Consider the following 70,926-nt stretch of genomic DNA (forward strand, 5'->3'; position numbering starts at 1 on the left):
ATAAAAAGATTTAAAAAACTTAAAATTATTAGCAGCTTTGAAACATTTCAGATCCAGGTACATATCAACCATACAGCACGTATGCCCGACGCTAAAATGCCGCCGGTGGCAAACAGATCAACGGCCCGTCAGCGGTGAAGTTGACGTCGAATGCAGCTTGGTGTTTTCCGCTTTTCGTTTGCTGCATTTAAATGGCGACGAGGGCTGATGCACCGGACCGCTGTGATCTGAGTGACTAGCTGCTGGCCAGCGGCAACGGTGCGTATGTGTGTCCAGCCCATTGGCAGCTGAAAAATGCATTGTTAAATTTACGATTTTTTGCGGGTTGGCTCGGTCTGCTGGCCGTGCGGGCTTTCCTTCATTGTTTTTTAACGCTTTTTTGCCTTATTCCACTGAGCTTGTGTCAAACAAACGATTTAAATGAAATAAATTTCGACGAATCACTCAATCGGCTTAAATAAAAATGTAGCGCTTGTAATGAGATACGATGGACATAAACTGACTGGCAAACAAGTGTAATTCAATGGTGTTCGAATTACACTCGATAAACTCTGCCTTCGAGCGAAAACTCTTTAGTCGTAATCGTAATCCTGAAATGTGGTTCCACACCTTGGCCAAAAAATAAGCTCTTTTCGTACTGGGGCGAATCCAATCGGGGCTGGATATTGCCTGGTAAGAGCCGACTAAATACATTTGCCGGCACACTGAACCATAAACCAATTGACAGGGCAATCATTTGATACAAAACTCAAATGTTTGAATCAAAGTGAAGTCTCGGCCGTCCCATCCATCCCTATTTTCCTCTCTATAGTTTTGGCTTAGTGGCAATCAGCAGTGCATGTAAATACCATGACAATGCAGGGGATACTGGGGCATGGATCTGGGTGTGGGAAAACTCGAGGACATTAGTCTCTACAAAGGGATACACACACTCACCCAGCGTTTTGTCCACCTGAGTTGTCAACAAACCGTGAAATTATCAACACAAATTGGACGATGATGTCGAGAACGAGGAGCAGATTCGTTTCTGCTTGTTTTTTCATCTTCTTTTTCGACGCATATGTAAAGCTACTTCGCCTACGAAAACCTTTTAATACAAATTGAAAATACTCGGAGCACAAAAAGGACAAACATGCAGCACTTGTGATAAGTGGAAAGGTAACTTGGGGAGCTGCCAAGAAGTCACACAGAAAAAAATGTTGGGATAATATTTTGTTTCGATTGCTCTTCCCTTTTTATTTTATTTTAATTCTTTCATTAATTCACTTTATTAAAGGCTTTGGTTATTTAAAAACTTAAAATACAAATTACATCAAAAGTCATTGTTTGACTAATAAATAACATAATGTAACGATTCTTAAAGCCATTTGTAAAAGACCGGCCATTTTATAAAAACTTAAGTTTATGTTATGTTTTCCTAAAAATTTCAAAGTGTTTAAATTGCTATTCTTAATTTGTTTTTGCATTTTTAAATAGCTATATGTAATTTCGTTGTTTAAATTATAATTTTGTAATTTAGTTCATACTTATAAAGTTATAAGATTTGAACTTTTCGGTAGATTTTTTAGAGGATCTATGATATTAAGTGCGACTAGAGCTCAAGTTAAATTAAAGAAGAATTATTCCGAGACTATTTTTAGCGTGCATTCGAATACACAGATGAGTGGCCAAATGAGTGGACTTCACGATTGTCCGGTTGAATGGCGCAGGAGACGGTTGCTGTTTGCCGGAGTCTCGTCTTAGATAGGCCAATCGCATTGCCAAGGCGACTAGGGATCTCACGTCCTCTCAGCTTAGATCCACGGGCTCATCCCCTTTCAAATCCCCGAGTCCCGACTCCACCGGGCACATGCATAAATGTCAAGAAAGTGAAAAATTTCCATGAGATTTACTGCGACGGCGGCTATTTATCTTTGCAGTCGGCAGATGCAAGGGTCGAGATACTGAGACAGGGCCGGATGGGCGCCGGAAATGGGCTTTATGCAGCATTTAAATGCCCTCGTTTCCGGCGGACGGCCGACCTTCAGGCGGCCGCCTCAATTAGTTCATTACGCTAAACGTTTGCATTTCACCTAATTTCGTCTGGAGGTCTGGGCTTTCGGCCACATCCGCTGCACGCAAAGTGCAACTGGGAGCTGGAATTTCGGAGCCAGGAGCCAGAAACGAAAACGGAATTTATTTCTCAATTCCCACTTCAATTTTGTAAATTGAATGAAAAAGCGCTTAAAAATATACAAAAGCAGACCGAGCAGCCAGACCAAGCATAACCCAAATAGTGGAACAAAAGCACACGGAACCTGGAAATGGAAAGGATACGTGCGGGGGGCGGACAAGGGGGGCAAGGAACCAGGGGGCGTGGCAGGGCAAGGACAGCCAGCAAAAAAGGCAAACGAACGACGAGCAGAGCGAAAGGAAATCTTACAAATAAAACGGAAGTTAATTTACTACGTAAACCGAAAAGCATGGCGCAGCCACATCCGGGTGGAAAGAGCGAGCGAGAGGATGGGCGTGGAGCAAGCGAGACGGAAGGCAACACTGAAAATGCTACACTGTAAGGAATTGCAGTTGGCCATTTAATTGGGCGACTTTTTGCAGCCCAGCGCCGCTTAAGGTGGCCAAATATTTGTTCTGGCAACAGAAGCCAGTCGAGAAACGATGAAGAGGTATCGGCCCGGTTTGGCCAAGAAATGGGAGCAGGACGAAGGGGCGCGGGTGGCAGGGGCGCAGGACAGGTGCAGCTCGCACTTAAACCCGCTTATTACGTTAACAATTGCAAATATCGGCGCGGATTTCGCCAGCGGGCGAGACAGGATTACTTTGCATAATTTTAGGGGCATGCAAATAACAGCCAAGGATTTCACTACCGCACTCACACCCACAAATCCACACACACTTGCACAGAAGGAGAGTTGCTGGCATGCCAATGAAAGCATTTCGCGTCCTGGCGAAAGCGGAAGGAAATTTCACTAGCTGACTGCAGCAGCCGCAGTTTTAACCGCCTACGAATTGTTAGAACATACAGCTGAGGTGGTAATAATAGCACCTACAATATAAGAATTGTAACTGAAACAAAAATACTTTCATTTTTAATTTTGTAATCCTAAAATTCTTGGCCAAATCATTTGCCTATGATAGACACATTTTTTTCCCCTTAAATTTCCAAAATGAATTCAAATAAAAAAGGGAAGGTGAAAACTAATGATAGGATAGGCAAAAAGTTGCAACTATTATATTTTAAGGTACTCATTAATTTGAATACTATATTATACAGTTTCTAAAAAGTTACATGGGTTTCATAGGCCAAAAACACATAATTGCGATTCTTTTTCTTTTCGTTGTACATTTTTTTGTTTCAGCGTTTTGTTATTATTTTAGATACAACTTCCTATTCCGCACACATTTTTTTATTTATTGTAAATGATAGAATAGTTTATAAAACTAAAGCTAAAAGGCACTACGAGGCCTTCGACTTATATTAATTTTTTTTGGGTTTTTTGGGTTTTAAATTAGGTTGTATATATTTGTTTATTTTAGGAAGCTTGTGACATATACTTTCAGCCACGGCTGTAAAAGCGTGAAAGAGTGTGTGGGCGGTAGGCGTGGCCAAGCCACATTAGAGCAGAATGTAGGTGGCTGCGGGCAACAAAAGTATTTGTTATGCGGTAAAAATGCATAAAAATCCTGAGACCGGCATTTATTTAAATTTATGCCGTTATAACGTAATTTTGCATTACCCCAAAATGATGGCGAACCCCACCCGAAAAGGCAGCACCCCAGTCAGCGGCTCGCTGGTATTTTATTGTTGCACCAGCGGGTGTGGGTGTGGCCCACTTTGCTCAGGCATTTTTATACAAATTTTTGCACATTTTGCGGCCAACGCCAACGCCACCGACAAAGCCCAAAAGCCAGAAAGTTGCGCTGCGCCTTTTATTTTGGTTAAATAAGTATTTGGCAATTGTTATTTGAATAAACCATACTCCCGCGTCTTTTATCCTTTGTGCACCAGGCCCACTTGAATTCATTTGCTATTATTATTTTTTATATCGCATTTCAATTGTTTATCTGTGTTTACGTACGTTCTGCTTTTTTTAATTTTTGTTATTGCGGCTCGGTAGGATAATACGAAAGTTATTCATTTGTTATGCATATGAAGTGGATCCAAAAATGTGCTGTGGTTTATTGCAGCAGTTGCCATGGCAAATTCGCCGGCCTGGGGACAACAAAAGAATAGTTCCCCCAGTTAGAAGTCTGAGTGCGGCTTCCGTTGCAAATAGCATGCTAAATTAATAGAGAATGCTTTAAAATTAGGACTCCAAGTCCACAGAAAGCTGTTTAAGTCCTGGTCGAAATGCAAACACCGTGCAGCGGAGGCGAGCTTCCATTTGTCACTTCCAATTAGAGCGAGTCAAAGCGAGGCAGGTGAACTCTGGCCCGGCTGCTAATCTCCCGACATCTGTGCCCAGGTCTCCAGACTTCGGATCCGGGGTCGACCCAGACTCATTCAATCAATTGAAACACTGACACTGCTTTCTGTGTTTTGAATACAAATTAGCCAAAGCGATAGCCGCCCCGCAACATGCACTTGCCACGCCTCCATCAAGGAGGCACACACTCCGAAAAAAGAGGAGGGAAATTTGTGGCAGACGTTGGTAATTTTAGTATCAAGAGTAACACTATAATTTAGTTACATTCAAAACCAAAACACAAAAATAAATAGTATTTCTACCTTAATCAAAGAGGTAGCGCATTACTTTAAAGCTGTCAACAATATTATATAACAACTGAATTTTATCCACAATTGAATTGGTGAACTAAAAACTTTCACATGGGATTTTAAGGTATCGTCGATGGTTATGAAGAAAATAAATCATAAGCAGCGTTGCCATTATTAATACAAAAGTAAAAATGTTTGTTTGATTTTTGTAACTCGAACTTAACTATATTTTTCGGTCTAATGGTTTTTCGGAAGCCTCTTACCTTTTAAATAACAATAATTTAATAATATTTTTTTAGTAAGCTAGAAGATTAAATTTAATTCGTATCATTTTTGTAAGTATGGAATGAGGTTGATATCATAGTTAATTACTTGACCTCGACACCATTTTCATACAAGTGAGTAAATGAAATTGCCTGATTTCCACTTTTCCTTAGTGCACGTCTCAGCCTGTGACACTGCCATCGATGTTTGCTCCGATGAAAACGGGGGTTAATTTAAATGCAAAGTAATTAATTAGACACTTGGCTGGCAAATCAAGTAATCCAATCTAGAGTAAAGGACACGGAGGAGGGCTAATCAAGGGCACAGTCCAGTGCAGTCCTCAGAAGGCAGACCCGCAAAGTGACCGGCGGGCTAACTAAATGTGCTATAATATCCGAGTATAGTGTGTGCCATATATCAAGCGCTGCTCGGGACGCCGTGTGTGCTTATCCACTCAGTGCCCAGACAATGGCAATTTCAATGATTTTGTTTAGCTCAGTGATTCGGAGAATTGAGTTCGGCTGCTAGCTGTCCACATTCGTATGTACGTATTATCCATATGCTACGTGCCGCAGGCAAATTGAGAACGCACAAACCCACCAACGCACACGATTCGAATGCCTTTCAATGAATTGCTGCCAATTTGCAATGGTTAATGAAACGCTTTGTGCCGTGTCGATTGCATTGCGCAGGGGGTGGGCCAAAGCAGAGGGCGGACCTCGAACTAACTAATCCAGCAAGTACTATACTATATAGTGACCGATTCCCTGCAGCTCATCTCCGGCCAAAACTGCTGCACTCTAATCCGCACCCCCCGCCGGTCCGCATCACTTTCCTTGTTTTCTTTGACATTCGAGTTACATTTTGGCCAAGTTCCATCGATTTCTGTGGCTCAGCAATGTCGTTCTCTGGCATTCTGCACAGCGAGAAAAGGATCCCTTTCTTAAAGGGATAATCTACGAAACAGCATAAGTTCCGCTGCTAAACTTCAAGGGAAGGGAGGATTAAAAAGTGTTCTATATCCCCTATTATTTTGTAGTCATTTTTAAACTTTTGATAAGTTTTCTTTTGGTACTTTCAAAATCTAGGTCACAATAAAACTTGTTCAGCCACATAATATTATGTAAATACTTCACTTTACTTTGCAAATTATAGCTCAGTCAAGTAATTGGTATTGAACATATTGCCATTTCATTTAATCGTTAGAATTCAAGTCTCTATAAGAAATAAGTTATTGTAGATATTATAGCCAATACTAAGGTTGAGTTATGTAATAACTGGAGTCTTTAACAGAAATCAGAGCTTGGGCCAATATAAATAAATTTTTAAGTGAGACCATCTATCTTCCGAGTTTTTCAATGGACTTTTGGCTCAACCTACTTTTACTATAAATAAATACTCTAATAAAACAGTAACTAAAATATAATCAAAAACCTATTTACCATATGGGATTGTAGATCACATCCTTAACAACAAAAATTGCAGTAGAGCAAAACCCTTTTTCCCAAGTGTGCTTCTGGTCATTTCAATTTTGTAATTGAGATTAGCTTTTTGGGAATAATGGAGATCAGATCATTTAATTAACTTTGTTTTCGAGCACGTTCTTCCCACTGCGGATGTCAAGGGCTGTCTGGGTGGGCGTGGTCCTTATATGTATATATAGTATATGTCCTCTGCTCGTGTGGGTTTTGTCCAAAATACCGATTGAACTAACAAGTTCTCAAACGCAATAATTTTGCGATTGCCGACCAGCGTTAGTAGGCTCGTCGAATGCCCTTAGTTGTCTGTTAATTTGCCGAGCAGCAATTCCATTTGTTAATTCCGGCCCGGCATCTTTTGCTCAATTTGGCAAACAGATAAACGGGCATCGGCTATCGGAGCCTGCGAGTCCATGTGTCTCGATTTCATTTCCGAAATTGAATTGCCAAAAATGTGGCATCAGTTTCCGCACTCAGGGCCTGGGTCTTCAGTTGTCAGAGCTCGTCTCTCGGATCCCAGTTCCAATTATAATTATGCCATTCTCAGTTGGTCTGAAGACTTCGTCTCCGTTGGCCGCTCGATGCGTTTTTGGGTCTATGCATTTCATTTGCACTGACTGAGCCGAACAGAACCCAGACTTTTTCTGACTATCTTCGTCATCGTCTGGCGGCTGCTGTTTTATTTTCACTTTTCCTTCTCGCATGGCTTAGAACGAGCCAAATTGCATTCAGCTGTTTGTTTTTATGCGCTGTCACGAGAATTCCAAACTTCTTTTGAATAATTTCATTTATTTATGTTCCCCATTGCTTGGCGCAAAAGTTTCGCTGCAGTTGCTCCGATTCTCCGCTCCTGCTGTCTTCAGTCAGTCAGTTAGTCGCTTATTTATTTAGTTTTCTTTCTTTTCCCTAAACTGCTAAAAAAGGCGCAAAACTTGTCGCTGAGTGTCAGAAGTTCTGACTTGCGCTTTAAGAGGCCTGCTCCTCCTTTTCCGCCGCCAATTGATGCCCTATTGTGCTCTCCTGAATTTATTTTAATTAGGTTTTAGCTTAAAATGGTGTGTCAGGGGATAAATTTCTGAAATAATAACTTCTGCTTAGGAGCTTCAGACTTATCTATCATTGTTATCTATTTAATTATATTGATAAACGAAATTTGTTTGATTTATTTTACTCTTGCCATGTAGCAAGAATAAACAAGAGAGAACGCTATAGTCGGGTGCCCCGACTATCAGATACCCGTTACTCAGGTAAAGGGAGTGCGAGGGAGATGGAGATAGAAACTTTGATCACGCATAACTTTTTAACGAATGGTCCGATTTGAAAAATTTCTTCTACATTTCGATAGGTATTGATAAACACAATAAAACTGCATTTTTACTTTTCCGAAATATTTAAATTTTTAAAATCGTATATAAGCGATTGTGGGCGTTAAAGGGGGCGTGGCACCTTTTTGAAACAAACTTGCGCTGCGTAGGAACTCCTAAAATCTACATGCAAAATGCCAATCTTCTAGCTTTTATAGTTTCCGAGATCTCAGTTCATACGGACAGACAGACAGACGGACAGACAGACGGACAGACGGACAGACGGACAGACGGACATGGCTAGATCGACTCGGCTAGTGATCCTGAACAAGAATATATATACTTTATAGGGTCGGAAACGCTTCCTTCTAGCTGTTACATACTTTTGCACGAATACAATATACCCTTTTACTCTACGAGTAACGGGTATAAAAAGAGTGGTACAATTAAATTTTATTTATTCAAAGAACTATTGAATAAATAATTTTGTTTTTAGGTAATCAAAAGTCTCATGTAAGGAATATTTTTATCCCCAAAAAATACGGCCTCAGCAGATACAAATGCAGCTAAAACTTTTGATGATATTAAAAGAATTAATTAATTAATAGCCAGGAATATGTGATGAATGCGAGTTGCAGACACAGGGTAATCCAATACATATGAAAATGCTAATGCCTGAATGGTGCTGCAAAGTCTCTTTTGGCTCTTTGATTTCTTACTGGCAGCCTCCAGCCAGTTTTAGACTCTGCTGAATGCTGTTGGCAGGTGACAGCTTAACTGCAGCAAAGTGAGCTTGGCAGACTTCATGTAATGCAATTACGCATACGCCGCGTGCACCCCGCCCAGTGTGACTGGCATGTGCGGCTAATTAGGTCCAAAATGCTCCACGCCATTTTGTTGTCAAAACCTGCCTGCTGGAGAATAGATAGGTGGCAAGTACTACGTGTCCAGATTTTTGACATCCAGCCAGTTCGGTGTTCCTAATTGTCACAGCTCATTAATTCACAATGCGTTATTACATTACGAAATGCGAAGATGAACTTTTTGGCAAATTTTTGGCTTCTGAAAAACGGGAAAAGGTGAGAGTAATTAAAAGATAAAATAGCTCCTCGGAATTGGGTTACTGTTTTATCGCAATTATTTAGTTTAACTACAGCTAACCAGCTTGTATAAATAAATATATTATAAATCTATGAAACTACGTCAAATCGGAAATCATTTTTTGATGTCAGCATCGTGGCAAGCTTCTAACTGAAATCAAAATACACTCTGCAAGAGCTTAAAATGTTTATGTTTATGTTTAATGAGGTGCCTAAATATTTTATTTGATTTGAGCTTTTGGGATATTTTTAATGATTTCAGAATGAAGTTTTTTTATAGAATATTTAGTTTGCAATACTAAAAATTCAATTTTAGGATGCCCTTTTTATGTACGAAGAGCTTCAAAAAGATATACAAATTTAGAAATGTTCCCCTTATGTGAATCCGTATGTTCTTCATCAATTAATGAATATGCTACTATCGGCGGTTCTTAAATGTGTAATATTATACTTTTCCCAAACAAACAAAATTACGCTACTTTGTAACAACTGCCTCTAAATGCATTTACGCCTGCTTCTCTACCCAAGTTTTAAGCATTTTATAGCTAAGCTATGGGCGGCTTTTGGAAGGTTGGAGGTCTGGAGTGCTGGAGTGCTGCCTGCTTATAGGCTGCGCTTTTCGAGCCACCAGGGCTACGTCCTCCTCCATTTCTGGGTGGCTCGGTTCCAGCCAACTTGTCACTGGAGCAGAAGTTTCTGAATGCATTCTCTGCGCCAACTTCTTGGTGCGAAAAGTTGGCGCAAAATACTTTGCTCGAATATTGTTTTCGCATGCCTTTGTTGCGCTAAGCAGCCCGTAAGAAGTCGCTTTTCCCCGACTTTCCCTGCGACTCGGTCCAGATCCATCCAGACAACGTAAATTGTGCTGTCTTTTTAAGAGTTTTTATTTTGTTAGGTTTCTGTTGTGCCTTTTTTGGTTCGCTGTTTTGTTTTATTTGGTTTTATTCGGTTTTCTTCTTGCATTTTTGCCATGTATTGGCATTTCAGCGCTTATTTGTATCGTTTTCGTTCACTTTGTTGTTACTTTTGCTATGGCTTTTCTTTCTTTTGTATTTGTTTTGTGTGGTTGCTGTTTTCAATTTTGTTGCAAGCGCAACGCATTTTTGTTGTTTTCCTCTTTTCAGATTGTTGCTGCTGCAGTTTTTTGGCAATTTCCTTAAAACGCAAAAGCTGAAAAGTTGGCTGATGTTCGTATAAGCTTTATTTTCTCCCATCATTTCTGTGTGAAAATATCTATTCAGGTTTTTTTTTGAGTAACAATTCAACCGACTTTGTAGCACTGGCATTGGCATTCGGCATGCATTTGAAAACTATGCAAATCTTTCATTAAACTCCGACTTCGATCCGAAAACTGATTGCCAAAGTTGAGCCGCTAGTAGCGCCATTCGGGCGGACTGAAAACGCTCTGGGAACGGATTGGTGTGAATAGGGGTCGAAATTATCACCGCAGGCCAACTCACTTGGGCCCGCTTCAGGATCGAGTCCTTGGAGGCATCGTAGGGCTGCTGCTTCGAGGGAATCTCCAGCACAGTGGGCACAGCCCGGCTGTGGGCATCGACAGTGGGACGAATCATGTCCGCGTACACCTGATTGATTAGGATAATGGCGACGTCAGGTCGCTTCAGGAACTTCTTGAAACAAGCCTTAATCTGGTCGGGAGAGGTGTCTAGGGGAAATGAATGATGAGAGCAATTTTTCTATACTCATTTTAACTAGTAAACAATTTAACTCAAGACCTGCTGGCTCGGGTGTTGACCTAATGACTACCAGCAATGCTATTCTTAAATTTCTCGCATATCCTTTGGCTCAATTTATATATTTATACCCGTTACTCGTAGAGTAAAAGGGTATATTGTATTCGTGCAAAAGTATGTAACAGCTAGAAGGAAGCGTTTTCGACCCTATAAAGTATATATATTCTTGATCAGGGTCACTAGCCGAGTCGATATAGCCATGTCCGTCTGTCCGTCTGTCCGTCTGTCTGTCCGTCCGTATGAACGCTGAGATCTCGGAAACTATAAAAGTTATAAGATTGGCATTTTGCATGTAGATTTTAGGAATTCCTACGCAGCGCAAGTTTGTTTCAAACTGGTGCCACGCCCCCTTTAACGCCCACAATCGCTTATATACGATTTTAAAAATTTAAATATTTCGGAAAAGTAAAAATGCAGTTTTATTGTGTTTATCAATACCTATCGAAATGTAGAAGAAATTTTTCAAATCGGACCATTCGTTAAAAAGTTATGCGTGATCAAAGTTTCTATCTCCATCTCCCTCGCACTCCCTTTACCTGAGTAACGGGTATCTGATAGTCGGGGCACCCGACTATAGCGTTCTCTCTTGTTTTTCTATAGTTTATATTTATTATGTGCTGGTGACATAATTAATTTTTCTGTTTATTTTTTCTGATTTGTTTAAGTTTGTTACCACTTCGCTATTATTAAGAAAAAAAACTTTAATAAAACAATTAAAAACAAGAAAGGAAAGCTAACTTCGGGCGGAGCCGAAGTTGATATACCCTTGCAGAATACTCTGTAAATTATATTTTCCAAAATTATTCGTATGATGCATTCTTAATACTCATAAAAAATCCAAACTTCGTAACTTTAAAAACACCAAAGTTATGGCATTTCCAATCGTTCAGTTATATGGCAGCTATAGGATATAGTCGGTCGATCCTTATGAAGTTTGGTAGGTCGGATTGATTGGCCAAAAATAAAACCCATAGAAAATCCCAACTTCCTAACTTTACAAACACCAAAGTTATGACATTTCCGATCAATCAGTTATATGGCAGCTATAGGATATATTCGGCCGATCCTTATACAATTTGGTACGTCAAATTGATTGGCCAAATACAAAACCCATAGAAAATCCTAACTTCCTAACTTTACAAACACCAAAGTTATGGCATTTCCGATCGTTCAGTTATATGGCAGCTATAGGATATAGTCGGCCGATCCCGGCCGTTCCGACTTATATACTGCGTGCAAAAGAAAGAAGGGTGTGTGCAAAGTTTCAATTCGATATCTTTAAAACTGAGAGACTAGTTCGCGTAGAAACAGACAGACGGACAGACAGACGGACAGACGGACAGACGGACAGACGGACAGACGGACATGCTTATATCAACTCAGGAGGTGATCCTGATCAAGAATATATATACTTTATATGGTCGGAGATGTCTCCTTCACTGCGTTGCACACTTTTGACCAAAATTATAATACCCTCTGCAAGGGTATAATAAGTAAGGGCTACTTTTGATGTAGTTTAAAAAGATTTACATTATTCCGCATACAAATATTGTGAATGATTATACCCGTTACTTAAGAAATTTTTCAAATCGGACCATTCGTTAAAAAGTTATGCGTGATCAAAGTTTCTATCTCCATCTCCCTCGCACTCCCTTTACCTGAGTAACGGGTATCTGATAGTCGGGGCACCCGACTATAGCGTTCTCTCTTGTTATACCCTTGCAGAGGGTATTATAATTTCAGTCAAAAGTTTGCAACGCAGTGAAGGAGACATTTCCGACCCTATAAAGTATATATATTCTTGATCAGGATCACCTCCTGAGTTGATATAGCCATGTCCGTCTGTCCGTCTGTCCGTCCGTCCGTCCGTTTCTACGCAAACTAGTCCCTCAGTTTTAAAGCTATCTGCTTAAAACTTTCCCAAAAGTTGTCTTTTTATTGCAGGTAGTATATAAGTCGGAACGAGCCGGATCGGGCAACTATATCATATAGCTGCCATATAACTGAACGATCGGAAAAGCCATAACTTTGGTGTTTTTAAAATTAGGAAGAAGGGATTTTCTATGAGCTTTATTTTTGGCCAATTAATCCGACCTAGCGAATTTCATAAGGATCGGACGACTATATCCTATAGCCGCCATATAACTGATTGATCGGAAGTGCCATAACTTTGGTGTTTGTAACGTTAGGAAGTTAGGATTTTCTATGGGTTTTATTTTTGGCCAATCAATCCGACCTACCAAATTTCATAAGGATCGGCCGACTATATCTTATAGCTGCCATATAACTGAACGATTGGAAATGACATAACTTTGGTGTTTTTAAAGTTAGGAAGTTGGGACTTTTTATGAGTATTAAGAATGCATCATATGAATAATTTGGGAGAATATAATTTATAGAATATTCTGCAAGGGTATATCAACTTCGGCTCCGCCCGAAGTTAGCTTTCCTTTCTTGTTTTTCTATAGTTTATATTTATTATGTGCTGGTGACATAATTAATTTTTCTGTTTATTTTTTCTGATTTGTTTAAGTTTGTTACCACTTCGCTATTATTAAGAAAAAAAACTTTAATAAAACAATTAAAAATAAGTAAGGGCTACTTTTGATGTAGTTTAAAAAGATTTACATTATTCCGCATACAAATATTGTGAATGATTATACCCGTTACTCGTAGAGTAAAAGGGTATATTGTATTCGTGCAAAAGTATGTAACAGGTAGAAGGAAGCGTTTCCGACCCTATAAAGTATATATATTCTTGCTCAGGATCACTAGCCGAGTCGATCTAGCCATGTCCGTCTGTCCGTCTGTCTGTCCGTCTGTCTGTCCGTATGAACGCTGAGATCTCGGAAACTATAAAAGCTAGAAGATTGGCATTTTGCATACAGATTCCTGGAGTTCCTACGCAGCGCAAGTTTGTTTCAAAAAGGTGCCACGCCCCCTTTAACGCCCACAATCGCTTATATACGATTTTAAAAATTTAAATATTTCGGAAAAGTAAAAATGCAGTTTTATTGTGTTTATCAATACCTACCGAATTGTAGAAGAAATTTTTCAAATCGGACCATTCGTTAAAGAGTTATGCGTGATCAAAGTTTCCATCTCCATCTCCCTCGCACTCCCTTTACCTGAGTAACGGGTATCTGATAGTTGGGGCACCCGACTATAGCGTTCTCTCTTGTTTTTAAATGGATCTGTCTCAGCGAAGCATGCTTAAAAATGTTCCAAATAAGTTGAACCAATTGAGTGTGCAATTATTATATTTATCGCATAGACTGATACAATTGTGCTGACCCAACGTTTTTATAAATTTTTGTTTTTTTGATTGCTGGTAATTTAACTTACCCTTTTCCACGACCATAAAATTGGCCTCACGATCTTCGTCGACTTCTCCAATGCCACCGAGCAGAAAGCCGACACATGTGTCCTTCAAGAAAGTGTGGGGAGGCATTTAAATTGACAATATTATTAAAAAGCACCCACCTCATCGCCAATAACGGCTAAAAGACTTCCAAGTTCTTCCGACTCCAACGACATATTTACTAGACCTGTGATTGTATTGACTCGAAAGCAACATGAAAGCAAACGCCTGGGCCAACTGATGTTAAATGCTCATAGTTGAAAGATAAATACATTTGTCAATGGATTTGCAATAAGAAGATTACCGTACTTAATACAAATAAATAAATCGCATTCATTTCTGCCGTCACTCGATGTATGAATAAAATATAAGTGCATCTTCCGCCGATGACAAAACAATTGTTTGAGTGAAATGGATGTGGAAAAATGAGAGCAGGAACTGAAAAAGGGGGAAAACTGCACTTGACAGCCACGCCGCATTTGATGGCAAAACGCTGGCTGCACTTCGCTGTTTGTAGTGCTGTCAAGCGTAAAACAAGTTTTATAATTGTTTAAAATGTTTGCTTTGCCGCTGTCCATGGCAGTGCAATTTTATAACGAATTTTTGTCAGTTGCTGCTCAAAACTAAATCGAAAACAATGGCCGGCAGCCGGCGAATTGTGTGTCAAGCCCCGTTGTGTCCCGTCCACTCCCTTCAGCTCAGCTATTTACGTAATTCCGACGGCTCCTAATTGGATTAGATAACTTCCCGAAGGGCTGAGCCAACGCAACTGAAAGATACGCATAAACCTCCGCCCACGAACTTGACGCACAGATCACCTTTGTGCACATTGTCTCCTCTTGAAGCGAATCGCTTCAGATCTCTGGACAAAATCCCAGCCAGCCGGTTATGTGCACCAAGTTGACTCGTTGGCGTTACGTGGTTGCATGGTGACGGCATTCCCTAAACCTAAATGCGGCTAATTGCCGAGCACGACTTTCGACAGACCAGCTGCTGCCACTTGAACCCAACACGACACTCAACTTCAGTTAACATTTTTCAAATCAGCTCTAATTGTTTACAGTTTACAGTTTACATATCAATGACCATTGTTGTTGTTGCCGGCGTGTGGCATAACTAATTATGATTAATGCTTCAAAGCCAGCCCCTGACATTTGCCATTAATTGACAGTTGGAGCAGCAGCACAGGCACGTGCACTGGGAAAAACAGATGCAATTTTAGTATTTATAAAAAAACCGCTTATAACCGAAATTTTGAATTTATATTTGATATATTATGTTAATTAGGGCTGCCTTAATAATATTTCAGAAGTATAAACGAAAATCATTGTATGGGTTTTTTCCATTTTGTAATAGAACAAAAGAAAACATTTTCACCAACTGTCTAAAAAATCTTAACGGTAAGCTATTATTTTTGATTGAATATTAAGATATGGGTGTTCGAAAACTTATTGATTTAAAAATCATATGAAACTATCAGCAAATTGGTAATAAAATATTTTACGACATAAGCTCGGTGTTTAGTTTTTCAGAGGTAATCAGACTGAACACGTTTTTTGTTTAGTAATTCAAAGAATATTATAATTTTATTTTACTTAATTATTAATGTTGGACATTTTTTTTTAATAAAACATGTAAACAAATGATTACGATTTGTATGATCGTATCGATTTGTATAGATCTTATAATTTTTTTAGTAAATTAAAATTAAAATAATTCTTAATACCTAGTAAAAATATTTTTTAAACATCTTTCTAAGATTGGATGTTGTTTAAAATTTATTATTTATTATACTATGCTATGTTTATCTGCTAATCCGTTTCGTTTCATAGCCATTTAGTTGGTTGCTTAATGCATAGACAAGTCAATAAAAGTTTTAAGTTTTATAATTATCAAATATCTGCAATAAATCATCGAATAGATCATCAGAAAATGATGAAATCTTTTTCGGTGCATGCAAGCTTCCCCGAAGTGCATTGAACTTTGGCTGAGTGAAAAAACTGTCATTGCACACACAAACCGACAATGAAATTGCAGTCGTACTCTCCACCGCAAACCCATATGAACTGGAACTGAAAACTGAAAACTCAAAGCTCCAAGCCGAAACCCAATCGAAATCGCATCCCAGCCAAGCCATCGATGCTTTGGCCCGCTGACCTTTTTCCACACATTGCGATTGCTAATGGCGGAGCCATCGAAATCTAGCGAGTTGGCCAGCCCCAAACTCACAACCGGCAATTCATGCTACCGGTTTTAGTTTATTGACTACTGGCAACATCAGACATAGCAGCAACAACAGTTGCAGCTACGCCAGCAACATCATCAGCAGCAACAGCAACAGCAACAACGGGAACGGGAACGGCAACAATGTGTCAAATGACTTTTGCTGGCCTGGCTTCTTAAATATGGTCATGGCGGCATTTAGTTTACTGCGGCTGAAATTTTCACTTATGCCCGGCACGTTTTGCCTATTTTCTCGATTTGGTTGCTTATTTTTTAATTTTGATTCGACTGCGAGGTTCTGGGCTTCCCTTTTCGACAGGTTCCCATTTTCTCTTTTTGCCTAGATTGTGTGACACGCATGAGTTTAGCTAGAATTCGATCTCCAAAAATGTTCTTGGAAAAAATACAAATCAAGCATGAATCACAAACAGTAAATTAAGTAGCCTTTGAACATTTTAAGATTCTACAAAAAAATGCTAGTTTAAATATTAAAGCGTTCGTTTATTTAAAAATATAAAGTTGTTATTAATATTATATGCACAGCAATCTTCTTACAGTGGATTCCAAACAAACTTTGATTATATTCAAATTGTTTAAAAATTGTATTTAAGATTAGATTTATGTTATGATATGCTTTCTAGAAATAATTGTCCATGAAATGTACCATCCAGAAATTATTATACAGTAGTTCACATTGCTAAGCCTGTTGTTATAATTAAATGCATGCTTTTGCACCTGAAAAGACTTCCAAAAGAGTACCTCACCTGAAATGCAGATGCCCAATTTTGAGATTCTTCAGTGAATGCGTGGACTTGACAGCCTACTCATTCATTCAGCAGCTGTCAGTTGGATCGTCGGCTCCTCGGATTGTGCAACATCAGAAGGGTATAGCCCCAGCCAATTCTATCTGCCCCGCTGTTGCCTCTCACGATTGACTCGAGATTTCGCCTTCTGGCCGGGCTTTGGGTTTGCCGGCTCGTTTCTGCCTTTCGCCCTTCCATTTTGGCTGGGCCTGAACTTTTGGAAGGCATTTGGAAGCATGGCTAAGTGCAAGCACGCCTCTTATTTATTTAGTGCTTAAAATACCATAACATTTGCGGGATTATATAATCGAACCTGTCGCCGCCGCTGCTCCGCATGCACATCACGCAAATCAAGTCAAACCGAAAAAAAATTCGCAATACGCTTTCTTCTGAGCTGAAATGAATCGAAACAAAATGAAATGAACCTTTCAGAGCGCGTATCGCAGTGCTGCTGCTACTGCTGCGCTGTTTGTGATGTTTTCAGCCGCTGCCGCTGATTATTCAACAATTTTTATTGAAAGGTAAACAGGCGCTCACAAGAGTAAGAGCTGTAATCACAAGAAAGCCATGTGCGAAATGTCAAATGCAGGCGAACCGAGAGGTAGTACATGACATCGACATTAACGTCACGGCGCCAACATCGGCCGATTTATCCCACTGCCATTCACTTGCCAGCACAACACACTTCACATATGCACTCTCTTTGCGCGACTACCAATCAGTTGGGTTGGAAAATAAAATTAGCATAATTACAATATAATAAACAAAGGCAAAGGCCCTGTTCAGCAGCGCAAACCGCAAATGATCGCTGGCCAGGCCAGCCAGAACTACAGAATTACAGAATGGCAGGATGGCAGCAGGAAGCGCCGCTTTTGGCCTCCCACTCCACTCCTAATTGGCAAAGGCCCTCCAGCCATGGCCCCAAACCGCATGCCATAGTGCCTACACGGAAAGATATGGATAAAAATAATTTCAAACAATTAAATTAAATTTTTTTGTTACAATAAACAAATTTAATAACGTTTTATATTAAATAACAGGATGGTTCGAACTCCAGAGAGCCCAATCCATATATTTACATATTTACATCTGCTTAAACCTACCTAAAAATCCTTAAAATTCCTTACAATGAAAATATAATTAAAATAATTAAATTTCTGAAAGAAATAAATATATACAACCTAATTTAAAACCCAAAAACTTATATAATAAGTAATTCTAACTATATTTAAACTATGCCCTTCCATGCCTTTTTATGTTAGCTTGAGTTTTATAAACTATTTTACATTTATAATAAATTTATAAATAAACCTACCTATTTAATTCTCTGCAAGGGAAGTTAGGGACGTGAAATCGTTTTAGTCTTCCTTAGAAGAATGTGTTGTCTAAAAGCCCTAGAGCTAAATAATGTCGAACTAACAACATATGATTCATTATTTATTTTTAAATAGGACTTTAATAGTAATTAAACAAATATTGTTATAATTATAATTATGAGAAACCATACTTCGTAAGGTGCACAGTTTTAGGAATTATTTCTTTTACATATTGTCTGCACAAACTTTACATGTTTAAGCTTAGCCATCATCATTTAATATACAATAACATGTTTAAAGGTAGATTTTTCTTACCACTGAATTTTAATTAAATGATTTCATTCCCATCATATTAAGGTTTAATGAATAATTAATTAACAATGTTGAATATACAATTTATTAGTAAAAGTACATTTATTTAAAAAAAACGTAAGTTAAAAAGTGACTCGTATGAGCAATTTCTGAATTCGTACTTTGTGCAAATTGATTTCTAGTTTTCGTGTTTTTAGGCAGTGTACGTTGCGATTGCGCGGGTGTTAACTGTTAATGTGCAGTTGGTTATTATGCAGGACCGAAGCCAAAAATCGTGTCAATGCATTGAACGCAGCTCTTTGGGTTGATAGCCTCTGCCGAATGAATCGGAGCCCCCTTCCCCGAATCCATCCCTCGTATTTGTCGATTCCATTGACGAACTGGGTCACCATGTGGCCGCTGAGCTGGCTGGCTGGTGGCATTTAGGCCTTATTGGGCAAGCCGGAGAGCGGGTGTTGGCAGCCAGCGAAACCGTTAATAGAAATGCATTAAAATCAAAGCGTTTTGGCGTTTGTTCCAATTCTGAGAGCATGCCGCACATTAGTCCCCAGTAATGGCCGCCTGCAAATCACGCCACGAATCACAATTTATCAAGAAAACGTCACGTAATTACCAGTCGACGCCAACTACAAGATACATTGACAGTTGTCGGATACACACGGCGCAGACTTCTTTCCGAATTCCCAGCAGCTGCCTGCCTCCGCCGGCAGATGCGTTTGATTTGTGTGCTCCATCCCCGTCCCCGTTCCCATCCCCATCCCGCCTCCCGCGTTTTGGAGCCGAAAGCCAATGCCTCGTCTTCCACAGATTTTGTGGCTTCATTGTGCTGTGTCTTATTTTGTATTCCAATCACAAAAGGCGTTGTCAAAGCGGCGACAACAGCGACGCCAAGAGTTGTTGCCAGTCCTCCGGGCGAAAACAGTTTCTGACACACACTGTAGGAGCCCCAGAAGCCAAGAACCGATCGACACGTCACTCTCCACAGAGTTTTAGACCCGAAAGTGGGCGTGGGGGCGGTAGGAAGTTGAAGAATGGAATAGCAGCTGCTCCTCCAACATGGGAGTGCTGCCATTAGAAATTGCCAGACCTAGAGCTACACAAAAAACATTAAGCCTACCATATCGATACTTTAAGAAAAAATTCAAATAGAATCTTTAAAAGCCACACTAAGCCATAAATGTTATAATTTGTATATTACTTTAATATTAATGTTTAGATACATCCGTTGGTAAAATAGAATTAATAAAGTCATAGTGTTTTAAGCGACAATTTGTGATTGGCATGCACAAGTTAAAGATTAATTTCAATATTGTTAAAACTTAAAATAAATTGAAAAATATGTTAAATTGATTGATGAAAATAAGTTGAATTTTAATTCATCAGATATCTTATAAGAGTAATAACTTATTGGGCAAACACAAAACTTAAAGAAAGCTAGTACATATGAGCTATATGCCAGCTATTATTCTGAATTTATATGTCAAGTGTGTCAAATGGCTTAAAGTTTTTAGGTATTTTCTCTCTCTGTATACTCAGATAGTCATCATTAAGCGTGTGTAAAAACCTTAATGAATGTTCGTTCCCTAAGCCCCCTCTATAAATAGTTTCCCAAGATGAACATGCCGAAGATAAAGGCTGATTGTTGCCAGATGAAAGCCAAGTACCCAAAGGTTGTTCTCAGAATTTAGTATTCACTTTGTACGCCGGCAAACCGAAGACTTGCGTTTGTACTTCCCTCTGCGAAAAGTAAAAAACCGATTATACTTATGCAACATTTCGCATTTTCATTGACTTTCGATGGCATGACAGGGCAGAAATCGGCGATAAAAATAAGTTTTTGCCTGCTGCGATTTTCTGTGTATTATGGGAGCTTACGCTAAACCTTTTCAAATATATGCCGCTTAATTGCCCATTTAAATTAATATAAATTTCAATTTATGCTCACGCACATGCTGCCGAAATGCAAAATGTAATGTGGGCCCCCTGCCACGCCCCCTCAGCGTTTCGAGCATGCGAAGCGTGAAAGAAATGCTCCAATAAAGAAAATGAAATACACACACTCGCCGACACACATCAGATCAACGCTTATAATACGCATCAAAACGAAATAAAATCGCATTTTTTGTGATTGATTGAGGCATGAGTAATGAAAAATTGAACGTGCAACAGACGCAGACAGGCGTTGGAATGGGGAGTGGCAGGGGGAGGGAAGGGGAGAGGTGGGGCTGCCATGGTTAGCGATATGTGTTCCAGGTCTGTATGACTCTGATTTTATGCGCTACATTACCTTTGATTTCGATTCATAACAAATCAGGCAGCAATTTACCTAAGAGAAGCGAAATAATAAATGGAAGAATGGAAATGGATGCGAGAAGCGTGAAAAATATTTAATAAAACTGAATTAGCCCTGTGCACACAGCTGGAAATCTCTGGGCAAATTGCGATGACGAGATGAGAAGTCTCAGACTAAACAAAAGTTACGGGCCATATTAAAATGTCATCGTGTCATTGGTCCAGGACATTGGGAGTAGGGAGTGGGGATTGGGGAGTCCAAGGACCGGAGAACAAAGTCCGGGGACAGCGGCTAACGACGACATGATGAAGCGTAAACAAACATGTCCAACTGACAGACAGGCGGCGGACAAATGCTGGCGAAAAGTAAAACAAAATGAAATTTTGTTTTGCATTGGAAATGATTGCTGTGACTCACAAGCCTTGGATTTTTATTTGTATTTGGAATGTTTTACGAAAGTGCCAGCAGCATTTTTAGCCAGAGTCCATTTGCCGAACGCCCCTTTGGTTCGCCCCTTTGTTATTTTCCAGCCAACTAGGAGTAGTTTTATTTCTGCCCAGTTCTGTGTGATTTTTGCCCTGCCCCGAAAAGTTGCAGCAGAGAAGCTGGTCCCGAAAAAACCCAAACTCTCTGAGGGCCCAGTCACACACGTAGCAGCCTGACTTTCGGGCGCTGCAGCTGCAGTCGGAATCGGAGTTAGGAATAGGGAATGGGGAGCTGGGAGCTGGGAGATGGGAACCCGGTCCCAAGTAGATGACCCGCATGAAAATGCTGGCCCTGGCATATTTTTATGCCGCAAGCATGCAGGACAAATGGCTGAAATTTTTGCAGCTCCTGATGATGGCTAGGAGGAGGGGGGGAAGGGGGAGCAAGGACAGCGGCGGCTGCAGTTAGTTTTCGACATGTGTACGTGGTCCGCCATCAGCAGTAGTCTGGTCATGCCACTAAAAAGTCACTCTCCTTCGCAGCCCTTTCCTAACATACAAATGTATGTAGCTCACACAGTTGCAGCATGCACTCAGCAAGTTTTTAATATCATTCAAATGATTCAGAATTGCTTTAGGCACAGATGAACTTCTTTTAAAAGCTTTGTTGTTATGCATAACTACATGATCCCAGAGATCATGATTTTAATATCTTTAAAATGGATAATGGTTTCAGTCATAGATAAAATTTAAGGCTTTAATGTAATGTAAAATCCTTAAGAATTGTTTCAATCGGAATTAAACTTATTTTGATAACTTTGTTGTTATGCACAACTAGATGATCCCAAAGCATCCCAGAGATTATGATTATAAAACCTTTAAAGCAGTTCAGAATGGTTTTAATTGGGAAGAAAATTATTTCGATAGCCTTGAGTGTCCCGAGAATCATTAGAAAATAGCCCCTATTGATTATTGCAGTAATCTGGCTTTCGGCTGGTAAAATAAAACAAATATTTAATGTGGTAGTATATAATAATAAGTCAAAAACAAATAAAAAATTAACATAGATTTAAACCTAATAGCAAAAAAAATAAGAAACATGAACATCAAGTAAAAAGAGATATGTTTTAATTCTCACACATTTTTTCTCTCAGTGCACCCTGGCTGCTTCCGTGTCTTGTTCGTGAGGGGACAAGCTCAGGATGGGAATTTATATATGTATGTATGTGGGGAGAAATTGAACAAGTCGTTTGTCGGCCGCCCTAGGAATTTATGTGAGCAGAGAGCGCCTTGCTCGAGTTGAAAATTAAACATTGCGTATACGCCTAGGTGCATAATAATTCATGCCCGGAGTGGAGGCTGCCACTGCTTGCCAGGCGACTGCAGGCGAAATTGTGTGTAAAATGTTTTAATATGAGCTCATAATATACGAGCCACAGACTGGGCGGCAACCGGGCCCAAAGTGAGTGGACACCGCAGCTCAATTTGTGATTTATGGACATTGGCTGTGTGCCTCGGGCGCAAGAATTGGAACCCCTCCCGGTTATCGAAGGAACGTATTGGCTTGCAAGTGTTGTTCTTTCTGCTGCACTTCGGGCCAAAGGCCATGAAATTTTATTGTTTAGTTTGCTGGGCGGTCAAGGCATGCGATATGCCTAAAAATGGCTGCTAGCCGGATATCCTGTGGCGCACAGCCTGCCGCATGCACAGGGTCGGCAATTGAATTTACATTTGTTTGTAGGTTGTTCTCTGCCAGAGAAAAACACAAAAACACTCAAAGCATCGTGCGCTTTTTGCTGGTAACTTTTTGGCATTTGTTTTCGTTGCTCTGTTGTTTTTGTGTCTGTTTTTTAATTGAGCTGGAAGTTGTTTGTGTTCTCGAGGACACCCTGGGATAACAATAATAAAATTCTACGATGTTTACTCGCTGGTCAGCGAGGCGTAGATCCTGAATGCTTTAAAGCCAAAGGACGCACTTCCCATTTTGCGATCGAATGGCCCGAATTCAATCAGGAACTGACCTAATTATAATCTGCGTAAATCCTACACACAAAACACACCGCAGCTCTGATTTTGTTTGCCCGGTTTTTTCCAGTAGGCTCTGTTTAGTAGTCGGTTTCCATTACCGAACTGGCCAGCTCATGTGGTTGGCCGTTTTTTCAGCATTCGATCGCAAAAATAAATTATGCCCTGACTGGTATTTAATTAAATATTGTTGGCATTTTTTCTCGACTGCATATTAACGCAATTATTGAATGGATTTAGGCGATTGGTTTATATTCAATATTTTTTTGCCGGCCAGCGAAAAATTCCACGCCCTCGGCAGGTGGTGAAAAAAAGGACTCGGTTGGAATGGTGATCGGTCCAGGGCGAAATGCAATTGTGAAGCGTTTTGCAAATATTTTAGCACTTTTAAATAAATACATGCCGGCGGGGCAGCTGCACTTTGGTGCAATTTATGGCAGCAAAAGTTAAAACGAATGGCAACCGAGAAAATGGCATTCACGTTAGACGTGGGGAAAACCGTCGACTGGGAATGGCAGGCCCCATATAACTGCCGTGTGTCGACGTTTCCAAAAAATCAAATATTTATTTTAAATTTTTGCGCTGCACAAACATTTCCGTTTTCTTTTTTTTTTATTTCCCAGAGGAAGACTAGTTCTGGCTTCCGGTCAATTTCGATGGTAGCAACTGGCGTTAAATGCATCATTTAATTTACCGATTCGTGTACACAACTTAGTCAACTTTATATCACTAAATGTTAATTAAAATTTGTATTTATATACATATTAATATAATCAAGGTTCAATTTTTTGATTTCATTTCTGTGCAGTCATCTCCAGGCTATGACTGGTTTATGGCCAATTATTTGACCAAATTTCACATATTGGGAATATCAGTTTTCACTTGCGATAATCTCAAGTGAACACGTAGGCCAAGGTTGAGCCCTAAGGGACCCTTTACTTTTGTTTCAGCAAACACGCAGGTAGCACTGAAAAAAAAACCTTGTAGCTTGTTCAACATATAGTATTTTGTTTATTTTATTTTAATAATCCTGAGGTAATTTAAGACCACAAGCCTATATTGCATCCATCAAAATTTTGACAGCCAACTCAGTTTATTTAAATTATAAATAATTTGGTTTGCTAAACTTTTCCGATTTAGCAAGTAATTTTTATACTTACCAAAATAGGACGATCATATAAAATTAGTAATATAAAATAGAATAATTAATTCTAGCTTGTTAGTAATAACGTTTGGAACTAAACCGAAATTAGATACGTGCTCGTAAGTAAGGAAATATTAGCTGAAAACTAAATTAAGGTTATATTCAAGGTTGTTCGATATTAATTTTAGTATTTTTTCGACTGCAGCATTTTGGCCAGCGTTTCCCTCCTGGACGGGTTCAAGAGCCCACAACAATGTCTTTGACATGCCGCGAAAGTAAAAGCCAAACAAAATGGACGTCGCTTGAGGGCCACGATGGGCAGGATGTTTGGGTGAGTGGGCAGATGGAACCGGCTCACAATATTGCGACCTGGCCAAAAGGCCCTTTACAATCTGGGCAATATTCCACAATATTCCAGGAACTGCCGTTAATTACACAAATGCAAAAGTCTGTTGAGAGGCCAAATTGGTCGGTAATAAATAAATTCAATTGAATAATTTATTTAATTTATTTTCGGGAGCTGCCGGCGCGTGACACAAAAAAGCAGTAAACAAACAAAGTGTTTTTTATTTTTCAGTCCGGCACTCGTGTATGTGGCAGGTGAGCAATAAATGTGTGAAAAAAATTTGTCCGCGATGCGGAAGTTTGCAGCAAGCTGACATCGAGGTGTTAGAATTTGGTGCAGCGCAAAAAAGGCAAAGCGAACCAAACAACAAACCCAAACACATTTTTCAGAGCCACACAAATGTGTGGCACAGACCAAGTGAATTTGTGGAACGAAAACAAATCGTTTAATTGGCTTAAGCAAAACGTAACCATTATACAGCCACACCGCTGCCGATTATATAACCGTCCAGGTCCCAGCTCAGCCCAACAGCAAAGCTGTTGACAGCGACGTCGACTTCGACTTCGACTTCGGCCTGGGATAAACCAGTTTTGCAGTTCGCCAGTTTCACTCCGCCACCGCTGCGACTGCTTCACTTAGCTCCGCCGATCTGTTTTCTTCGTTTTTTAAGAGCAAACTGACGCAAGGGTGCCACACCACCATCCACACCACAAGAGCCAACCACCAAGCGGCACCGCCGCACCACCGATAGGAGCGAGCCACTCAACAACGGGTTTGGCGTGTTAGCACAGTGGACTTCGGGTACGACGACTGGCGAAAAATCATTCTAGAAAGATCGTTTGAATAATATTTTCCAGTTCTCGAGTTTAGAAAATAGCTCACTTAGCAATGAGTGTTTATGTAGTGCTTTTGGTTTTGGAGAAAATATTCTTTTAACTTATAGCTTTTAATTTATAGTTTTTTAAGTCTTTAAAATTAAGACATTTTTTTTGGTAATGACATTTTTTCCCCAGTTAAGATTATTATTATTAAAGTTCAAGCAAATATTTTTTTAAAAAATGTACAACATGTGAGATGTAATTTGACAACAAGAATAAACATTTTATATAGTAAATTATTTAAGCAAAATACTACTGTTAGTAAATGTAAAGATTAATTTGTAAGTCAATTTATGAAAACTTAAAAGAAATAAATATTTTAAAACAGTTATTTATATATATAAATTATATTTGTATATATTTGATAACAACTAGCAATGTTTTCAACTTATTTAGTATTAATAAAAACTTATCAAGACTTACCTTACGTTCCATGTTACCCAGTCCTTACTGTACTGTACTCCGATCCACAATCTGGTCCGACCCGAGAAATTCGTGTGGGCCATCGAGCGAGAGCATATAAAGATAATGGAAAATCTTGGCGCGACTTAGTCGCTTAACCCGTTAGCACATTCGCACTTGAGCCCTCGTCCGAGCCAGAAATGCAGTCCCACTCGCTCCTCCTGATCGCAGCCGTCGCCACGTTGCTCGTGGCCCAGGTCAGTGCCCAGTGGTTGCCCTTGCTGATGGAGGCGACTCCTTACCCACACCTTCCTTTGCAGACGGCGGCCAAGTTCCAGCTGAAGAACCACGAAGATGCCGAGAAGGCCTTCGAGGAGTGCCGCGAGGACTTCTACGTGCCCGACGACATCTACGAGAAGTACTTGGACTACGAGTTCCCCGCCCACCGGCGCACCAGCTGCTTCGTCAAGTGCTTCCTGGAAAAGCTGGAGCTCTTCTCGGAGAAGAAGGGATTCGACGAGAAGGCCATGATCTCGCAGTTCACGTCCAAGAGCAGCAAGGACCTGTCCACGGTGCAGCACGGCCTGGAGAAGTGCATCGACCACAACGAGGCCGAGTCGGACGTCTGCACCTGGGCCAACCGCGTCTTCTCCTGCTGGCTGCCCATCAACCGCCACGTGGTGCGCAAGGTCTTCGCCTAAATGCTATGTGATAAAGTCCCCCTTTACTGTACACCCCAGAGAATATTGTATAAATAAACCATTTTAGTTTTCCGACTTTTTTTATTTTATTTAAGTTAACGAAACGTTCATTCAGTTCTTCATACATCTTTTAGATTTATATTATTAATGACCAATTTTACAGGAGTCTATCAAGACTTTGGACCAACATCAAACCTGGCATGCAAAACGCTTTTAAAATAAAAAAAATTAAAACTTAAAAAGTTAATTTTAAGTAGCTTCAGTGACACACACTTTTGTGAATGCGCTATTTTGGAAAAAAAAGATTTTTGAGAAAAACCAATTTGTTAAATGCGTGGCAATAAGAGAGTTTTCGCTGCTATATTTGAAAATAAATTTGAGTTTTTCTGTAAAAATATAAACTCACATGATTAAGTTTTTGGTATTTTTGTTGTATCTTTCACCTTCTTTAAGTTGATAAATATAGTTATCACTTATTAACCTATTTAGCTAGCCGCCTCTACTCAATCTTTACATACACCTTTAATCGCTAATATATATAGAAATCGACTTAGCTTTTAGTTTTTTTTAAACATATACGCATAAAAATCAATCTATACTTTGTTTAAGATAATTTTGTTTAAAATTATGTGTTTAGCTTTTTTAGGTTTTTTTTAGCTGGGCTTAGTAATATCCGCAGAAACGGATATTAGAAATCCGGAATACAAAAAAAATCAACAACTTTTAATCATTTATATACAACATTTAGATGATATCAAACCAAAAATTAAAATTTACCTTTTCATTTTAGACCCGTACTTGTTATTAATTAATTTAATTTTATTTAGAACTAAAACTGTTTGTGCTAACCTATTTGCTTTGCACCAGAAAACGAGTCAACATTTTTACTAAATGCATAGCAAACAAGGTTTCATAACCTTCCCAGCTTTAAATGCGTTGTTTATAACAATTTTCCCATGCTTATTCAGCTTTCTAAAATCGAACTCGGACTACATTGTAAGAAAATAGACTGAGCTCAGTGCGAGTAGAACTGACCTAGACCAAGGCGATCGGGCCACGCGCTAAAGATTTTATTCTGTGCATCCACATCCACATCCACATCCACTCTCCGGCGGATGAACTGGCATTCGTTGAACCCGCCGGCGTAATCTCGACTCGCTGATAACCTCCGCACCTCCACTGCATCGCCGGCAGCTGATCGTTCACTCCGCCGGGCGGATGTTTTCGTAGCTAGTTCAGTTTGTGCATTGCCCGCAGAGAGATGAGTTCCCCATGGACGATTTTACTTGGCCTTTTCCTGATCAGCAGCCAGGTGTGGCGAATAAGAAAAATCTTATTAAAAGTACCATACAAAATACAAATAACAAACACTTAAGTTTTCTGTATAATAACAAATTTGTTTATATTATTATTTGGAATGTGTCTGTTATATGAGGGTAATAGAAATAGGTCTAGGAATTGAAACTAAAATATTAAACAACAAAATTTTAATAATATTAACATTAAATATTTTTGGGAAATCCAAAACCTCCGTCTCCGTTGTGTATTTATAACTCGAGCATACATACTTTTTATAGGTTCTAGCTGATCTGTATGGTGATGCCCAGACGCTGGAGAAGTGCCTGCGGGAGCTGAGCTCGCCCGAGAACATCGCCGGCGACCTGCAGAAGCTGGAGCGGTATGCGTCGTGGACGCATGAGGAGCTGCCCTGCCTGCTGCGGTGCCTGGCCAGGGAAAAGGGCTGGTTCGACCCGGAGGCCAACAAGTGGAGGCTCCAGCGCCTGACCGACGAACTAGGCGCCGATATGTACAACTACTGCAGGTTCGAGCTGCGGCGGACCACGACCGATGGCTGCAGTTTCGCATACCGCGGACTCAGGTGTCTGAAGCAGGCCGAGATGTATGCCGGCACCACCTTGAGCACCCTGCTACAGTGTTCCCGCCAGATGAACGCCACCAACGTGCAGCTGATGCAGTACAGTAGGCTGATGGCCAAGGAACACATTCCGTGCCTGTTCCAGTGCTTCGCCGATGCCATGGGCTTCTACGACTCCGCTGGCAACTGGAGGCTGGTCAATTGGCAGCAGGCTTTTGGTCCTGCCGAAAATGAGGAGCCGTCTGTCGCTGCGAACTACAGTAGCTGCCGCCTAAGTGAGAAAGAGCGGCAGGAGGCAGGCAACAAGTGCTCGTGGATGTACCAGGAGTACTTGTGCTGGGAGCGAATAAATGGAAATTATCTGACGAAGGAGAAATCTTGAGACCTAAATGGTATTACTCCCACAAAAAAAACCTTTTCTCGTACCAAAAATTATTTTAAAAGCGAGCAGGATTTTTATTCGAACGAATAGTTTTGGGACATGTTTTTCAAATGACCGAATTACTAAATGTTAATTAAAATTATTTAAGCAACCTTGGATATATATTTAATCTTTCTGAAATTACGTTTTTAAATTGAAAACCTTTTTTGGAGGAGGCAAGTCCCTTAGACGGCCATGGCGTAGCAGGTGAACTGTTTGTAGTAGGTGGCACATCGGTCCTTGCCACTTTGGCGGTGGCAGCCCGAAATGCGAGCTCCCTTGGCCGGAACGCCCAGCTGTTGCTTCATGGTTCTCAGTTGCCAGCGCCGCGTCCTCTCGTCGAAGATATGCAGTTTGCTAAGGAAACAGTGCGAGAAGCAGGGAATGGGTTCGTTCACGGGATAGTTGGCGTAGGCCGCGAACCGACTCCAATCGTTCCGATGCACATCCTGGAGGCACTCCTTCATCGCATTCTTGGCCGTCAGGGTCACGTTCGCCATGCTGTCGATCACCGTGAACGGATGACCATCCATCTGCGAATAATCAGTGCCATTGAAATGAAGTTTTCTTGGTAAACTCTTTAAAAAATATTGCTGAATTGTTCTAAAATTGGATTAAAAAATAATTTTAAAATAGACTTCCTGATAATTCATTAATTTAATACCTTTAATTGCCTTTTAATTGTTGCATTTACAAATTTTTTCAAAAATATTTTGGTGCTTAGTTTACATACATTTATCATGTATCATCATAAATGTAATTTAATATTTAAATATTTTAACCTTTCCATTGAAATTAAGTTATCTTGGTAAACTCTTTGACAACTATTGCTAAATTGTTCTAAAATTGGTTTAAAATTTAATTTTAATATAGTCTTTTTAATAATTCAATAATTTAATAACTTTAATTGCCTTTTAATTGTTGTATTTACAAATTCCTTGAAAAATATTTTTGGCTTTAGTTTATTATTTTAAACTCTTTCCTTTTAGCATATTATTTTAAACTCTCCGTTATTATATTTAAAATTCAAAAATTAAAATATATTTCTTGAATATAGAATATAAAAAGTGACTTTGGCAATCTTGAGATGTTTTAGAACAATTTATAAGGTGTCTGAACTCGGCTTATCGCCGTCTACTCACGTTGGCGATGCAGTGGAAGCCCTGGTAGGCATGTTGGCAGCTACTCTGGCTGGAACCCCAATCCAGCTCCAATTTCCGGCGGCAGGCTTCGTAGACGGGGCTACCAAAGGCATCCTCAACTTTGGCCTTGTCGAAACCCGTCTGGTTGTTGTACAAGTCGAACATGTCACTTAGGTAGCACCGCGTGAAACAGGGTATTTCCTCGTAGTTCTCTGACCATTCCTTGAAGCGTCCGAGTCGCTCGTTGTTCTCCGGAGTTAGTCCACCATAGTTCTTAAGGCACTTGTTGATGGCCTCGCCCTCGTGCTGCAGGTATGCCAGACTTCCATTCTTAAAAATAAATTATATTATTTAACAATTTCAACCCTTCATTTACAGACTCTTCTCACCACAGAAATCCATAGGCATATGGCTACAAATAATCCACTTCGCCTTTGCATGATTTCTTAATTTTTGTAGTAGTTTCTTACACGTTCTATGTTAGATTAAATACTGAAGCTCAGGCGAAAATAATTAAAACCAACTCGCTGCCAATAGGTATTTTACACTCAAAGAAAATTCGAATCAAAAGTAGAGAAAACAAGAACAAAAGGTTTTATATTGAATAATAAATATTATTTAAATTATTATCTTATTATTAACTGTTTGATCAAACTTTTTTGGTATAAAGGCTTAAGCTTTATAATAGTTATGATATAATTACTTTCCCAGCCTTAGCTATGCTTGGTTGAACAATCAGTAATTGTCTTTCCGCCTTATTTGCTGAAAAGGAAAGGCTAATACTATATTCAGTCAATGCCTTTACTTACATAAAAAGTATTCCTAAGCGTATGAATTTGTTAAATATTGATTAAGTATTTAAAAGAACTAAGCATGTTATGCTATGAAATATATTTTCTTTTAAATTAAGCTTTCTAAACTGCCGATTGGAATTTTCTTTTTATTCAATCTCAAATGTTTTGCGATTGAAGAAGTGTTTTCTTTTCAGTGGGTTCCTCTCTCGCCCTGAAAATAGATAACCCCATTTTACGACTACCTCAAGTTCAAACCAAAGCTTCCCAATGAGCAGCTGATAAGAAGGCCCTAATCAAAGTGCCTGGGTCAAGTTTTCGGGCTCGATTGCGCAAAGAATCTCAGCGGCGGTTACGCAACGATCCGTGGATCGCAGACTGGTGGCGATCGATGGGCCAGCTGCCCAGTTGCATTTTTATTGATCAACACCTGACAACGGGGCCACAAAAACAGTCACTGGAACTGTGATGCTATTGAATGCCGTTAATTGATTTGGTGTTTTTGTTTTGGCATTTTGCCCGGCCACTTGTCGGGCTTTTAATAATGTCTTTTCTGTGCGGCCGGCTTGTAAAGGAGCGACATCGTCCCACTTTACGCATTTTTGAGCAACCGGATTCGGGTTTTGGGTATCGGGCTTTGCCAGTGAGCAAAACAAAAAATGTTTAACAAAACACGTCGCATCATCCCAGTCCGATGAAGAGATCTTCATCGACGCAATTGCAAGTGGGCAAAACAGCAAATAACTCCAAAGTGGTTCTGCCAGATCGGCAAACAGTCAACAAAAACAACTGCTTCCACTTCCACGAATCCAAGACACAGAAAAAAAGACTTAGAGGCGGGAATAATGTAAAAATATGTAATATACATACTAACTCATTTATTTAATGACTGAGATTTTTAGAAGTACATTCTTAAATATATAAAAATTTACCTTTTAACTTGAGTTTTTGTTTAATTTCTTAACTACTAATGGTCTAGGACATATATTTATTATTTATTTTATAGCCTGACTAGATTTACCTTATTCAAACTACGCATTTTTGTTCAAAAATATCAACATATCTTCCATTCAAGTTTATTAAAGCCAAAGTTTATTACAATATTACCTAACATATGGATTTTTTTGAAATATTTCCATAATGTTTAGACCGATTTCTTCTATGCTGACAATTTTAGAATGAAAATCGAAATTCGGTTGTTTAATCGATGCTCGCCAACTGACTTTATTTACTTACAGCAGAATTAATATTTTAATATGATTACTTGAATAAAGAAATACAAGTATAATTTGTTGCTGTGGAAGTTTCCCTCACAATTTCTTCGCAATGACCTTGGCTTGTTTTCTTGCGTGTTTGGCCGTAAAAATGATAAATCCAGTTTTCGATTTCCTCTCTTCTTTCACTCTCGCACAGTCACAATTTGAACAAATTTTCGTTATACAGTTAATTGTTTTTTTCCCCGCCGCCAGTGGTTGCCAAACGGCTTTCGGTGGGGCAACCGTGATGACAACGATGACGACACGGCAGCAGCACCGCACCACCGGGCCATAGTACAGAAATCAGCACCACCGGCGGCAGAAAACTGGACTGTCCGGTGGAAAAGTTGAAGATGCGATCCAGTGGGGCCTGACCTTTGGCAATTTGAAATGCAGATGCAGCCGCCTGCAACTTTGGCAACACTCGGTGTGCGATTTCAAAACGATCCCGAGCCAGTGTTTCCAAGTGTTTAGCATTTCCATTGAGCTCAGCTCAGCATTGATTTGAATAAATTTTTTTGGCAGGGCTGCGACCTGTCGCATTAATTCGCTTTCTTCCCCCTCCGAAGTCTGCCGAATTTATTGAGAGGCTGGAATTTATAAGCGTTTCTTTTGTGTGCGAGATTTCAAGGTTATAACCCAGTTTCTGCCAGGGTGCGTTCATTCGTTTTGCGTTGTCTTCTTTTTTGGCAACAGTGTTTTATGGTGAGAAAGAAACCGAAACTGAAACTGAAACTCAAACTGAAACTGAAACTAAAACGAAAATCGAATTCGATCCGATTCGATACGTGTTCAATACATTAACCGGCCTTTTGATAAAAGCTGGGAGATGTCCGGGGCGATAACAATGGGCTTGTCCTTGGCTTCGTTGCGAACTGAACTTGCCACTAAATGCAGGCCAGCTGTGTTTAATGACATTTACAAATTGGGCCTGGCAAATATAATTAAAAATACATCAGGGTTGTGCAATTTTCGGCACATTTCGCATGCAAATCAAAGCTCTACTTAACGTTAACGGGGTTGCTTCTGCTTTTCAACATTTCGGTTACTTAGGGTTTCGGATTTTCGAGGGGTGCCACGTGAAATGACCATAATTAAAAATACATCTAGGCGGCATGTGGATTTTATGGGTATCCAAGCTGGACCGAAATCCGTACCAAAATCGAAAGTGAGCTGGCGAAACATTGAAGAAGTCAACAACCTGTGCGTGTTTGTTGCCTTCAATTCGGTGCAAAACACCCAGCTCATTAACTCGGTATCTTAGGTGGGAATTAGTTATGCAGATTTATTCATTGTGTTGCGATTTCAAGTGTGGTAAAATGCAGCCCGTCTAATGAAGGTGTGTGCTGCCAATGGTGATGATGATGATGATGATGGGTTGATGGGTTTTTGGCTTTTGGGCGGTGGCTGTGCCCAATTTCGGAACACCCTAAAAGCTCCTCCGCTCAACTTCAGTTTTCGATCTTACACATTAATCTCCGCAGCAATATGTCGGGCTTCCGCCCTGGGAGAAACACTAGCTTTGGAAGTAAGCACTTTTCAACAGATTTTGAAAGTGAATTTCACTGATCATTGACCTCGGCCTGTGGTTGCGTGTAATCGGTCGAGACCGAGGCCTGCCACTTGGGATTACATAAATCCGAAATTAGTTAATAAACGAAAACTGTAAGCTGTGAAATGAGAAATAAGAAATGCTATTGTTCAATATATTGAAATCATGGCGTTACGTTCGGATAAAACGCTTGGCCGCTGCAATTCCAGCTGCAGTTTTCCACTGACCCGCGGCTTTCAGGCCCCATCCAGCCGGACCCGCGGGGTTGGCCAATGAAATTGGCTTATGTAAAACTACTGACATTAGCCGCCATAAAGTTAGTGACATAAAAATTAACGGAAGACAAGGTGAGCAAACACTCGAGACAATTGTCCAGCCTGCGGAGCTGCGCTAACGCTTGTCAAATAATTATCTTGTTGTTAAAATCATAGATTATGGTCAGGATGGTCAGTGTTTTTCATGGGTCCAGAGTAGAGGTCACCAATTAACACTGCTTAAACCTGATGACATAGCGTTTACCTAAAGTAATTGGTGGCATGTTCAATGCCTTTTTCAACAAACACGAACTTAATTATGACATTTTAAAACTGTACAATTTTTGTAATTTTAAATTTACTTAAATTTATTAATTAAAAAATTAAAAGTAAGAAAATATTGATCATATACATATGATAACTATGAATCCATTTTACGATTCAATATATTTGTAATCAAACTGTGTGTTCTAATCATGATGCTTCAAATAAGATTCGTGGATCTTAAAAAAATATATAAATAAATTTAATGCTTGTGTAATCTCTCCCTTTTTCAATAAAATTAAATCGGAAATAAACACAAAATGTGTTATTCAATTCATCAAATTCTTATAAGCGTGGGGTGCCTATACGATGGAATTAAGATTCAATAAGCACTTGTTAAGCTTTACTATGAAGTCGGGCGTTTTATATATGTTTTTAGCATTTTTAGCAAAAGTTAATGAATTGGACTTGAGTTATTAGTATTATGAGTTATTTATTCCACTGATCTATATATTTTCCCTGGCCTTATCCGGACCTTGGCTCTGACCTAGAATCTCGGGCATTTGCATGTAACCTTAGGCAGCTCTATTGATATTATATATTCACTCCACCTTCGCAGGTGATATCGCAGTGACACCTAGCCTCCCAATGCAATTAACGGCCTAACTTTCCACCACACCCACCGAATTGGGTCGAACCGAGTTGGATTTCAATGAAGTAGCATTACAGGGGTATATTCAAATAGGCGTAATTAAATGGAAACCGTTCTAACGGGTTGTGCGTGGTTCGAAAGATTCCAGTCACGAACGCGACTCGACGACAAATTACCGTTTCACAAATGCACTTGCCAAATACCCAAGAACCCGCTTAGCCAAATAAGCCGGACTAAAAATAATCCACCGATCGCAGCTCACTCACAATCACTCAGCCGGTGAGTATCTGTGAGCTTGAGTATCTGTGAGATACAAATGGCTTGCACTTACCACGTGTGGGGGGAGGGGAAAAGGGGAAAGGGAGTGTGTGGTTCAGGCCAAACAACTTTTCTTCCGCGTTGCACATGCGATGGCGATGGCGACGTGCAGACTTTAGACTGCAACCGCACCCACCCACAAATGGCCTGCTAAAATCAACAATTAAAACCGCTCACAATCTCCCGCCTGCATCTGATGCAATTTTTGCATTTTTCAAATATTTTTTTAATTTTGCGCTCGCAAATTACTATGATAGTTTTAACTGGACAGTAGACAGAAGAATTTCAAACGGCTCTGGCACAATTTGGCATTCAATTGGATGGCTACGCCCTGTTGCAAAAGTAGGAAAGAAGCAAAAAATGCACGAATACAGCTGCGTGGCAAACTAGTTTCTGAACCCTAAGAGAACCCGAAAAATCTAGGCTCCGGCTCCTGAAACAAAAGCAACAAATGGCTAACTGGGCTATGAGTAACTATTCCGGCGGTGGTGGCAAACTGCTATTGAAAGCGAAAGCATAGCTGACAAGGTGGCTCGGTTGTTTTTGCTGCAGTTAATCCAGTAGTTGTTGTGGCTGCTGCTACTGCCGTTGCTTTTGCACTTCTGAAACTGGTTCGCTGTCTGGACATGTAGGCAGCCAGCCAGTCGCAAGTCTTCTAGCCTCCACTTCAATAACACCCAGGCCCAGCCAACTCGACTCAGCCGAACTCAACTGAACTAGAGCCAAACACAGGAAGAAATCTTTAAACAGCCTCAAACAAATATTCAATTTTAGCTAGTAACAAGCATGGCTAAATTTCTTCAAATCGAACTTATCTAAACTTGAATTCTCCATAACTTGTTTAATTAGCAAAAGGAAGCAGACTTTCACGTTTAATCAATTTTTTATTGATGTTCTCCAGAGCTTGACATTCTTTAAAGATCGTTTGAGCTTAATAATTTCCGCTGTACAAGTCACAGAAACAATTCTGCGTTATTAACCAAAATTAATTTTTACACTTTTATTAAGATTTATTATCTGATTTGATGCCTCATTTATTGGAAGACCGCCATAAGTCATGAAAGCCACTCGGTAGCCTGCACGTTTTTAGGCAAGGTATATCAACGAATGTTCTGGAGAAGATTAACCAGGCTTAAGTTAAATTATGAATATGAATTTCAATTATAAAGCACTTGTAGTAGATATGATTATAAAATATTTTAAGCGATAGCTTAGCTGAAAATAAGAATAACAAATTCTTGAAATAACTTCTTAACAATATGAAATCTTTGTATATCCTTATTTTATTTTTTTTATTTATGGTATATATTTTCTTTTAGCATACCTTATCCCTTGCACCTTTTTTTCTCAGTGCTCTCTGATCGATTTGCCATCATCGTCAGCTGTAATTTTTCTGCAGCAGTCGCTGACTGTAATTTCATATTCTTCCTGCATTCCGAAACCTTGAATCACATTTCTTGCATTTAATTGCACACATTTTTTTGTGATTTTTGCTTCTTGCCACTCGAAGGCGCCGCTGAGTGGCTGCCGTTGACCGCCGAGCTGGGTCAGTTTTAATAGCCGCTGCTGCAACTAAAGCAACAACGAACAAATGGCAGCCACAACAACTGGCTGGCCTACCTTTTACTGGCACGCACTGCATTCGAGATGACGGCCTGTTTTAAATGCCAGCTTGTTGAGTGACTATGGGCTAAATGGCTCTCGACGTTTGTTTATTTTTATTTACTTCATGGGAGAGCGGGAGATCGATGCATAATTCGAATTGCATTGCCGGCCACCGGTTGACCATCGCATTAGGAAATCATGCTAATGGAGTTGATTAAATTTAAGCTATGAGTTTCGCTTGCAGCAGCCGACGCGGCGTATACGAAATTTGTTTATTAGCAATGTAGGCATAACAGAAATTTGTTGTATCATGTTGAAAACAGATAAAATTTATGATCTTCTTTTAATAAATAGTAAAAACAGAAACATATTAATATGTATATTGAAAATTTAACTTCGTTAACATATTTTTTAAAGCGAAATAAATAAAAGCTGTGGGTTAGAATGAATATACTTGTAAATATATATAAATTTACAGTTTTTTTTACATTATTTTCTATTTAACTAAGAAAATGTATTTGACGACAGGATATAGAACAAATTGGACAGTTTTGTATATATAAATATAAATAAATTACATAAAATAATTTCATTGTATGACTCTCACTTTAAAATGGTAAAGTTCAACAATGATTTTAATTATCATATTATCTTCAGGAAGCTTAAGCAGCGCTCTCAGCTAGAAAAAAATGACTTATAGATAAATAAATGCCGGAGTAAGAAACACAGCTCGCATGACTCATCCGCAGAAAAGGTGAAGTTCAGCCATGAATATAACTATCTTTCGGATTGCAAGATGCCGTGCCCTCAGCCGTGATTAGTTGCAGATACAAATTGAATGCTAGTTGCCCACACTCACACACACAATGTACAATGCTCTGAACTTTTTCAGGCAAAAATTCCATTTGCAACCCCCACCTTAAAAAAACATAAAAAATAATAAAGAAAAGGAAAAAATGCAAAGCGCAGGCAGCCGGGGTATAAAGTAAAAAAAGATCAATTGACAAATGGTTTGGGCCACAACAATAGACGCCGGCGTCGACGTTGACAGCGACTGCGGCAGAGGAGTCGGCGTCGCTGCCTGCATACAAAACAGGTAAGTTAAGGTGGAAAAAGGCCAGAGAGAGTGAAAGAGAGAGGCGGCCAAGTAGCGAGCGAAAAGCTGGCTGCTACGAATACCGTTGCAATGCCTCTGCCGCCACCACTGCCGCTGCCGCTGCCGCCGCCTCTGCCGCCGCCTGCGTCGACGCCGCCGTCTGGATTGTTCGCGACGTCGCGCATGCGCAGCGGTATAAAAAGCTACCGCTCCACCAGAAACCACACACATTTCAAGTCGTCGGTGCGCAGTCAGTTTCAGCAGAGTTTTCAGTTTTTTCAAGTGCGGTTCCGTCGGTTTCAACTCACTAAAAAATATATACAACTACTCGCAATATGAAGAAGTTTTTCGTGGTGTTTGTGGCATTATTCGGAGCCGGTATGTATCTTTAGCTAGCTAAGTGAAATGAAAATAACTGAGCGAAAGAGGAGTGGCGAGTGGAAAATGCTTTTCCGCTTGCGCAACATGAAGGACACTTGAGTGCTGAAAATCAGTGTGCAAAAATCGAGAGTGTGCTTGTGCAACGACGGGTAAATCAACTATCACTGCTCCACTTTTACCAGCGATCGAAAACGAAATCGAAAAGCGAATAGCGAATGGCAAATAGGATAGCGAAAACGAAATCGAGTCGAAAAGCGAGACCAACCAGAGGGAAATGTAATTGAGCAAGTCCCAGCCCAGCTTGAAGTTTCCACGCAGATGCGGAGATATAGTTACGATGCACAGTATCTGTATCTCTGCATCTATTGGTTCCATTTCATTACCTCATCGAAGCCGCCTTAAAAGCTGGGAGAGGTTACAACAGCGCCGATCGTCTGGCTCCGCTGCAACTCGATTGCGAAATCGCTCTTGGTGTTGTAAGCGATATTTAGATTCGGGCTGCATTAGATAATCAGCACCAAGTCTTGCTTCGGATTTGTGGCTTTAATTTCGTATATCGCAAGGTGTGGTCGGGAGCTATTAAGACGAGACTCGCCAATTCTGACATTGACATTGAAAAGCTCTTTAGATAGCTGCCTGGAAAGATGCCTAATTGATGACATACAACTGGGCTAGGCTCGGGGATTTTAACTACGCAACTGTCAAAGCCGCTCCCAAATCATTCATATCCAAACCCGTTCGCTTTTTGGTTATTCAACCTAAAAATGTTTGCGAATTGCGTGCCATGCATTTTTCTGCCAAGTCGTGCATGGCCGTAAAAAGCTATTTCGCTGCTCAATTTTAATTACCAGCAATTTCCAAGTTATTAAACTTAACAACGGGCCGAAACATAAAGGCTTTAATGGGCCCATTTTGATTAAAAGCCGCCGTGCACTGTCAAGTTCAAGTTGTCATTAATTATGCAACGGCACTTGCCCGTTCAATTGCCCACTTGTTCGGCTCGAGTGCCCGATCTTAAAGCCAGCACTTCCCTTTCAGTGGGGGTCGAAAAAGTTACAACCAGCCTGCTAATCACGGCGATAAACAATTTAAGCGGGGCAAAGATTTGCCGCACACAATAAATTTCCGCATTTGACTCTTGATTATTTTTCCCTTCTTGCGGTTCGGTATCGAAAACTAACACCAACCGCAGCTGCAAAAAAGAATGTGGCCAAAGACAAACAAAATAAATGTTGCTATTTTTATATTGCCACACAGACTGCAGCAGCGGTGGCAGCCAGTCACGCTTGAAAAGTTTTTATTTTGTGGCAACAAAATCAAATGAAAAGGGCCGTTGCCGACATGCAACTGGGTGTGCTGAATTCTATAGGTTGCATTAGGCCAACACACACCCGCTCCGGCTTTCTATGCTGATTTATGGCCAACAACGAGGAACGCCGAAATACAAGGCTTTTAAAACTCAATTTGCATGCCACTTTCGGCGGGTCCTGCGATGCATTGAAAATCAATTTTTCTCAAAAGCGGCAGCGTTGATGCGTTAAATTTGAAAAATTCGTATCTATTCAGCGGTAAATACATGAATAGCGGCTAAGTCGCCTTCTTGGGCTAAATGGATTTATTGCTCGCTCTGTCAAGGCAAAACTGTTGGGGATTGCATATGCACACAGGGACTTCGTAGTTCATATACGAAATGAATTCCAAAAGAAGAGAAATATTTTTTTGTTTATAAAATAAATATTCACACATATTTTTCAGAACAATTTAGCTTTATAATTTGAAAGACAATATTATTTGAATTCTATATTTTGTAATGGAGTAAAGTTACACTTTTGCAATGTCTCCTTCAGAAACAAAATGTAAGATAATTAAATAATATTAAATTCACCCAGTAAGAAAATAATTACATATATTCTGTTAAATATCAACGAATTGGTCGTCGAATAATATCAGAAATTGTTTTTTCTGCACACTTCCCACTGAACAACTATCGAGGAATAGACAAACAATAGACAAAACAATTCAAACGCAGATTAACCCACATACGGACCAGGCCGACAACAATGTGGGTAAATATTTAAATATCATTACGATGTTGTTGGCGCACCGTATGCAAAAACTGTTTTTGGAAGACGGCAACATTTAGCGGAAATGCTCAAGTGCTGTTGTTGCCGGGTAAATACCTAACGGGCCAAAGGCTCCCCAACGAAACGTGCTTAAATGTCAGCAATTTTCTTGATTTATACGGCGGCAATGTCTTGCCAGACAACAAGACAAACAACGATAAAAATAACACCACACCAGGCGGAGTTACAGCCCAGCAAATGATAGATACACAACACACTTGTACCGCCGAGTGCCACAAAAAGAGGCAACCTGAGATTGCAACCGCAGGAGCTGGCGGCGATTATGAGTCCGGGGTCCTTCGTAATGCCTCTGAATTTGTTTGCTAGCATGCCAAGTGCGGGGTTCATTGCTCTGATACTAGTATTTATGGGCTGACAACTGAGTTGGCCGGCATGCAATGGGGATTTGTCATCATTTGTCATGATACGAGAATCTTCCCGGCCAGGCCACCAAAAGATAGCTTGCGAGTGGAGATAAAGGGGCCATGGGGAAAGATACTCTTCTCCAGCCAGTATCGACACCTATCATTCGCATCTAATTACAGAGTATGAATTACAATGAATTATTGAAAACGCACGGGGCTATTTGCAATTTTGCTAACGCATTCATTCGTTAATTTGAAATTATAAATTCATTTGCATCTTGACAGTGTGTGTCATTTAAGTAACGCATAAATTAATTTCATTAAATCGAGCTTTATAAAGTTTGTAATTTGTAGCAGTGTTGTGTACATTTTTGGTTAATTAAATGATTATGTTAATGGACGAGCGGATGTACGAATGATAAACAGCGAGTGGGGGTCAGCCAATGCCAATGGTGTGCAATCAACCAATAAGACCGACACAAATGTCGGTTTAACTGTTAAAATGTCAATAAAAATGTATTATTTAAATGCACATAAACAGCGACACCCATCCGCATTGTTTGCGCCAAAGGAGCAAAAAATGTAATTAAGCGCTCCGCGCTGATAGATAAACCAATTATGGCCGAACAGTAAATTAAATAGCATGCCACACCAGGCAATCAGTCTAACTAGCTTATAAATAATTCGCTGGCTCACGTGGTCACTGCAGATTGTGCCGTATATGTAGTATATGTAGTGCACACATATTGCACTGGCATGCCGGTCAAACTATTTATTTCCAAGGTGCGCCGGGCGGCACCGTCGAGAACAAAAGACAGCCCGATTGCCAGACTTCAGAGTGGGTTAGTAGTTGGTCTAGAATCTGGCCGAACCGGTTCTCGAAGAGAATGTGGGCTAGCCGGGCTCTTGGCTTTCATTTTCATTCGGCCCGGTGGGTTCTGCGCTAGAAGCTAATTTAGCTGTTATGTCATGTCAACAGCATCTCAGCGCTTGTTAGATAATGGATAAAGTAGCGCGTGATGTGGTTAGACGATATCGCTTTCAACCGAATTCCGACATAACATGAGTCACATTTTGGGTTGGCCTTAAAACTCTTGTTATTGCGAAATGCCTTTAAAAATACTTAAATTTTTCTAATAAACCGCCATTGATTGAAGTTTGTCCATTATTTGTTTACTTAAAAAAAACTTGCTGAAGACAATAAACAGTTTACTTTATTATGTTTTTAATCAACACTAAGATATTAAAGGTTTATTAGTTAAGGAGAATTATGCAAAAGTCTTAGGTAGTTAATTTAATTGATTTTACATTTAAAGACTATTTGGATAGCTCTGTATGGTAGTTTCGCTGCCTGCTTGCTGCAACATTAGGCTGGGCAAAATATTACGCATTCGCATGGTGCGCCAGGTGCCACAGTAATTGCTTGGAAAACATGTGGCGAGGAGCACACACAGCTGTAAGTGCACAATCATCGCCCGGAGCAGGTGTGTGTGCGAAGGCATTAGGACTGCGGTCCATGCCTGCGGCTGCTGCAGACAACAACAATGCCAGATTGCACTCTTTCCGCACAGTTGCAGGTTAATAACAAAGTTATTGCAGTTATTCTGGAGTGGCGAATGCCATCCGGCTAAGTGCTCGCCAATGGCCGTCCTCGAACCATGAAATGCCCGGCTAATTGATGTCGCAGACTAATCTCACAAGACTCCCATAACAAGCAGAGATAAATTGAACTGCCTTGAATTTAAAAATTATAACAATCGTGCCAGCTGCGTTATTAAATTCAAGCTAGAGCTCCGATCAAACTGCGTAATTAACAAAATTACAATAAACAAATGCGAAGCGCAAAACGTAAAACGAATAAACAATCGATGTTTTTTTGCGAATCAGAACTGGCTAAATGACTGCCTAAGCCAACCATACAGACATGGCAATATTCGCTTAAAATAAATACGCAGCAAAAATAACAGTTTTTAATTAAAGTCGGCAAATAATTTTATGGCTGCCACAGTTTTGATTTATTCGGGGCTCTTTCGTGAGCGCAGCAACTGCGAATATGTAAAATTTGATATTTGATTAGTTTACACACAAAATGAAAATTGCATGTTGTTTATGCAGGCCACCGAATCAGTTGATTTTTCTATGTTTTTCTTCAATTGTTGCATTCATGCGGTTTCCCAAGCGCTTTGCACCTGTTTTAATGGCGCCCAGCGTGGGTCCTGCCCGCAGCCTTTTTGGCGCCCAACATGGGGGCCGACCCCGGACTTAGCCCACGGCTTAGGCAATTGATGCGCACTTTTGATTGAACATTCAACATTGAACATTGGAAATGAAACGTGACCGCAACTCTGCGGTTTTGCAATTAGATTATCACACACACACGGGGCATTCATGGGGAGCGGAATTCTTTTCAATGCCAGACTGCACGTGGGTAATTATTTTTTGACTGCTGCCATTTGATTTTCCATGCCAAATATATAGAAAGTGCCGGCAAATACCGCATTAGTTAGTTGTACAAATGCAATTTAGTTCGTTACGCCCTGCGGTTGCATTGAGCTCAGCTTCCACAAAAGCAGACGCCGACTGATGGCAACGGACGGGGATGGAGAGGGGAGGGGGATAAGTCCTTGGTGGCGCATTTCAGGTGCTTCAACTCTCTGTCACAGGGTTCGGTGTAATTCCATACCCAAAAACGAGGGAGGGCAAAAACATCGCACGAAACAAAAGTAAATGCAGTTGGCCCTGAGCTGTCAGCGATCCGTGTGTGTCTGCGACTGCTGAAAGTTGCCTTCGAGATTTATTGGCAACCGTCGTCTCTCTGTCAGACATCAGACTTTTTAAAGTGAATGCCTTTTGGGCCAGATGACAAATGGCCATGCCCAGCGTCATCATCGTCGAGCCCGTCTTTGCCGTCATAATGATAATAAGCATCTTGGATACGTGTGTATCTGCATCTGCTTGGCTTGAGCAATCGTGTTGGGACTCCTTATTGCGTCTATGATGTTTCTTTGGATTCCTTTCTTGGGTTCACTTGTGACTCACAAGTCGGCAAAACAATGAAAAAGGTATTCCCTAGCTGTGGTTATATATCAAAACGAGTTGCAAAATCACTTAACAATAAATTAAGGATGCAAGCTAAATTAAAAATGAAACATTAAGGGATACATTTACAAGTTTGTACAATAAATTTACATACAAGCAAGCACACTAGATTTGGCGCACTGATGCAAGTGGGACCATGTTATTTAATTAGATCCAATTCAATTTCTCGTATTCTCAATCTTATTTTTAATCCCTTTTACAGCTGTGGCCCAAAGTAGCTTTAAGTGTCCCGATGACTTTGGATTCTATCCTCACGATGCGTCCTGCGACAAGTACTGGAAGTGCGACAATGGCGTCTCCGAGCTGAAGACCTGCGGCAACGGTCTGGCCTTCGATGCCACAGACTCCAAATACCTCACCGAGAACTGCGACTATCTGCACAACGTGGATTGCGGCGATCGCACAGAGCTGGGTAAGTTTTCTTTTAAATACGAAATCTTAAGGATATTAAAAGATAATTGATATGGAGATGTGTAGAACAACATCAGTAAGCTGATAAATTGAGTTTAATAAACTTAAAAAATGAATCAGTTATTAGATGACTTTTCGCTTTAAAATCCAGTTCAATTGTTGTTTTACATTTTTGGAGAGTTACGAGCTTTGAAGCTTTGACTTTTTTTGTATATTAAACCGTCATATGACAGAACAGTACATTAACATACCTACATATTATCTTTGCTTTCCCTGCAGAACCCCCAATCACCACCCCCCACTGCTCCCGCCTGTACGGCATCTTCCCCGATGAGAACAAGTGCGACGTGTTCTGGAACTGCTGGAACGGCGAGCCCTCCAGATACCAGTGCTCCCCTGGACTGGCCTACGATCGCGATGCTCGCGTGTGCATGTGGGCTGATCAGGTGCCCGAGTGCAAGAACGAAGGTGGGTTGCATGATCTCGCAGTCGCAGTGGATGAGGTGACTTAATATTCGATTGATTTCAGAGGTGGCCAACGGATTCTCCTGCCCGGCAGCCGGTGAGCTGGCCAATGCTGGATCCTTCTCGCGCCACGCCCACCCCGAGGACTGCCGCAAGTACTACATCTGCCTGGAGGGCGTGGCCCGCGAATACGGCTGCCCCATCGGCACAGTGTTCAAGATTGGCGACAGTGATGGCACTGGCAACTGCGAGGATCCCGAGGATGTTCCCGGATGGTGAGTTGCAATTTATTTTGGATTTCTACCCTTTGATTTGTCTTGCTTTGCACTCTCAGAAAAAACCGTTACCAAATTGAATAGGGCTACAAAGGTTGTATTGCTTCTACTTAGAGTAATTTTAATTTTCCACTTATTATTAGACATTCTTCGCTTTAGTTGAGGGATGAGAGCTTTGAAATTGTAGGCACACTTTCCCTTTAAAATATAATGCAGACAATTTTCTAATGTTTCTTTAATGTCTTCAAAAAATATATCCGAAAAAGACCACAAAGGTACACATGCCTAAATAAGTCTATGAAATCAAATCGCTTCAACAAGGGCCTAAAAATATGCAGCACAAAATAAACTTTTCTTTACTAAAATGCAATGGTGCAAAAACATCTGATTTCATTTATTTATATAAATTATCTTCGATTATTTTAAGCAAAAAAAAAAGAATACAGATTTTATTTGGAGTTTCACTGCCAGGCTTGCAACACTCTGCACCCATCACCACACTCCTCACCCTCTAAACTTTCACCGTCCACTGTCTATACTCACATATACACATACATATCACATATCACATCTCACGAATCCTTTTCTCTGGCCTGTTCTGACATATCTCTTTACCTTGGTCCCATTTACAATTACAGCGAGGACTACTACGGCGATCTGGATTTGAAGAGCATCCGCAAGAGCGAGCTTCTAGCTGGATTGAATAGTGAAGGTCGCACTAAGGGCGCGCAAAAAACCAAAGCTGCCTCCTCCACCTCCTCATAAACATAACAACTACAACAAGAACCTACAACTTTAACAACAATAACTAAAAACAACAGCAACTACAACTACAACAACAATACAACAAGATCAATCAACTCAGATTCCCAGTTCCCATCCTGCCAAATATCCCCTCACATCACAAATCAAAAAAAAAAAGAAAAGAAAAGAAAAGAGATAATACTCAGCCTCAAATCGAAATTCGAATCACATCAAAAACTATTTTCCTGCCATTTTCTTACTTCTCAGTTGAATTCTGTACTGTATTTCTAATTTATGAATCTATAAATCTCTCTCGTTTCGTCTGAGTCAATCTGTTGCTATCTCTTCATGTTTCTGTTTTCAACAAGTATAAAACATATCGAAATTGCCACGAAAATTTAGGCTCGAAGAAAATGAAACAAAATTTTGTAAACAAAATATAGAGAACATCGAGGAATGAAAGAAATCGTTCAATATGAAGCGTAAAATTTAGAGATTTGTACATTTAAGTGATCCTTGTTTATAAGCTTATAATTTTATTTTATACATAAAAACGAAAAACAAAAAAATATAAACAAAAAAAACAAAATGGTTATCTTTGCTTTCTATCATTTCTTTCAATCATTAAGGGTTTCATTTTTGATTGACTTTAAACTTCTTCTAGTCCGATAGGAATTTTTTGGGAAAATATAAATTTATTCTTTGCATAGACTTATTTGTATTTTTTATGTTCCCCTTACTTGTAAAGAGGATATTTTATTCGTGAAAATAATGAAAAAGAAATAAGTAATTTAACGAGTTTTTAAGAGTTTATATATTATTGAGTCGACTACACAATTTGGACCATTAAAAAGGGTATTTTTGTTGGTCCCATTTAGATCGATTAATTTTGTAGACCCCACATTTGTAATGGTTTCTTAGTGGGAATTTTAAACTCAACAAATATTAAAAATGTATATCATTCTTAACAGAGTAGCGGGGTATCTAAAAGTCGCTGAACTCGACTACATCATTCTTTCTTGTTTTTTTTCCCATTGACTGTCGTTAGAGTCTGTAAATAATAAGTAAACATGAAACTTTGCCAGCCATATTTGCGGCAAATGAAAAGTTGGCTGGCATTTGGAGGCGACCAGGAAGTCTTTGCCTTCGTCGCCGTTGACGTCTTTTCAAATGCACAAGAACTTTGTTAATTATTCATTAGATTCTATAAACAAAAACGCGATACAAAAACTTTAAATGAATTTTCAAATTATCAACACAATTGCAGGCAGAACCAGTAGCACGCACACACAGATTTACTGAGAGGAAAAGGAAAAAGGGAAACGGAAAGGGGAAATCGTGGGCAGTGGCACCTCGATAAAGGTCCTGGTGGGGCTTAAAATTGGGTAGGGCTTCCCTGTACCTCCACTAACTCATAAAAGCTGGCAACTTTTACTTTTGCCTCTGTGTGCGAATGTCTCTGGCTGTATGGGTGAACCTGCGCTTGTGTGCATTTATGGCGCACTGGAAAAAAGTTTTAAAACTAATTAAATAAAAATTATAAAACTATACAAACTCAAGGCACAAGTTGTCGCTAAAGGACATTTTCTGCTCTCCCCTGTCTGTGTGTGTGTGTGTGTGAGTGTGCGTGTGTGTGTAGCCAGGCTTTGTGTGTATCGCATAAGCTCTTTTTGGCATAGAAAAGCCGCGTAAAGAGCTCTCGGAATTTTCGGGCAAATATGAGCATAAAGTCGCCTGCATCCATTCAGTTTGATGTTGCTCTTGGCTCAGCTCTTAATGCCTCTTGCCATTTCACTCCGACCAGTATCCTTCGTCCTGGAGACCACACACCAACCGCTGGATGTCATCTTTTACTTTAATATATTTTGGAATGCTCTCGGTGTGGCTGCCGGCTGGCAGTTAAGTGCAGCAAGTAAGCAATCTTCAATTAAAAGTTGCTGCTTTTCCCCCATTTCGCCATAAGAATCCTGTGTCCTGCTTATGTTTGCGGCTAACTTGGTTTAGTCGGTGAAAAAAGGGACTCAAAATGGATAACGGACAACATACATACAAGTGTTTAATAAACAAAATGATTTAAGTTTAACAAAATTTTACCAGAACAAAAGTAATTGCATCACTTAGAGAAGTTAGTGGAAATATATTTTATGAATAATATTTCGAAAAACATAATATTCGGAAAGAAACTTTTGATGTCAGGTAATAGATAAGGATATTATCTCCTGATTTTAGTTTAATAAAAAACTTTCTAAATCACCTGTAGATATTTGATTCTGGCAAGTCAAGTTAAACCATTATATTATAAATTTGCTAACATAATATATTATTATATGATGATGAATGTATGAATGTATATAAATGTAAACAACCAATTTACAGTAGAAAACCTACCTTTAGCTTCCCTAGTTGAAGAGAAAACGAGCTATAAAATGGAGTAAAAGTTTTAAATTCAAATTTTCATTCTTCCTTTGTAAAACTCACTTTAATATACATCTGTTCCATATTGATATCTTGAATAATTTAGTTTTGTCATTGCTGTACATACTTAATTTCTTAGTTTTAAAGACGGAATTCTGGCTTTTATTCTCCGTGCAGTAATAGGAACTGGGCAGCAGTCAGTTGCCAACCGCAGTGCAGATACGAGATGGGAAAAGACTGACGAACAGACAGTGTGTGCGAGCTGAGTAAAAGGATAGTAACTCTTGGTGGATAATAGCCAGCGGACTGCTCTGGCAGTCTGTCCGCCTGGCAATGAAATCCTTTTAACATTTTGACTCTAATTAATTTTAATGATGATATAAACGCACAGGCAGAACATAAAACTAGAGAGCAGGCAAAAGTTATGAGCCGGCAACTGCTAGTCAATACATATATATATATAGAGCAGAGGGGACCAACAGTCGAGGGATCTGGGTTGGGTTGCCCAAGAAATCCACGAAAAAAACGAGAGACGTAAATAAAAGAAAAACAATTTTGAACCACTAAACAAGAGCCATATTTTGCAGCTTACACCCCCTCACAGCTACTGTCCTTACCATCATGATCCGCATCTTCATCAGGGCGGCGAATAAGCCGCTACATTTATGGTGCTGACTTCTCAACAAGGACCCAGAGCTGTCCTTGGTTTTTGGTCAATTCCATTTAATTTAATTTAATAGCCTTGCGCTTTTTGTCATTCGCTGCCCAGATCCGCACACACAGCGCGCATTTTATATGAAGCCCAGTGTTCGGATACACAGAAATAAAAGAGTGAGATATGATTGGGAATAGACTTTTATTTCTGACAAGGCTGACGCCTTTCAATAGTCTCAAGAAAAACTGGGCTGATAATTTTTTTTAAAAATGCTTGTCTATAATTTTTATATAATTCAATATTTTTAACTTTATATTTTTAATCTTAAATGAAATATTTTGTATGTATTTATATTATGAATTGCTAAATGATTTCTTTTAAATGGTGTTTTTACATCTTTAGAAATATTATGTATTCCCAGGGTGGAAAGTGCATTTATTTCATTTAAGAAGTGTAAGAAAGTTAAACGACTTTTGACCACTTTTGATTCAAAATAAATCGATCTTTAGTCTATAGAGATTCAATTTAAATTAAAAAAAAATATCTATCTAATAAAAAGAAAACTTTTTGTGAGTGTTGAGGAGCGAGGAGGTTGAAGGAACATGCATGTCCTGGTAACAAGAGGCGTCCTTCGCCCGCTCATCGCCATCGCACTTGTCCTTGTTGCCTGCGCTTTAAAGGCAATTTGTTGTGCGCTGATAATGTTGTTATTGCGGCCAGAAGGCAGCCCAACCAGCTAGCGTCTTTTAATCCTTGACGTCCTGTTGCTTTGCTCTGTCTCTGTCTCCCCTTCTCCCCCTGCCCTTCCCTCTATTCCATTTTATCTGGCCAGGCCACAAATCCTTGTGAGCGGACAGAAGCCCTCCCGTCCACAGTGCTCGTAACAAGATTTTAACAATATTATTTTTAATTACGGTTTTAATAAATATTTCCTTTGTCAATTTACAACACAAACCGGGGCGCTGCTCGGGGCTTAGGCAGGAAGCCAGGGGAAACTCAAACAGAAGTTGGACGCACAAAAATAAAATTCTTTTGCGTTACCTAATCAAATTCCCTTGACTTGTTAACCATGTAGATACATGGCATAAATTTCTCGGAGCGTGACTGGCAAGAGACAAAACAATTTAATTAAACAAATCAGAGCAGGCCCAAGAAAACCCCTAAAAACGAAATTTCCCTTTAGAATGCTATTTAACAAGAATTTTTATTTATTTAATTCTCCCATTTCTGCTTTTTACAGCGAGGATTACTATGGCGATGTAGACCTGAAGGCCCTGAAAAAATTGGGCTTTTAAAAAAGCACACATACAGAGCCTCACGGAACACACACACACACACAATTTAAGTCACGGCAGTTTGAGGTCTGAAAGTCAATGGAAGAAGGCAAGAAGAGAGGCGACAAAAGGAGCCAAAGGATGACGAAGGATCAGAAGGAAACCACAATAACAGTGGGCTTAAAATGCTTGCCACACATTTACACGGAAAAAAAATCAGGAGCTTGGACTACTTATTTAAGAATACCTTATTCTGAACTTTTCTTTTCAAACAATATTATAACTGCTTGACTCAGGTGATTGAATTTGGATATACTGTTGCAAAACACAATCCAAATTAACCTTAAATCCTTTTTTTTGTTTTATATTGTCTATACCTACAACTAAATATTTTTAGAATTTATCAGACTATGAGTCAAGCAAGTTTTATATTACTTGAAGATAATAGATATAAAATCCATAAGTTGATTTTTTCCCAGTGCAAATACACATATACACACGCACACACATAACACAGGCATAAAGAATTAAATATGCACACAGAATACATAAGAATCGTACAGTTGCTTTTAAAGACTGAGCACAGAATAACCCCAAAAACAACCAGATGGAGAAATAGTCGAAAGTGCAGCTCTGCACCTTTAAGTTGAAGTAATAATTAAAGCAATTACATTAGCTCTGGATCGAAGCGAAGCCCCGTATGCTTCGCTGGAATTCCGAGAAACCTTTGATGAGAAGGCGGCGAATTCCGCGTATTCCATGGTTACCACAGTGGCCGCAAAAGTCAAATTTAACTTATTTAACTAAATACTCAAGAAACCACATACACACCACCGCCCATAACTCCCAAACTCTCTAATAACTTCAATGTATTGTACATAAATAGATGCAGTTTAGGTTTTAAGTTAACAGCTAGTAGATGTGAAATAAAATGAAACTTTTTGTTTAAAATTAAAGAATCTTTTAGATTTCCCAGAAATGATTACCCTTCATGCTGGTCTGCAAACAATTTTGTTATTTATTGGGATACATATCTTAAGCTTTCAAATATTTTCTACAGCGGTGGGCAAAACTATAGCAGCATTTACGTGCCAATTAAATCAAGAAAATTCAAACTTTTTAAGAGGATACTAGTCTGCCAACATTAATATAAAATTTACTTTTTAAATTTTAGAACTAAAAATAATTTATCTTAGAAATGGTTTTTAATGTGTTTTGTTTTTGCATCACCATAATTTTTCGCCAGGCTGTGTACAAATATTTTAATCAGTTGAGTAAAACTTGGATTTTTCATTTGGCTGATGTCCAAAAGCTCTTGGCCACAATTTACTGAGCTTCGGAGCTGGCTGACCGCAAAACACAACACGCATACGCACTGTTTGCCAAGCAAATAGCAGCAAAATGCCTTAAACCAAAAAACAAGTAAATAAACAGAGCCGTAGAAAATATACAAACTCACACAAAATTGATAATTATTGGAGACTCGACTCGGAGCAGCAGGCTTCTGGCAACAACAATGCAAGCGATGAACACAAAGGATGCGTGGGGCGCAAAAGGGGCGGGGCGGGGCTGGGCGGGTCAGGGGGCAAGCTCTAACGACGCACAAGTGTAACATTAGCCTATGAAAAGATTGAAAAGCGGCTGCAACAAAAGGGGATGCTGCATGCTGCAACGGGAAGACATGCTGTTGCATGTTAATTGAAATCAATAAGTGGAACACACAGGCACCATCAACAAATCCCATGCCTCCCTGGCACCCAAAGGGCTCCGCTTGGCTATCAATAAATACACAATGAACAAAGTGTGGGTAAGTCCTTAGATCGACTACACACATTAAAGCTAGATTAAAATTAAGTTACTTTGCAATTTCCCTTTAAAAGTGCAAATAGTTTTTAAAGTGAAGTAAATACTTTTGGACTTAAATATTAAAGAGAGAATTAAAACATTTATAAAGTTACAAGAATAATTTAGCTAAGGCAAAGTTTCTTCAAAAAAATGCAATCTTATTTACAATATTTTTGGAGATAAGTCTTCGAGTCTAAAGTAATTTTGAATGTACCCAATTAAAGTTTTCAATTATTTATTATGCCTTAAGTTTTTAGTTAGCCTATTTTTTCAGTGTACTTGTGTGAGTGAGTTTGGTCGCAATGGCGGCCGTACCAAAAACAACAACAGCAATGGTCGACAGCAACAGCAGTACCAACAACACAATGGTTAGTTATCGAAGTAAATGTGGTAAAGTAAATTATTTGCCCAACGGCTAATGACAATGGCATTGGCAACTACAACAGCAACAATTCCAGCAACAACAACAACAGCAGTGGCAATAACAACATGGCCAACACTCACATATCCTTTTTTATTTATTATTTAGGTAGATGGCAGTTGCATTTTTTCCATTGCCAGCTGCTGCTACATTAGTTGTGGACTCGGCCAGACGTAAATTATGCATTGTTATTTTTAGAATATTTCCTCAGCAATACCCCAGCACCGGAAAAAAATATTAACAAATTTCTAAATTTATATGCATACCAAACAAACATCTTGTAAATCATTGCCAAATAGATGGAAAATTGTTTTTTTTTTATTTGTGTCCTATTTAAAAAGGAATTAAAGCACTACAATATTCAATGATATACTATTAAATATAAGAATTATTGCTTATACAATTTCAAATTAAAAATCTTTAAGGAGATAATCACATTCTCCCTGTTTACATTACCAAACTTTTGAGAAATAATTAAGTGGCTTAAAAAAGGCTTGGAAATGTTATCACTAAAACATGCTTATCAGATACTAAAAATAGTAAAATAAATATGATAAGCATATTTTAATTTTTAGCTCTTGCAAATATTGTTTAAAAAAATGAAATATTATTTTTAGTACAAGGGATAAAACTGATTAGATTAAAGTTCTAAGGACTTGAAACATTCCGTGTGTTTTTCCCTCTGCACACCTATCCTTTTCGCTCCGATCCCTGGCTGTCTTGCCCGTTTTCTAGACCGGCTCTTCCTGGCCAGCGACGTGATGGCAATTACTCCAACTCCGACACCGACTTTGGGCCTCCGGTTCGGCAACAACAACTGCCGCATTGCAGTCGCTTGTAGTTGCTGCTGCAAATGGCTCGTATAACGTGCAAAAACTGCAACTGCAACAACAAAGCAGCAGCAGCAACAGTAGCAACACAACGCAACTACAACAGCAACATCAACAGCAATACACGGCAAATGGCAGCAAAGAAAATTATGCTTGCAATAACATTTACATACATGTGTGTGCGTCAGGTTGGGTGTGTGGTGTGTGCCAAATTTATTCGCCAATCGTCGCTTGTGGTGGCCAACAGGCCGGAGGTCACATTTTCATTTCAAACATTTTCCCAGCTCAACATCAAAGGCGTCGAATGGAAAGCACAATACGGCTCGAGAATAAACGGCGCGTGTAACAAAATGTCGGGCAGGGTAATCAAATTAAGTGCATTGGGAATGGTTATGCATATGAAGGCAATGGCATAGCCTTTATGAAGTCAATCAATGTTGGCCCTGAAGAAGTCGGTCTGGACGAATTAATTAAACAAATTATTTATTAGAGTCCCTAGAAATAATTGCAAAATTAACTTTGATTTTTGGGTGAGTTTTCCGCGGTCTTTTAAATTAAATTACTCAATTGCTGCACTTATACATGATTTTAAATTATTAGTAAATAAAATGCTAATCTTATACTACCATCTTTAAATCGAGAATTGCCGATTTCATATTTACATCTTAAGGTGTTTAGTTAACTAAGACCAATTACTTTATTTTATTAATACAATAATATATTCGAAATGATTGTTTTATCTATTTTGGATACCAAACAACAAGAGTTAACTGCTTATAGTTTATTTAATTAATTTAACTCACTTCTTAGTGAACCGGAATGTCTCACGCATTTTCTCGGACGTTTCTTTTTTCCTGCTCTTTTTCTTTCCTTTCCCCGAAAGAAGCTTATCACTCGCGTTGCAGGCCGCTGGAGCCGTCTTATTCATTGGTCATCTCAGCCAGGCAGGGCCTGATTCAATAAAAATTGGCTTCCAGTGGCCATTGTTAAGCGGGCCACTAATGCGCCCAGTCGCCAAGTACTTTTGCGAATAAGTGGCAGCATAGCAGCTGCAAGAATGGTATACTTGCATCTGTGGTGCAGTGAGGCAAAAATATCACCACTACTGCTTGCTCAGAGTATCAATAAAAATGTAATTTATGACTTCTCAAGACTTAATATTCCTAGGACGAACAAAAAAATATAAATTTTATCAACGACTTAAATAAAGTTTTTTAGAGAAGACTAATATTTTTTAATTTTTAATAAACAAGTGAGGAATATTTAGAATTTGTTTAAGAACTGAATACCAATGGTTAATATTATGGTTTAAAAAAATAATTACTTAAGCAGAATTCATTTTTTGAACTTTAAAATCTTAAATTTTGTATAAATAAATATAAAACTCTCTCTATTAAAAGAGAATTTATAAAAAACAAAGGGAGACCAGAATACTGTTTAAAAATAACCTTAGGTCGCCCCCTAGTAAATCGATAAAATTTGCATTTGTTGTGTAGTGATGCCTAACTTGCTTTATAATATTTAAGATATAGAACCATTTTTGGAGATGGGCTTTCCAACTCGAACTCAGGGCACTCGTTTTAGCCAGAGTATCTTTTCTTGCAGTGCAGTGGCTGGTTTTCCATTTGCTGTTGCCTCTGCGACGCGGAATGCAATGACAATGGCCACGCTCGCCGTTCGGTGTTCAATACGCTTCATGACAACGGTGGCCAGACTTTGCTTATTTTTATTTGCCTGTCCAGGACTAATGCCCGGCGGCAGCAACAACAAGCAATGCGCTCTAACGCCCTTATCCTTGTAACGACTTTGCCGCTGCGCTTTTGCGGTTGACCGCATTTGCTGGGAAAAATCTGTTGCTGCCAAAGCATTGGCCACTACCAACTGCTGCTCTTGACCGAGTGGAGCTATAAATATCTGCGATAGCGAAATGCAATTACGTGGCAACAATGAATACAGCGGCAGCGATTGCTCGCCTTGCTTGCTTTTCCCGCTTTCCCCGATTTTCCCCCGCCTTCACCGCTTTCCTCGTCCTTTCTCGAGACTCACCCCACATCCGGCAATTGACAATGATGATGTGTACGTAGTTTTTGTCTTCTCTGCCCGCCGAAGGGAGTTCCTGGGAGGGAGTGTTCGGAATGAGGACATCTGAGTGTGGCATTTTTCTACAACATTTTGCTGCATTGTTGGGCGCTTTTCTCGCTCTCTCAAGGAGCGATACATTGGCTGCGTTTTGGTGAATTTATGTGCTCCTCATGGAGGGTTCAATGGTGGCCATCATAAAATATTGGAACTGACAGCGAACGCAAGCTAGATACAAAGATACTTTAATGTGCTGCGTTTATGTTGCTTGTTTCATGAACATTTTTATATGGAAAAAAACAAAATGGAAGCAGACTTAATTGAAAGAAAGTTGATAAAAAATGTATTGCCAATATTGAAACACTGATTCACATTTCTAAGCTAAGAAGTATAATATTCTGTGCTAGCCTTAGTAAAAATGCTATATAATATACATTTTTTAAACATTAAAATAATGATAGAAAAAGGTATTGAATACTAGATTTGTTTATTTTGTTTATTTCATTAAGTCCCATTGAAATTAAAACATAAACACACATGGTGGAAGCTTTATTCCACAAAATCGTTCCTGAAAAATTAAGTTGACAAACTAAGGGCTAGAGAACTCTAATGATCCAAGAATTGTGTTTCGCACTTTCCTCTATTTACCCGGGATTCGCTGTGCGTGGGAGCGAATAATGGACCGCAACGTAATTGCCAATGGACTCTGTCCTAACAATGGCCATGGCTTTTGCTATTAACTCGACGCATACCGAAAATAGCCAGGGGAGTGAGAAAGCTAGCCACATTCCTTGGGTCAGCCAACTGGCCACCAATCTCCCAATGGAGTGGCCCATAAAAACGGCAATTTCTCCAGTTGTCAGCGGCAAATGCGTGGCTTAAGTTACGGCGATTGGCTGACAGTTGACACCCCAGACCCAGACGCATAATTACAATCCTGGATTCTATGTTTGCCCAATTTCTAGGCCGGATCCGCCCACACAAGCACTTGTCGAAAAAATGGCCAAAACGATTGAAACTCTTTTTTAATTGTTTTTAGTGTGCGAAAGAAATGGTCTGTTAAAAAACGTGAATTAAATTGCAGGATACGTCCAACGGAAATTATACATTTTAAGTTGATAAGCAATAATATATTATTTTCATTTTTAAAATTTATTCAGGTTAAACTAATGTTCCATTTGTTTCATAATTAAATGTGGACTTACTGTTACTAACTACTCCTTATGTTGTATTTTTATGGTTGGGCTTATATCAATGATTCTTATAAATCAATGATTCTTATAATTCAATGATTCATAAATCTATTTACGTGCTTAACATTTAATTTGTATATAAATGTAATACATAAATAAAACATTTTTAATAAATTTTAAGATTGTTCTGGTGAAATGTGATTTGATTTATAACAATTCAATTTTCTTGCCATTTCATTGATTGATTTCAACATTATGTATTTTTATCTAGTAAAGCGAACCACTTTTCTCCGAGTGCACGTGCCCTAGCAATTGTAAGTCATTTGAAAACAATTTTGATTATATTTTTTCCAAGCGATTTCACAAATCCGTTTTATGCTTCGGCCCGCAAACACAGGAAGGGAAAAAAGTGAGTTTTGCGTATGGGTAGTTAACAACATGCCCCATAATAATAACATACATTTCCAACCAGCCCCCTCCCCCTGCCCCTCCCCATCCCCCACCCCATCCGCTGGGCAAACGAAATGTTTGCTGTAAACGACCTTAAAAAACGAAAGCCAAGCGTCGAAGACGAAAAACGAGAGACGAGTGGCAAAAACAAACAGAAATGCCTGCACACATATAAAATCAAAAGCTTCCTCTTTTCCTCCAGGACCCGCTAGTTGTTGTTCTTCTTTCTGTTTTCGCTGTTGTTATTGTTGTCGAGGCAAATTGCAAATAACAAGCGAAAGTTCACACAGGCAGTTTGGGCCATCGACGGTTGGGATCGGGCCAGGAATACTAAAAAAAAACCCAGAAATGTGCGTAGCATTAGCCGTAGTCGACTTGATTTTGATCGCTTCAATGAACATTAATACACAGGAGAGGGAGGGGTGGTGCGGGGGCTTGCTGATTGGTAAGAGGAGCCGATGGGCGGGGGCGTGGCAGGCTGCCTAAGTGGGCGCTTGTTTACATGCATACATTTGTATTTAGTTTGACTAGTAATCCAGGCCTAGTCCACACTCTTTTCTTTTTTCTCAGGAATTCCAGGCAGTCCACATTAATGGTTTGTCTTGGGAAATAAATTATGCAGAATACGGATATACTATGCTGAAAGGAGAGTGTTTGATCTCAAGCGAAACAATCTTTTCAGTATCCATTATTTTATATTTTTGATTACAAATTTGTTTTTGGAATAAAGCTTGAGATTAGCTTAAGAATTTACTTTAAAATTTCCGGAGTACCTTTATTAATATATATTATAGATTAATTTAACTGATAAATATTAAATTTACGAATTAATTTAAAAAGTGAGTTAAGAAGACTTAAATTATGTTACATTTATTTGTGTGCTCTATTGACAATTTACTAGTTTATATTAAAGAGACCTAAATTTAAAGACGTTTGACAAAATAAAAAAATTATGAAAACGTAAGATAAGTCCGATTCAACAAAAATATCAATATTAGGACTCGAATACTTTGAGTATTAATGATAAATAATATTACACACTCGCGACAGTATCCAACCTATTTTCTCAGACCGTTTTCTGATATTATTCGTGGCAGCATTTGCTTGGCAAATGAAGCCTACTTACGGGGGATCTTGATTTGCCAGTGCGTAAACATTACTGTGTGTGAGTGTGTGGGTGTGAGAGTGTGTGCTACATGGGGCGCTTATTTCCGGCGTGGCATATCTCGTTTTAGATGCGTGCCACAGCAATCTCTTTGTGTTGCGTTTCGCGTTTTCCTGTCATAAATGCTGCCGCCGAACCTTTGTTACGTTTCCGCTTCACTTTTATTTTAATAATTCACCCAACATTTATGGTATGTACACACATACTTTTATTTATAAGTGCTTTCCCCACAGCCCGCCCCCTTGCCCACCTGGCCCTTCCACCGGACCTGCTCTCAGCCCGCCATTGTGCACGTCATAAATCTCATTTTTTCCGTTTCCGTTCTGCCGCCCACTGCCCACCGATGGATGTCCTTGATTGCGGACGACCGAGAAGTGGATGGGTGCAGTGTGAATTAAATATATTCCCAGGCTTAGATCTCAAGCAGGTGTTTAATCACGCATTGTCATTATCCTGAGACGCTGGCAACAAGTGAAACTTAAAAAGAAACACTTTTAATCCGTTGGCCCATTTTCGAACACTTAAAGGAAAATTGCCCAACCAGGACTCTCTTTTATTTCGAGTGAGATTTCGATTTTTCACTCTTATACTTCCATTCAGCGGAAATTTCCCATGGGACTAAGAGTAAACTTCCTCGCAGTGCTGGTGGACTGGAAGTCGACATTTCCGCTCACTGAGAGCGGTGTTCTTGCGTTTTATCATTTCTCCCTTTTTCGTTGGGGGATTTTTTCTCTTTGCACAGTTTTGAGCATATTTTGTGGCCTACAATCGTTTGAGATTTTGGTACTTTTATGAGTGAAAATATTTGGGAAAAAGTTGTTTATTTCAACCTCTTGAATCAAATGCAAGAAATATGAAACATATTAAATTATTGACACCACTTATAAACAGTATGAAGAGAACAAATAAGGCTTCCCTGTTTTAACTTTTCAAAAATGTATAGTTAAGTTTTTTATATAACCATCTATTCCAAATACATTGTGGCTTATAATGTATTTTCCTAGATTCTTACCATATTTATTTAAGAATATAGGCAATAATGTTTGATATTAAACTTTAGGTGCACTTTTCTAAAAATTACCATTTACATTTTAAATTGAATTGTATGATCTAGCGGAGAGTATATTAGATTTATGAAATACGGTTTTATTAAAGGGAAAGCAAAAAAACAGTTTGATTTTTACTGATATATTATATAGTATTTATTTAAAAACCCAGAAAACTTTATTGTTTTTACGCAAGCAACATAAGAATTTAATGATATAATTGTTGTTTCAACTAATACATATTTGTTATAGCTGCAAGGTTTTAATTTATGTTTATTATTTCGTGTATCAGAACTTTGACATTCAATTAAAACATAATTTGAAAGCCAGTGGGTTTGTTATGACTTCAAATCATTAAAAGAGCAAAAAAAGTAGGAAACCTATTAAAAATAATAATAAGCATTGCCTTAAACACATGGTACTCATTTCATTTAAATATTAATAAGATGAGTATGCGTGATCTTATCAATACCCACAACTAATTCAGATTAATTTGAACTGTCCCCACATGTCGTTTTGCCGATTCATTTAAAATTGTATTGTTTGCCGTTCAACAAAAAAGTGCAAAAATATGCTGCGTATTTGCATTTGTTAATTGGCCTTATTTGCCTTCAAACATGACCAATGGCGGTTTATTTTTGTCTCCTTTTGCATTGGCATGTGACAAGGCAGATATATTTTTGGATCCCCCACTTGGTCTCCCCTTCCGAGCTCCTTTCTTTTGCATACTTAGCGTCTGGGTGGGGCGTTTGTGTCGGTGGATGGATGACAAGTGCCCAAATGTCGTCCGAACAAAGGAGCAATGCGGCACAATGGGGAATGGGCCGGAGGAATGGCAGGCGAAGGAAAAAAGTTATGACACACCTACAGCATTTAATCTGACGTCCTTGTAGTGGCCCTTCTCGACGTCCAGTGAGTGATAACCATCAATCAAGCTGCTGCCGGTTAGACGGTAGGCGTTGCTCTGGCTTTTCCCGGAGCAGGGAGTCCCAAATCCGGACACCGTGCCGGAGTTCATTTCAATCATTAGCGTGCCAAGTCAGCCAGCTCCTGTTGATGCTGTCAAATTAATAAAGAGCCCAGGCTGACCAGGAGTTGGCCAACGGAGGGGGAAAAGCAGAAACCGAAACAGGCAACAGACAACACCCAACACCCATCAGTTCTATGTCCACACACCGAGAAAATAGCACCAAATTTGCTCATCAATAAATCATTTAGTGTTCTCAGTATTCACTTGTTCCTTGATAATTCAACCTGACTTTTGCAAATTTGCTTATATTAATATCATGGAAGTTACCAGCCCTAATAAATTGTAGGCTATTAAATTGCTTCTAAAATAATAAGTACATTTTAAAAAGTTTTTACTTGGCAATATTTTTTTATAGTTTTTAAATATATTCACAATGTTAATTAAAAATTTATGCATTTAGTTAAAGAACGACCAAACATGATCTAAGCTAATTAAAAAACTTCGATTTACTTCGTTGGATTTGGTACAAATAAAATAAATGTATACATCAAGTACCTGAATACCTAAAATACCTCAATAAAACATGAACAACTTTTTTAAAAATGTATACGTAAGATAACTTTTGGGCGATTCTATGATCTATCTTCAAATATTTGATAATTTTTATGAAAATGGAACTACAGTGTTTGACTTCAATTCTCTCATTTTAAAGGCTTTTAAAGAATTGTCAGATCTATCTTCTATTTATTAAGCTCCCCTGATTTCTGCCAGTGCTCTCAGCCATTCCCACACGCTTTAAGTCACTGGCGCTCATAATGCCCATAAAAAATTTGTCATCATTAGCCGGAGCGAATGACGCTGACGTACTGGATCCGCCCATCTATCAATGTGTGTGTGTCTGTGCGCCAGGAGCAAGGACACTTAAAGAGAGTGCCCGGTTCGGGTCCTTTTGCTGCAAATTAGTCGGCAGCTTAAAGCCTTCGATTGATTGATTATGCATCGAGGCCAGTGGCACACTGGGCAAAGGTCGCCACTCGCTTTAAGGCTTTAAGCCGCCCATTAGGGTTATTAAATGTGCGCCATTGTGGGTGGATGTGTACGCTCGTATGCTTGTATGCTCGTGTGTGGGCTATTAGAAACGATAATGGATTGCGAATATTAATTTCTTTGCATGACGAAAGGAATCAACAAAGAACAATGAGTTTAATCTTTATAGACACGCAGCCGCAGGAGAGGGACGGACAATGCCTTGTGCCAATAATGATAACCGGAAGCCATTAAAGGAAGTTTCAATACAAGAAACACTCTTCCACGCACACATCCACACACCCACACACTCGCACGCTCTCACACAAACGCATGAATGCCTCCATAGGCAGCTTAAGGCTCTGCGATTTCCTTTGTGTGTACGTGCACTGCGCAAAAAACTGGCCCCTGATATCAACAACCATTTGTTGACACTAGAGTGTTTTAGTTGCACAAACAAAAATATTTTGTAGACCTTAAATTGCAGCAATGCAGCTCTAAATTGTGGTTTAGGAAATTCCAACTAAAAATCAAGTATCTTAACATCCTTTTATCATAAGCATATTATTATTTAAAAAAACTTTAATAGTTTTAATACAAATGGACCCACAGTTTTTAACTTTATAAAGGAAAATAAACTTATTCCTGTTACAATTCCTCCGATTGGTATGTTGGTACGTTTTCCAACTAAAATGTAATGTTAATGTTTTTAAGAAAGTATAAAAAAAGTACTTGTATTATAAGCTTATTACACTTATTAAACTATACAAATAAGAAATCATTTTTTTTAAATGTTCCATTGTTAACATATTTTTTAGTTAATGGTATTCTATCTGAAAATCTGAAACGAAGGGAAAATGTTCCTGTTCAGGAATGAATCCCGACCTAACCTTCGCATGTCTTGACACCCTTTCAATTCTTTCAGTGTACGTGCGTGTGGCTGTAGTTGTGCCTGTTGTTTGCCTTCCATTTCCATTGCATCGTCGGCGGCAGCGGCGATATTGTAATTTTTATTCCTCTTTGTGCCATTCAGGCGGCAAGCAGCAAAGGGGAAATCTGCGAAAGGAAGCCGTCCTGCAAGTCGAGCGTTCAATTCCCTTTCAATAAGGAAGTGGAAGTGGGTGTGTGGGTGTGCGAGTGTGTGGCACCGCACACGCACCTTGCAATCTTGCTAATGTTTTTCTAGAGAGCGCGTCTTAAGACCCGACTGCAGTTTGCCGCTTGCAGCTCACCGTTTGAGCTCGGCAAACAGCCGGCGGGGCGATGCGGAAGTCAGGTTGCAAATCCGACCCTGGCTTGGGTCACACCACCAGGCCACCAGCTTGGGCTCGGGTATTATGCAGTCCGAGGCAGACAAGTTGAGGCGCCAAGTTTCGGGAAATCGGGGTCGGGGTGGCCCATCAATGGCACACACTCGCATTTTCAATTGATTAAACATCAAACGCACAGGCATGTAACGCCGTGCCTTGTGTGTGTGTATGTGTACAGCCTGCATTTTTTACGTGCCGCAGCGCAAAAATGCCAGGGAATATTATCCGAGAGCATTATGTTGATGCCGATATATACTCGCACAATATGAAATTCCATTGCATTTTATAGGCAGGCAGGCAGCCAAGGAGAAGACAAAAAAATACAAGAAACAGAAGGAAAACATAAGGAGAGTTTGGCAATCAGTCTCGACTATGAGATACCGTGGTAGTTATTCTCCCTTTATTCCACACTTAAAGACGACTCTATCGCTACTATCAGAAAGAATTATAAATACAAATCGGCAGTATCTAGTTTTGCTTTTGTAGAATGTTTATCTTCTGGCTTCTGATAAGGAAGATATTTGGGGTCACAAAAGTTGCCTTGCCTTCGTTACCATCCGATACAAGCATACCCCTGTAATGGGTATAGAAATCAAACACACACAGGCCAGGACACAATGGGAGGCAGTAAAAACCTGCGGCAGGCCATTGTGAAGCATAAACAAAAGATGCAGCAGATGGAAGGCGGAGCTGCTGGATCGGCCAGAATAACAAAATACCGCAGACAAAAACCGAAAGCTGTTCGAGCGTGCAAAAGGTGAGGTCCCATCCCGTCCCATCCAATCCCATTCCCCATTCTCCATTCCCCAGTCCAAGTACAAGTGAGTAGTTTTAGTTGGGGATTGGCCTTTAGAAATGTGGCAAAGCAAAATTTATAGCTTGGAAATTAATAACAAAAAGCACACAATGAACTAGTGCATATATAGCCGCCAGGCCATCCAAAGGGGCCTGACTAATAACGTTCCGCACTCTGAAGTGTATTAGACAACAGTGCGTATGATGAATGCCATCGAAGGACTTTCGAAACAAAGGCGTACAGTTGTATGCGAAAGGTGGCCCCTTCACTGATAAGGGAGCAACAAAGGGCAAGGGAACCTTATTGTGTTAATCCTGCGATTGCCCAACCCAAGGCGCAGAAGTCTTAGGCAAAATACTTTGAATTTCCCCCATTGTGCAATAAGTACAAGTATGCAAACAATGTGACTTGTGCCTCGAAGATTATCAAGACTTTAAAATATTAAGCTCCTTATTGAATTAGGAATTTCCGATTGCATTTAGGGAGATATGTAAATGTTTTACATTAGACATTGTAAGTAAAGCAACATTCCTGTTTCAATTGAATATGAAAAAGATTTACAGTTTCTTAAATTTGAAATTATAGTTATATAAATTCGTATATTTAGACCAAATTTTGAAGAAAAATATAGATACAATTTACCTTCTTGTAAAGCCCTTGATTATCGACATTAAGAAATACAATTTATCTTCACTTCAAAATCCCACGCAATAAATTACCTAAGTAAATTACTTTATAACACAGACGTTGAACGACGTTTACAAAAAATTGCAGCTGGAACGATTAAATACTTAATTACACAATTGTTTGCTAATTGTGAAAATTGCAGGAACATTTGCATTTATTTGACCGGGTCAAAACAAACCCTTTCCTATAAAAGGTTGACTGGTGGACGTCCGAATCAGTTACATCATGATGAACAGTCCGGCCAGTCGGTTCCGCGAATTATCCAAGAACATCAACAGTTTGACCAATCTACTGGGCGTTGATGTGTTGGCGCCCAAATTGGAATTTAACTTTCGCACCTGGACCACGATGTTTGCGATTGTAAACTATGCGGGTTTCGCAGTATTTTCAATTCTGAATAATGGTGGCGACTGGGAAGAGGGGCTGAAGTCCAGCTTGATGATCGGTGGTCTAATTCATGGAGTTGGAAAATTCTTGACCTGCCTGTTGAAACACCAGAAGATGAGGCATCTAGTCCTATACACACTAACTATTTACGAGGAGTACGAGAATCGGGGAGATTCCTACCGAAGCACCTTGAACTCGAACATAGATCGACTGCTCCACATCATGAGGATCATTCGCATCGGATATGTGTTGGCCTTTTGCATGATGGGTGCCCTTCCGCTGGCTATGTTACTTCATGATGGAACAAGGGTCACCGCAATGCAGTACATGATTCCCGGTCTACCGCTGGAAAATAACTTTGGCTACATTGTCACATATCTGATTCAGTTGGTAAGAACTATATAAAACTTTCTTTAAGCAAATGTTTAATAACTGGTAATTACAGGTGACAATCGTCGTGACAGGCGTTGGTTTCTACGCCGGCGATTTGTTCGTCTTTCTCGGCTTGACTCAGATCCTCACGTTTGCCGATATCCTGCAGATAAAGATAAATGAGTTCAATAACGCCTTGGAACAGAAGGCGGAAATTAGAGCTTTGGTGGCAGTTGGAGGCCGCATAAATGGAGAGGAAAAGCGCCAGCATCTACTATTGGAAGTGATCAAATGGCATCAACTTTTTACAAAGTATATAAATGGGACAAAATTAACCTTTTTCTGCTTGAAAACAAAAATAATATGAACTTAGTAAAATTAATTGGATTATTAGAATTCCTAACTAGTATCTTTAATATTTATAAAAAAAATTATTTTATATAGGCACTCTTAAGGTTAATTAAAACAATATTTATTTCGAAAGTTTTTATAAACCTCTGTTAATTATATTAATAACCCTTAACTCTTAGCTACTGTCGCACTGTGAACGGCCTTTATTATGAATTGATCGCAACTCAAGTTCTGTCTATGGCTTTGGCCATGATGCTCAGTTTCTGCATTAACTTGTCCAGTTTTCACATGCCATCGGCCATTTTCTTTGTGGTTTCCGCCTACAGCATGTCCATCTATTGCATTTTGGGGACCATTCTTGAGCTTGGAGTAAGTTTATTCAAACACTTATTTATAAAGCGGCTCATGATTTTCCTACAGTACGACCAGGTCTACGATGGCATCTGCAATGTGGCCTGGTACGAGTTGAATGGGGGCCAGCGAAGGCTTTTTGGACTGATGTTGCGAGAAGCGCAGTATCCACACACTATACAAATACTTGGCGTTATGGCGCTATCTGTGAGAACGGCACTGCAAGTGGGGAACAGTATATACATCTTAATATCACATTGAAAATAATTGCATTTATTTTTCAGATCGTAAAGCTTATTTACAGCGTGTCCATGATGATGATGAATCGTTCTTAAAAGCTCGCAACTATAAACGTTGAATTGCTATATTTTGACCATTTGGCCATTTTATCAGACCATGAAAATTAGTGTGAAAAACAAAACACTATTTAGACATTAAAGGGAATTATAATTCACATCTATGCATATTTCCAATAAATAAAATAATATTTATTGAATAAATTATATTAACACTAACACTAAATTTTGCCATACAGTTATTTGTTATTTATTCAAACAATATGACAGAAATTAAAGATTCGTAAGCTTACAAAAAAATCGTAAAACGAAATTTTGCAATTTACGAAGCACGACTAAATTTACATTTTCTCATTTTTATTGCAATTAAAAAACTTGAAAAACACGTGTACCCTACAAAACACATAAGAACCTTCCTAATCGTAGTATATTAAATATGTAGTCTTCATTCTTGTTTAACTTAAATAATGGAATTCAAATAAACAATATTGACAAAATACAATTTGACTAACAAAAAACCGTTGATTCCACACCAAATTTGTAATTAGGATTTAATACTAGATAAAAGCACTGAGCAGGATTAAAACAACTTTTGGTTAATCCAAATTAAAACCCCGCCCGGAATCAGCTAACAAGTTTTGTTTCGGCGCAACTTTGAAATGGTTTCCCCCAGTCACTCCTGATGAACTCGTCGACGGGATGTTTTTCCAGTTGCCATTAACCTTGGCCACTAATTACCAACGCAGAAAACTGAATTTATGGCATCGGTTTTATGGAGCCCCCGACTCGAATGCATTAATTGTGCTTCTCATTAAGGGGAGTTTCTTATGCACAAAACATTTAATATATTTCGCATACGCGAATAAAAATTTAATTTATTTTGAAATGGTGTGTTCACTTCCCTGATATTTGGCCAGCGGACATTAATAGCTTCTGCACAGGCCATGAATAATGGGCATTTTATAAATGTGGTCGGGACAATGGCTTGGGTGCTTGGATAAAAAATAATAACAATAATTGTAACGTTATTATAATGCAGTTGTAATTAAGTACACCGTTGTTGTATATGCCGCCATCCAATGACCATAAAAAACGAAATGATTTTAATAAAATCAACAGTCGAAAGGTCAGGAAGGAGCAGAGCAACAGTTTGGTCAGCGGACTCAACGACCTCATGGAAGGAAATTTACGAGCGTTTCACATTCCATAATTTACTCATTTTTCATTCGCTATTTAATTACGCTAAATAATGGCCACAAGGGGTTGAGCAGTTATTTGCTTATTTATGCTCAATGGTAGTAAAACAAAATGCATTCCATAATTTGGACAAGATTATTCTTATCATAATGGAGCAATCAATATCAAAAATATGTTAAAGGCTTGTGCCATTTCGTTTAGATATGAAACCATAAATTATTATTAACTGTTTTAGTTTCATAACAACAGCTTCAATCAAAAAATCAATTTCCTGCTTCCTATTTTATTTAAATTAGCTGTGTCAAAATTAATCAGCCGCAAATAATTATAATTGCTCGGTTATATAATATATTCGCACCAAGGGTTTACATTGTATAGAACCTACGAATATTTTAATTATTTAAACATGTAACGTCCTAGTTTTCGGTAATACAATTTCTTGATGTTTTCATCACTTTCGTTGTTTTAGATCTTGCGAAAAAAACAACAATATTTTAAATATTCTATGCCAGAATATAATACAGATATAATTTAATCTCATAATTTTTAGTGATATTATTAAGGATATTAAGAAGGATAAATATTGGAATTAATAAAAACATATAACAATATTTATTCATAATATTCGATCCCCTTTTTTATATATTTAAACTGTTCAATTAACTTTTATTTAGGTTCATTTATAAACATTTTTGTTACTTTTATTTGATACTTAGATAAATAAAATATAAGTTATACAAAATTTAAGCAGTGATTTCGTTTTTGATTTTTAGTTCCGTTGTTAAAACCGGCTCGAACTCATAAAGCCACAGAACTTATAAAAATATCTAATTATATATTAGAAAAAAAGCTATGTTTGTTCTCGCAAAGTAACATTTTATAAAGCTCGACTTTGTGATTATCAATTCTTTATATGTGTTGTATAAGTGACTTATTTTTGGAAACTTTAATGTTATTTGTTTGATGACCGATATAAAAGATTGTATTTCGGTGTCGGTACCTGTTCTGGATTTCGATTTGGAATGGCCTAATTCCGATTAACGGTTCTGTTTCAGGTTTTATTCCCTGGACTCAAGCCATTACTTGCTGTACCAAGCCGTTGCGAAAGGAGGAGCACAATGCGTTAACTACACCGGACTCCTTCACTTGGCCCGTCCTGTTCGGCCCCAACTAATGCAATTGGTTCGCTTGTTGGCAGGCAGATAACAAAACTCATTTACAGCCTGTCCACTGCAATGACACCGAATCGTGGAATCGGTGGAAAGTGGCGCCACTCGACACCCAGCTGGAAGCTCTTAACGTCAAAACACTTTGTATCAACTGCAGCAGAACCGTCAGCCCCGTGCCATGCAATACATTTTCTAATGCTTGTTTTGAATCATATTTAGGGGCGTGGCCAGGGAAAGGAGGGGGCGGGCGGCCAGGTCGCCAGCTGGCAAATAAAATAAATTAGTTGCAGTTGAAAGGTGGCTCAGACACAAAAGTCAACACGCAACGCGCGATGGAACCGCAAACAAACGCCAGCTGCTGGGCGCAGATAAAGTGGCAGGCAAACACGCCGAAGGAGCAGGACGAAGGACGAAGGTCGAAGGACGAAGGAAGCGGGATGGAGCTCTAGACGCGCTGGAAGGACCTATGGCAAATCAGCTGCCAACGCAGCGCAGCTTACTGGCAAATATTAAAATGCGAATTTTTATGCTCGCTGACATTCGAGCCTCCCACTTTGCCACCTCAACCTCGCCCCCTGAAAACATAATTCGCACTATGAGAAATGTGGGGAAGTTTTCGCTGTTAGCTGCACGGAAAAATATAAGAATATTCAAATTTTAGCAAATAAATATATATTATTTTTAAAATAAATTCAATCTCTCTTATATTTCTTTATAATTACCAAAACCAATAAGTCCATATATATTGAATTATCAATAAAACTAAACCACGAAGATTTCTTTAACAGCATTTTATATCAGAATATTTTTTAACAAAAAATGTTTGTATATTTTACTTACTGATGTTTTTAAAATCATAGTTTCTAGATTAAATTAAAATAAAATATATTTTTGTAATACATGATTAATAAAATAAAACAAAAAATTAAAGAATAAAACTGAGACTGAATGCGACAAATATTTAATTAGCGGGATTACAAATATAAATAAGGTCTATAACCTGATCCTTGTAGGAATACAAGTGTTGAACCTTAAATTTGACTTATTTTAAGGGATAAAAATACTCGTTCTGCCTTATTCAGGTCACCGCATCGACCACCAGCAAATATTAAAATTATTTGCCGTGTTTTGGCTGTTCGCCGTTGGCTCCTGGCTCCCGTCGCCTGGCGTATCCTTTCGCCAGCATTTTCTTGCCGCGTGCGCACATAAATTAGCTGCCAGGCTAAGAAATGGCGGCGGGCAGCAAAGGTTGTCCCAACGCCCCCGCTGCGGTTTGTTGCGCTCTGTTTATGCGGGTGCTGCTGGTGGGTGCATTAAACCAATAAATCAGCGGGCCACTGCAAAAAACACAAAAGCCGAGCTAACTGTTGTCAGGCACTCTTTGAGCCACCAGCGTGGCTCCGCATATTTAATCAATATGGTGAGCACAAAACATGAATTAATCTTGGCGCCCTTTAAAGCGCTCCGCATTTTCACGAACCACCGCACACAGACGCACACGGGAAAAAGGCATTTTTAATTTAGAGAAATTCTTGCGGCCATAAAAAGCTTGTCGGGCAAATCAATTAAATTTAAATTGTATCCCATTAGAGCCACATTAAATGAGTTAAGTCATTTGGGGACCGCGTGCCGCGTCTTAGCCTTCTTTTATACGGCTTTGAAAAGGGTACAAATGAATTCATTTTATTTTTTGACGCACATAACCGCCCCTCGTCCCAAATCACCGGGACCCACCAACCCGCTGCTGGACGCAATTAAAATGCCCACGAGCTACTAATTTGCCATGAAACGGCGGGTGGCTCTGCACCAAGGGCCCGAAGGCCCGATTTTAAAATGCTGCCGAAATTTAAGAGTTGATGGCTATTAATTTATATTATGCATGATTTGTGTAGCATTTTTCTGATGGCACAATCGCTTTCGGGCCCCGGCCGGCTGTCGGTTCCCAAAATTGCCTTCTGCATTCTGCGGTAGATGCCATTTCCCCGTTTCTATGTGCGCTGGAGATGTTTATGCAAATGAGTGAAACATTTGGGTCATGCCACTGAAAAGGCTCGCAACGGACAGCCAACGAATAGGATGAAACTAAACCTTAAACGTTTAAATAATTACAGAGATTAGGCAAAAGCAAATGGCGGGGGAATTTATCATCGGCCACTTGAAAAACTACTGTGGAAATGAAGAATTAAAAACAAAAACCATCAATGTCATGTACTAGTCGATTCTAATTTATAAATACAAAGATCAACAAAAATATTAATTGAAATTTTCAATTGGAAATTCAAAGTATAACTTTATTTTTTTAGTGTAGTTCCTATAAATCCACCTGATAATTGTTTTTGTATAATAAATTTTATTTAATAAGAAATCTTAGTTTAAAAGCTATTGAAATTAAACTTTCCCAATTGTCTTTTTTTATATTTACGCAAATTAAGTGTGATCTATTGCTTTTGGGACAGACTCTGGCTAAAAAGTTTTCAATTGTAAAGATTAGGTTTTGAATACCATCTCTATATAACTATTAAACTAGACCTTTTTTATCTTATTCCTTAAATTTCTGCCATGTACAGTTGAAAGTTTCTTCTAGAAGCCCCTATATCCTTCTAAATAAATTAGGCAATTTGCTGTCCTCATGTGAATAGGGGCGTGGTCACTGCCATCATTTATGGGCAACGCCCCCCTCCTCGCCACGCCATCTGTCGGGGAGATTT

General features: G+C 39.2%; 6 protein-coding genes across 7 annotated transcripts; 4 read left to right on the top strand and 2 right to left on the bottom strand.

The window, feature by feature from the left end:
- Positions 1–10,043: 10,043 nt before the first annotated feature.
- Positions 10,044–14,200, bottom strand: LOC108050648 (V-type proton ATPase subunit F). Its single transcript, XM_044457134.1, has 4 exons — positions 14,098–14,200; positions 13,960–14,041; positions 10,321–10,526; positions 10,044–10,265 (listed from the first exon to the last, which is right to left on the bottom strand). Exons 1-4 carry the CDS (start codon positions 14,149–14,151, stop codon positions 10,233–10,235), a joined length of 375 nt encoding a protein of 124 aa, XP_044313069.1. The 5' UTR covers positions 14,152–14,200; the 3' UTR covers positions 10,044–10,232.
- A 12,082-nt stretch (positions 14,201–26,282) lies between these two features.
- Positions 26,283–26,918, top strand: LOC108050653 (general odorant-binding protein 99a). Its single transcript, XM_044456858.1, has 2 exons — positions 26,283–26,399; positions 26,463–26,918. Exons 1-2 carry the CDS (start codon positions 26,343–26,345, stop codon positions 26,841–26,843), a joined length of 438 nt encoding a protein of 145 aa, XP_044312793.1. The 5' UTR covers positions 26,283–26,342; the 3' UTR covers positions 26,844–26,918.
- A 1,146-nt stretch (positions 26,919–28,064) lies between these two features.
- Positions 28,065–29,259, top strand: LOC108039167. The gene is made up of 2 exons (XM_017132425.2): positions 28,065–28,155; positions 28,421–29,259. The coding sequence occupies exons 1-2, from the start codon at positions 28,105–28,107 to the stop codon at positions 29,099–29,101; spliced, it is 732 nt and encodes a 243-aa protein (XP_016987914.2). The 5' UTR covers positions 28,065–28,104; the 3' UTR covers positions 29,102–29,259.
- LOC108050652 lies at positions 29,155–30,759 on the bottom strand. 2 transcript variants are annotated; one of them, XM_044456856.1, is made up of 3 exons: positions 30,672–30,759; positions 30,283–30,612; positions 29,155–29,673 (listed from the first exon to the last, which is right to left on the bottom strand). In XM_044456856.1, exons 1-3 carry the CDS (start codon positions 30,720–30,722, stop codon positions 29,326–29,328), a joined length of 729 nt encoding a protein of 242 aa, XP_044312791.1. In that variant the 5' UTR covers positions 30,723–30,759; the 3' UTR covers positions 29,155–29,325. The 2 variants fall into 2 exon arrangements, with proteins under 2 accessions (XP_044312791.1, XP_044312792.1); XM_044456857.1 differs by having other exon boundaries at positions 30,675–30,751.
- A 7,539-nt stretch (positions 30,760–38,298) lies between these two features.
- LOC108050650 (protein obstructor-E) lies at positions 38,299–46,522 on the top strand. Its single transcript, XM_017132424.2, has 5 exons — positions 38,299–38,448; positions 44,241–44,450; positions 44,729–44,917; positions 44,979–45,189; positions 45,828–46,522. The coding sequence occupies exons 1-5, from the start codon at positions 38,406–38,408 to the stop codon at positions 45,952–45,954; spliced, it is 780 nt and encodes a 259-aa protein (XP_016987913.1). The 5' UTR covers positions 38,299–38,405; the 3' UTR covers positions 45,955–46,522.
- A 17,798-nt stretch (positions 46,523–64,320) lies between these two features.
- LOC108038310 (putative odorant receptor 83c) lies at positions 64,321–65,891 on the top strand. The gene is made up of 5 exons (XM_044457079.1): positions 64,321–64,872; positions 64,928–65,166; positions 65,385–65,574; positions 65,626–65,781; positions 65,841–65,891. The coding sequence occupies exons 1-5, from the start codon at positions 64,321–64,323 to the stop codon at positions 65,889–65,891; spliced, it is 1,188 nt and encodes a 395-aa protein (XP_044313014.1).
- Positions 65,892–70,926: the final 5,035 nt, after the last annotated feature.

This window comes from Drosophila rhopaloa, unplaced genomic scaffold (genome assembly GCF_018152115.1).
Source record: "Drosophila rhopaloa isolate 14029-0021.01 unplaced genomic scaffold, ASM1815211v1 contig_155, whole genome shotgun sequence".
NCBI classification, from domain to species: Eukaryota; Metazoa; Arthropoda; class Insecta; order Diptera; family Drosophilidae; genus Drosophila; species Drosophila rhopaloa.

Excerpts from the sequence above, each read along its gene's own strand:
- LOC108050652 (XM_044456856.1), bottom strand. The coding sequence starts at position 30,722 with ATGCAAAGGCGAAGTGGATTATTTGTAGCCATATGCCTATGGATTTCT. Across the intron at positions 30,613-30,671 it reads TATGCCTATGGATTTCTGTG|AATGGAAGTCTGGCATACCT; the intron begins GTGAGAAGAGTC and ends TTTATTTTTAAG. Across the intron at positions 29,674-30,282 it reads GCTTCCACTGCATCGCCAAC|ATGGATGGTCATCCGTTCAC; the intron begins GTGAGTAGACGG and ends GATTATTCGCAG.
- LOC108038310 (XM_044457079.1), top strand. The coding sequence starts at position 64,321 with ATGATGAACAGTCCGGCCAGTCGGTTCCGCGAATTATCCAAGAACATC. Across the intron at positions 64,873-64,927 it reads TCACATATCTGATTCAGTTG|GTGACAATCGTCGTGACAGG; the intron begins GTAAGAACTATA and ends TGGTAATTACAG. Across the intron at positions 65,575-65,625 it reads GGACCATTCTTGAGCTTGGA|TACGACCAGGTCTACGATGG; the intron begins GTAAGTTTATTC and ends ATTTTCCTACAG.
- LOC108039167 (XM_017132425.2), top strand. The coding sequence starts at position 28,105 with ATGAGTTCCCCATGGACGATTTTACTTGGCCTTTTCCTGATCAGCAGC. Across the intron at positions 28,156-28,420 it reads TTTTCCTGATCAGCAGCCAG|GTTCTAGCTGATCTGTATGG; the intron begins GTGTGGCGAATA and ends TACTTTTTATAG.
- LOC108050650 (XM_017132424.2), top strand. The coding sequence starts at position 38,406 with ATGAAGAAGTTTTTCGTGGTGTTTGTGGCATTATTCGGAGCCG. Across the intron at positions 38,449-44,240 it reads TGTGGCATTATTCGGAGCCG|CTGTGGCCCAAAGTAGCTTT; the intron begins GTATGTATCTTT and ends TCCCTTTTACAG. Across the intron at positions 45,190-45,827 it reads CCCGAGGATGTTCCCGGATG|CGAGGACTACTACGGCGATC; the intron begins GTGAGTTGCAAT and ends TTACAATTACAG.
- LOC108050648 (XM_044457134.1), bottom strand. The coding sequence starts at position 14,151 with ATGTCGTTGGAGTCGGAAGAACTTGGAAGTCTTTTAGCCGTTATTGGC. Across the intron at positions 10,527-13,959 it reads TTTTATGGTCGTGGAAAAGG|ACACCTCTCCCGACCAGATT; the intron begins GTAAGTTAAATT and ends CATTTCCCCTAG. Across the intron at positions 10,266-10,320 it reads CGATCCTGAAGCGGGCCCAA|AGCGTTTTCAGTCCGCCCGA; the intron begins GTGAGTTGGCCT and ends ATCCGTTCCCAG.
- LOC108050653 (XM_044456858.1), top strand. The coding sequence starts at position 26,343 with ATGCAGTCCCACTCGCTCCTCCTGATCGCAGCCGTCGCCACGTTGCTC. Across the intron at positions 26,400-26,462 it reads CCACGTTGCTCGTGGCCCAG|ACGGCGGCCAAGTTCCAGCT; the intron begins GTCAGTGCCCAG and ends CTTCCTTTGCAG.